A 72,089-nucleotide genomic window follows, 5' to 3' on the forward strand; every position below is an offset into this window, starting at 1 on the left:
CTTTATTGCGAGAACCACGAGAACTAATATGAACACAACCAAAACCACTTAAAAAAGCTTAAAAACACACACAATTTTTTTTTTAATTTTTCGTAAAAAATCGCAACCTTTTATTTATAATAACTTTTTTTAAGTTTTTTTTTTTTGTTAAAGTTATGATTTAACCAAAAAAAAACTTTTTTAGCATTTAGTTATATGGTTTAGTTTTAAGGTTTAGTTTTTAACATTTAATTTGGGTGAGGAATTTAGGTTTTTTAGGTCTTTTTTTTGGGGGGGGGGGGGTGGGTGTTTAGCTTTTTGGGTTGTGGTGGGGTGGGGTAGGTGTGGGTGTTTATGTTTTTGGGTGGGGTGGGTTTATTTTGTTGTGTTCACATTGGTTCTCGCAATAAGGGTAGTTCTCGTATGAACCCTACCCTATATATGTGTATATTGGGTAGGGATCCTAGAAGAAGTCCACTCTATTTAAGAAACTTGAGAAGTATTCTAAAGCACATATTTTCCTAAGCCTTTCGTAATATACACATATGTATAGTTTGAAATTGATTATATACATATATGTATATAGTCAAATCTTGAATTATACACATATGTATATAGTTAATTTTAAACTATACACATGTGTATATTACGAAAAGCTTAGGTAAAATGTGTAGTCCAGAATATTTCTCAAGTTTCTCAATTAGCCTAGTGTTTCTCACACGATCCTAACCCTATATAATATGTAGGGGAGGGTTCATTGGGGAACACTAAATGTTAGAAACCGAGTTTCTTTATTTGCAAACAAGTATTGATTATCACAATAATATTCATAAACTGGAAGTCATCATCAACGGTTGCTTTTCATTAATCATCAAAGATTCAATTGTTTTACAAATTGACTGACTCTACAAACTCTCCCTTAGCTGATCACACAAACAAATTAGTTCATACAAGAGAAAATGTAATTATGTGTGATGAATAGATCACTAACAGGTGTGATCTATTTAAACAAGTACGAAAGCTCTATTTAGATATCAGCTAACATCACCCTGATAATGACATCTAACATTCCTACCAGAAAAGGTTCCTTAGATGTAGATGTTTGCAAATATCTGAGCAAATCCTATAATCTGCTATAGGCTATACAATGCACTGATGAAAAAAGTATTGTTACATTGAGAAAACATTGTCTAAGCTATCCTCTGTTGTAGTTGTCCAAACATCTTTTTGGCCTAAACAGATGTTTGGTCTTCTTCATCAGACCTTTGCTTGATCAGGGCTTTGGTCTTCAACAGATGCTTGTACTCTTGAACAGCAGTTCCAAGTCTTCATTAGATGGTAGCCATGCTCTTGATCATATGTTCTAAATAGGCGTTCAAGATTCACAATCTTTGGGTCAAATTGTTGTAAAAAAAGGGGTCGAACCCTAACTAAGATCTCTTAACCCTAAACCCTAAATCCTAAACTCTAAACCCTAAAGCTAAAAAATAAGTCTAAAACCTAAGCTAAACCGTAAAATCTAAACTATAAACCCTAAAAGCTAAACCCTAAAGGCTAAACCCTAAAGCTAAACCCTAAAACTAAACCCTAAACCCTAAAGCTAAAACCTAATCCCTAAAGCTAAACCCTACAAGCCAAACCCTAAAAGCCAAACCCTAATATACTTAGGCTTTAGGGGTTATGATTTAGGGTTAAGGGTTAAGAGATCCTAGTTAGGGTTCGGTTAACTAATCCTTGACATAATCTCAATCACGCATAATGCCAACACAGTCAATTTGATCTGTTAGAATTATATATTCTCGATTAGACAATTATTATTATTATTATTATTATTATTATTATTATTATTATTATTATATAAACTATATAATAAAATAAACTTATGAGTAGATACATATCATTCATTGACGCCATCTATTTTTTAGTTTTCTCATCTCTATCTTCTACTTAACTATAATTAATATTAATTAAAAGATAATTATAAAATAAAATTTAATATAAATTTAAACAATTCGTATAGGAGATACTATAGTCTTTTGAAATATTTATTAGATTTCAAAACTATTTATCTTGAAATTAACAAAAGACGTACACTAAATATAAATTGAAATAATGTAAAGAGTTAAATGTCATTTTAATCCCTGTGGTTTGGGTCATTTTGTCAGTTTAGTCCAAATGTTTTATAATACACAGGGTTTATAAAGATATAACAAGATATAACTTTTTATTGATTGGTATATAAAATTACATGTGCTCAACCCATACAATACATGAGTTTCTTAAAAATGTAACTTTTTTCATTATTTAATATATAAAATTAAATTTACTCAATCCATAAAATACACGGGGTTCTTAAATATATAACTTTTTTTATTATTTAATATATAAAATTACATTCATTCAACCCGTGTAATAAACGAGGTTTTTAAAGATATATATTTTTAATTATTTGGTATATAAATTAAATTACATTTATTCAACTCGTGTATTACACGGGTTTCTAACCTAGTAATATATATATAGGGTCAGGATTTAGGGAAAACAGTGAAAAACGTGACAACGGTGAGAACGCTTATGGATCGTCAGATCAAAACAATCTATGAACTAAATTGGCGCGGTGACATTTTCATAAATAACATCAATTTTATTACTTGAACGTGCTTCATTAAGGGTTAAAAGGTCTTTTACTACTCAAATTCAAAATGCCAAACTAAATGAGCAACACGCCATTCAGAACGACTAAAACACCATTAATACAAAACGCCAAAAGCTTAATGATAAAACGTGTTGCAGAATTAGTAGGTAGATGGAACAAACAATAACTGAAAGTCAATTATTAACATTTATTAGAAAAAAATCCCTCCTAAACTACGCACCAAAACATCATTAAATAAACTAAATAAACGACGTTACCATCGCTTCCATCATCACTTCCATCGATCATACTAAAAACGCCATCTTTAACCAAAACGGCAAGTTTAACCAAAATGGCAACCATCGTTTAAAGGAGATACACCCTCGGAATAAGAAGATTCATAATACGTTTTGACAACAGAAGAAGAGTGTTTGTTAAAGCAATCAAATTTATTTTGAAAATGGAAGAAGGGGTACAGAGGGGTATCCTATCGCTTGGCATCCCTCTTGATAACGAATGTGATGAAACACATAAGGTTATGAGAAGATTAACCATAAAATTTGGACCAAGCAAATGCAAAAATGGACTCAGTCATCACATCATGGCGTTTTGATGAAGATATAGACATGGTCACCGTGACAACGGAGCGTAGGAAGACTACATGCTTGAAGACATCATGACCAAGAAGGGGGTTGGGTTCCTGGAGGAGTTACAGAATGCCACATGTTTGAATACAGACATGAACATAAAAATTGCGTTGATGCATGACATGTTGAAATGGAGGCTTCAAAATCTTCAAGAACAAGAAGCCAATGAAAGTGAAAGTGATGACTTAGATGAGGGACTGGAAGAAGAATCCGAAGAAGAAGACGAAGGGAGTGATGGATACTTCTCAGACAAAGTCCCTTTTGATGAGGAGTTTTAATTTTTTTTATTTTCTTTTGTGTATTTTTTCAAATAATAAAATACTATATTTCTCTCATAAGTTGCAAAACGCCAAAAATGCCACAAAAGCCATTAAAGTACAAAATGCCAAATAATAAAAACTATTTTTCCTATGTAATTTTTTCTGTGTTAGTGTATTTAATCATCTTGGTCTACAAAACACCATTGAATATAAAAACGCCAAACTTGGAAGATGGGACATTTTACAGCCTTAACAGATAAAGCTAAAGCTGAACAAAATAGTAAATACAAATAGTAACTGAAATGACTGATACTTTATTACTAGCATTTATTATAATAAAATCCCGCCTAAACTACGCGCCAAAAACATCCTATAAAGAGAAACGTCTCAGCACAATCCATTGATCACACCCAAAAAACAACGTTGTGTTTCCTAAAAAGCACTCACTTTAAAAGGCCAACAATAGTTAAAAAAAATCTCACATGGCAAACCTCGATTCTTGGATATTCAGTATTGTTCTGCATGAAGTTTCACTGAATGGATTCTTACCCGAGGTGGGTAAATCTATAAGATTTTGCTGAATGAGATGAACAAATATTCAAGAAAAAGAGTCTGAGAACAGTGATATGTCATTTTATGTGTTTTATTCTTGAAGAAGGTTTGGATGATAAGAAGGGATCGATCCCAGTGTAAATGCTATTTTGGACTCCATGATGATAATTGTCACACCCCCAAAATACCACCTAGGGAGTGTCCCTGATAGGCGTGTGACATACCAGCAATGAGCCACTAATTACATGGAACCCATACATGTTTCTAAAATAAAGTTCTTGATTATAAATAAAACACCGTCCACGTTCAAAAGAAAACCAAAGTATTCAGCGGAAGCAAAATTAAACGAAGTTAAATAGTTTAAAACCAATATAAGGTATCAACAGATCAGAACATAAATCCCTCCAATCGACCCATGAGACTCCAGCTACTCCATACAGCAAGTTCCAATGCAAACAGCTAACGACCTACAAGCATGCAAACAAGTGTGTCAGACTACGCTGGTGAGTTCAAAATTTTGTTACCGAGTTTAGTTACCAGTCACATGTGTAAAACAGTTTAACATATTGATTTGATTTGATGTTGTTATTAACTCGATTACCGAAATGGCTACAAGATGTGTTTGCCCAACCCCAATGTCTCTATCAAAACATTGGTCATGCTTTAAGGAAATTAGTTCACGCCCGACCTCCCTGGGACGGTGTGAGGGTGCCAAACCTAATAGCGCTATCAACTAATAACCTCGTTGCCTCCTCGGCAACTGTCGGTAGATGTAAGGGGTCTTATATGATAGAAACTGAGTAATAACCAACATCCCAATAACCTGCATTCCTCCCTGGAACGTTACCCAATATCCCTTCCCGGGATGCATGCTTGGAAAAAGAGCAGTGAACTCACCTTTGGTTTGCTCGGTAAGAATTAATTACACGTATAACAACAGCGGTCAACCAAGCCCTATGTTATTACACATAACAATCAGTTCCACATTTACTCAGGCCACATACTTCACAAATAGTGCACTTAATATTTGACAAGTAGTACCAATAGCATCAGTTAATTAATGTTGTCCATGTCTCATGAAAGTATTGTCACTCATGTCATTTAAACTATTCACATACTGTTCCCATAACAATTTTCATACAATAATTCACACCCTAGTTCCACATTCCACAAACATTGATTAACTACTGAGCATTTAAATAACAATTTACCCACCCCAGCTGGCCCAACCTGTCAACAAATTGTAACATGCACAATTATTAAGTTGTATTGGCCCACTGACTTAACAGGCCCATTAAGTACCGGCCCAGCCAGTTATGCGGCTGGCCTCCCATGCACGTTCCAAAATAAGTCCCTTTGGACTAAATTATATACATACCCAGGAAGCCCAATAATCATTAGCACAATCCAATTAATCAATATACAGGTCCGATTAGCATGAACATCAATTCAACTATGAATTTCTTATCATGTATAAACATATTTACTCAACAAATGTTTGGATTTATTCCAACCATCATTCGATCAAGTGCATTTATCCTCATGCATATCATCTAGGCATAACAACAATCATTAATCCAGTAGGCACCCTTAATATTCAAGCAAACATGACCATTATTATTCTTCATGTTACCCAAACAGGAATATGCTAACATATACTAGTGGTTACTACCCATTACATAGGAAACAGTCCACACCTAGCCATTACGTTAAGATTAATTACGAGCGATAGAACCATCAGATCTACTCATCCCATTATTGCAAAGAATTGTCCACATCTTACCATCATACCAATCTTACACGTTTACAACTCTAAATCACTTATGCAATCTGCGTTATTATTTAGCCGTTCGATATCGATAGAAACCGTTTATTCGCATCAGTTGTTTATCATCTCTCACACGATTCAAACATGGATTCTATCTACTCTAGATCACATGAAATCACATGATCATAATCACAATTCACACAATACAGTTCACACAGATTCGCACAAAGTTGGCAACGATTAATCAGAATTAAAACAAAAACGCTTATACTAACCGAGCGATCGTGTGAGAGGGAGAGAGTCGAATCGAGAGAAGGAGAGCTTCGAGTTCCTCCAGCGACACCTTCGTGTCTCCAGCGAGTCACGGTGCACTGCCGACATGAAGAGAGATGTTGTCAAACTACCGTCGGGTTCCAAGAGATTCTAGGGTTTCAATGTTTTCAAGTTCTAATTCACGTATTGCATGCCAATAATATACACAACTCTTGAAAGGGCGGCTCAAGGTTAGTTTGGGCCGAATGTGTGTGGGTGGCTGCAATGTGTAAGTGAAGCCCTTAAACAAGTGCGGCCCACTAACTCTTAGACACGCAACATATGGAAACCATTCATCATCATCTCGTGACTTAGGGGGGAAGCCGACATACATAATTTCGTGACTTGGGATTTGGGTTTGAAATTGTCAACAACATCATCATAGGCCACATCATCATTAAATGGGGCGGTAGCGCTATTAGGTTTGGCACCCTCACACCGTCCCTCTTGATAACGAATGTGATGAAACACATAAGGTTATGAGAAGATTAACCATAAAATTTGGACCAAGCAAATGCAAAAATGGACTCAGTCATCACATCATGGCGTTTTGATGAAGATATAGACATGGTCACCGTGACAACGGAGCGTAGGAAGACTACATGCTTGAAGACATCATGACCAAGAAGGGGGTTGGGTTCCTGGAGGAGTTACAGAATGCCACATGTTTGAATACAGACATGAACATAAAAATTGCGTTGATGCATGACATGTTGAAATGGAGGCTTCAAAATCTTCAAGAACAAGAAGCCAATGAAAGTGAAAGTGATGACTTAGATGAGGGACTGGAAGAAGAATCCGAAGAAGAAGACGAAGGGAGTGATGGATACTTCTCAGACAAAGTCCCTTTTGATGAGGAGTTTTAATTTTTTTTATTTTCTTTTGTGTATTTTTTCAAATAATAAAATACTATATTTCTCTCATAAGTTGCAAAACGCCAAAAATGCCACAAAAGCCATTAAAGTACAAAATGCCAAATAATAAAAACTATTTTTCCTATGTAATTTTTTCTGTGTTAGTGTATTTAATCACCTTGGTCTACAAAACACCATTGAATATAAAAACGCCAAACTTGGAAGATGGGACATTTTACAGCCTTAACAGATAAAGCTGAACAAAATAGTAAATACAAATAGTAACTGAAATGACTGATACTTTATTACTAGCATTTATTATAATAAAATCCCGCCTAAACTACGCGCCAAAAACATCCTATAAAGAGAAACGTCTCAGCACAATCCATTGATCACACCCAAAAAACAACGTTGTGTTTCCTAAAAAGCACTCACTTTAAAAGGCCAACAATAGTTAAAAAAAATCTCACATGGCAAACCTCGATTCTTGGATATTCAGTATTGTTCTGCATGAAGTTTCACTGAATGGATTCTTACCCGAGGTGGGTAAATCTATAAGATTTTGCTGAATGAGATGAACAAATATTCAAGAAAAAGAGTCTGAGAACAGTGATATGTCATTTTATGTGTTTTATTCTTGAAGAAGGTTTGGATGATAAGAAGGGATCGATCCCAGTGTAAATGCTATTTTGGACTCCATGATGATAATTGTCACACCCCCAAAATACCACCTAGGGAGTGTCCCTGATAGGCGTGTGACATACCAGCAATGAGCCACTAATTACATGGAACCCATACATGTTTCTAAAATAAAGTTCTTGATTATAAATAAAACACCGTCCACGTTCAAAAGAAAACCAAAGTATTCAGCGGAAGCAAAATTAAACGAAGTTAAATAGTTTAAAACCAATATAAGGTATCAACAGATCAGAACATAAATCCCTCCAATCGACCCATGAGACTCCAGCTACTCCATACAGCAAGTTCCAATGCAAACAGCTAACGACCTACAAGCATGCAAACAAGTGTGTCAGACTACGCTGGTGAGTTCAAAGTTTTGTTACCGAGTTTAGTTACCAGTCACATGTGTAAAACAGTTTAACATATTGATTTGATTTGATGTTGTTATTAACTCGATTACCGAAATGGCTACAAGATGTGTTTGCCCAACCCCAATGTCTCTATCAAAACATTGGTCATGCTTTAAGGAAATTAGTTCACGCCCGACCTCCCTGGGACGGTGTGAGGGTGCCAAACCTAATAGCGCTATCAACTAATAACCTCGTTGCCTCCTCGGCAACTGTCGGTAGATGTAAGGGGTCTTATATGATAGAAACTGAGTAATAACCAACATCCCAATAACCTGCATTCCTCCCTGGAACGTTACCCAATATCCCTTCCCGGGATGCATGCTTGGAAAAAGAGCAGTGAACTCACCTTTGGTTTGCTCGGTAAGAATTAATTACACGTATAACAACAGCGGTCAACCAAGCCCTATGTTATTACACATAACAATCAGTTCCACATTTACTCAGGCCACATACTTCACAAATAGTGCACTTAATATTTGACAAGTAGTACCAATAGCATCAGTTAATTAATGTTGTCCATGTCTCATGAAAGTATTGTCACTCATGTCATTTAAACTATTCACATACTGTTCCCATAACAATTTTCATACAATAATTCACACCCTAGTTCCACATTCCACAAACATTGATTAACTACTGAGCATTTAAATAACAATTTACCCACCCCAGCTGGCCCAACCTGTCAACAAATTGTAACATGCACAATTATTAAGTTGTATTGGCCCACTGACTTAACAGGCCCATTAAGTACCGGCCCAGCCAGTTATGCGGCTGGCCTCCCATGCACGTTCCAAAATAAGTCCCTTTGGACTAAATTATATACATACCCAGGAAGCCCAATAATCATTAGCACAATCCAATTAATCAATATACAGGTCCGATTAGCATGAACATCAATTCAACTATGAATTTCTTATCATGTATAAACATATTTACTCAACAAATGTTTGGATTTATTCCAACCATCATTCGATCAAGTGCATTTATCCTCATGCATATCATCTAGGCATAACAACAATCATTAATCCAGTAGGCACCCTTAATATTCAAGCAAACATGACCATTATTATTCTTCATGTTACCCAAACAGGAATATGCTAACATATACTAGTGGTTACTACCCATTACATAGGAAACAGTCCACACCTAGCCATTACGTTAAGATTAATTACGAGCGATAGAACCATCAGATCTACTCATCCCATTATTGCAAAGAATTGTCCACATCTTACCATCATACCAATCTTACACGTTTACAACTCTAAATCACTTATGCAATCTGCGTTATTATTTAGCCGTTCGATATCGATAGAAACCGTTTATTCGCATCAGTTGTTTATCATCTCTCACACGATTCAAACATGGATTCTATCTACTCTAGATCACATGAAATCACATGATCATAATCACAATTCACACAATACAGTTCACACAGATTCGCACAAAGTTGGCAACGATTAATCAGAATTAAAACAAAAACGCTTATACTAACCGAGCGATCGTGTGAGAGGGAGAGAGTCGAATCGAGAGAAGGAGAGCTTCGAGTTCCTCCAGCGACACCTTCGTGTCTCCAGCGAGTCGCGGTGCACTGCCGACATGAAGAGAGATGTTGTCAAACTACCGTCGGGTTCCAAGAGATTCTAGGGTTTCAATGTTTTCAAGTTCTAATTCACGTATTGCATGCCAATAATATACACAACTCTTGAAAGGGCGGCTCAAGGTTAGTTTGGGCCGAATGTGTGTGGGTGGCTGCAATGTGTAAGTGAAGCCCTTAAACAAGTGCGGCCCACTAACTCTTAGACACGCAACATATGGAAACCATTCATCATCATCTCGTGACTTAGGGGGGAAGCCGACATACATAATTTCGTGACTTGGGATTTGGGTTTGAAATTGTCAACAACATCATCATAGGCCACATCATCATTAAATGGGGCGGTAGCGCTATTAGGTTTGGCACCCTCACACCGTCCCAGGGAGGTCGGGCGTGAACTAATTTCCTTAAAGCATGACCAATGTTTTGATAGAGACATTGGGGTTGGGCAAACACATCTTGTAGCCATTTCGGTAATCGAGTTAATAACAACATCAAATCAAATCAATTTGTTAAACTGTTTTACACATGTGACTGGTAACTAAACTCGGTAACAAAACTTTGAACTCACCAGCGTAGTCTGACACAGTTGTTTGCATGCTTGTAGGTCGTTAGCTGTTTGCATTGGAACTTGCTGTCTGGAGTAGCTGGAGTCTCATGGGTCGATTGGAGGGATTTATGTTCTGATCTGTTGATACCTTATATTGGTTTTAAACTACTTAACTTCGTTTAATTTTGCTTCCGCTGAATACTTTGGTTTTCTTTTGAACGTGGACGGTGTTTTATTAATAATCAAGAACTTTATTTTAGAAACATGTATGGGTTCCATGTAATTAGTGGCTCATTGCTGGTATGTCACACGCCTATCAGGGACACTCCCTAGGTGGTATTTTGGGGGTGTGACAGTTTGGTATCAGAGCCACTGGTTATAGTGAACTTGGTTTTAGAAATGTTTTTTTTTATAAAACCGGACTATAACCGAACAGTTCTGAAAACAAGAATATGACCATGACACTCAGCTCCAGATTGCAAGGTTCGTCTCACGTTTACTCATTGCATAGCATAGCTAGTGAACACTTATATATGATATTGCATGTGACTGCACATTTAGCACAACAATATGGATTTATGTGATACTTGCATGTGTTAAGTGGTCGATAGTGTGGTGTTACCTTAGACATTCGTGACTCATGTTTTGTGATGTTCTTTGTTGCTACTCGAGTTTGAGGAACCCTTTAACATGAGTTAGGAGGAGCTGGGATGGGCATGCAAAACACAATATTATTGTGGGTGCACACATAATAATAATGTGGGGTGCATGCGAGTCCCAGTGAAGCTTAACAGGTGAAAGAGGGGTTCTGTTCCGTTATTTGAACAATGTGAAACACGACAGACTATAGGAGTCATAGCAGTGATTGTCTCCTACTCGAGCATGACCTTTTCACTTCTCTCTCTGAATTCTTACGAATCTCGATGCTATCGAGTATTACCTGGACACCCACCTGAACGCCTAGCGAGCTGTGTAGACTGTTAGGTGCTTGTACGAACGTTCCTGAGTTGGATGTTGCAGCGTCGAATGATTGGTCGATACCTTCTCACTCCTTCTCATTGGTTGGAACTCTGTGTATTGACACCTTAGATTCCGTAAGTGCGATCACTTCCGCAACACTCTATCACCATACCGTGTATTATTCAATCAACTTGCAAGATCGATGGGCAAGAGGATGAGCGTAGTACCTCACCGACCTCAGTATTAGAACGACCCTGGTTACCAGCAACGAACACCGGCAAATTGACTTCAGCCAAATCCTTAACCCTAGTCAGCGACTCATGGGAGTTAACTCTTACGAATCAATCGGGACATAGCGATGACAATTGATTTTAGTATGGAATATGTAACTGCCAGCACAATGAGTAGCGCCCTAGGATGTGGCACGCGATGTGAAAGGATGGACCCTGTTGGTGAAAGATCGTAGGGCTCCGATTTAAACAATAACATTAGCGGCAGCAGTCACGACAACATCAAGGTACTTGTAGCTGTAGCCTACGGTACGCAATGAAAGTGCTTACGACATGGATTGACTGTTGTCAGATCAGGACGACAACAACCAAGGGAACGTCGACGGTACTGGAAATTCGCGTAACAAAGACAGCAAACTCTGGGAACGATGCTCGTGGGAGGGCATTTGGGATTGGCGTGGGCGACGCCAGGATAGTAGCAGCATGGTAGCTTATATGGGTAGCAAATCGCTTTGTCTCGATCCTGTTTAACCCTGATGCTTCTCGAAATCGAACTTGACATGAAATCGGCTGATGGCAAGTCAACTGAAACCTTATATGATTGTTGGGATGCAAACTTGACCTTGTGGGACAAGTGTTCGACGTCAACCTTCCTTCTACTACCCTTGATAGTTTGATGCAGTAGTTACTATGGATTGGTTATCCATACATCGCACAGATATACCCTGTGAGAAGAAAACTTTGCGTACCCCTCTCCCTAGTGGAGAATCGTCATCTATTCCAGAATATCAGAGTTGTGTAAAGGTTAGAATCAATTCGGCAATGAAAGCCCAAAAGTGTCTACGGAAGAACTACCCCGCCATGTTGGCAACCGTTACTAATGTTAAGGATAAGGAAATAGGATCGGGGATCCACCAATTGTTTGTGACTCATCTCAGTGTGCTATTCGAGGAACTTTCAGGTTTACTTCCACAACTGTTAGCCAGAATCTCAATTGATCTCACGCCAGAGGCAGCTCCAAACACTAGTACTCTTACCGTCTTGCACCAGGAGGGTTGCAAGAACTGTATAAGCTACTACGTGAACTGTTGGACATGAGTTTTGGCGGACCTAGTTTTTGCTTTGGGAAGCCCTAGTTATATCCGTGAAGATAAGCCTTTTATGTGTGTACTAATTATCGAGAACTCATCAAGGCGACAGCGGAGGACCGTTTGCCTCGACCATGTATTGACAACCCGTCGACTAGTTGCAAGGGACGAGACTTCATTCGAGAATTGATTCACGAGCGAACTACTATCAGATGGAAGTCCAAGGGGGGGAATGTTCTTAAAGCGGCTTATCAAACGCAATTCGGCTATCCGACTTCGTATTCCATGACTTTTGGGGTAATCATCACACCAGCAACTTATGGATCATGTGAACTGACCATGCTATTGGATGACGTTTTGGATCCTTTCCAGGAGAAAAGAACATCATGGGCAACTTTGTATTTTATTTAAGAGCTCCTGACGGAGGAGCCACACCGCGTGAAGTCTTGATAAATGTAACTTCCGAATGCGAGAGGTACCCTTTTTGGGTCATACAATCAACGAAGTGGGAATATCTCGCTAAGACCCATTATGGTTGGAAACTGATCAACAACAAAGAGTCCTTCGAGGGTACAGCAACTTCTTGGTCTCGCTTGATACTATCGCAGATTAATCATAGGATTTTTGAAGGTCGCGCAGCTTAAATCTCTTTAGCACAGCCGGGTGCTGTGTTCGTGAAAGACAGAACAGGAGGACGTCTTTTTTTTTTTTGCTTTCGAATCCCAACTCTGCAATGTTTACACACCAACGCAACACGAGAAAGTGATGACGTACGTAATGGACTTACAGGAAGAACTGCACGAGGCACGACCTGCGGTGGAAGCCGTAGTCTTTGGATTTATGTTGGAGGCATCACTTGGACGGTACCGAACTTAGACCGATCACAAGGGCCTCCCGTGTATATTCGTTTAGGAGGAGCTAAGCACATAATGATATCACTGGATGGAACTTTTGGACGATTATGACTGTGAAACCTGGATGTGCACGAGCTTTGCAGCTCGCTATCGACTTTAACATACCTGATCAGACTCGCCTTGTTCAAATTGAAGAACTGAAGGAAAAGAGTTCTCAAGATTGACCCATGCGGGGCATGGGGAGGCAACCTTTGGCAGGTCGGACGATATTTGCTACTTCATGGAACGAATATGGACCTCACTATACAGCAACCTTAGGGAACTGGTGCAGGCGAAGCACACGGGACTCGATATCCTATTCATCTGAGTTTTGATAGGATTGATTAAAACCTGAAGACCATGTACGGGTGACCGGGCCTGAAGGCCCACATAGCCATGCATAGAAACGAAGTTTGACATGTGGGAAAGTCAAGGTGGGATATTGGCAACCAAAAACACATGTATGGAAATGAGAACAGACTGCCATGGATTTTGTCACTAGCCTACTTACAACTCGAAACGGAAACATTATCACCCGAGTGATCATTGATGGACTCAAGTTACCAGCACACTTTCTTGCAATCAAGGGAACTGACGAGTCTTCTCAGCTTGTGAATATTCCTCTGGGAGAGATGACTGTTAGGCACGAGGTGCCAACTCCTGTTACCTTTGATCTTGAGCTATACCTGGTTTAAGGCATGCAATACGCAACACCCTTGGCTCACATCTAGACATGAGCATTACTTATCATTGTAGGACAACCGAGCAGAGTAACGAACCATCCGGACACATGAAGACATGCTGCGAGCATGTGCGTGATTGACTTTAGTAAACATTTGGGAAGGACACTTATCTTTGGGAGAGCTCTACTACAGCTGTACCGTATTAGTATGCATCCAACTCTGTTTGAGGCATCGCATGGACAGTAAAGCTAATCTCATTGATTGGATTAAGGTGGGTGACAACCTAATCACAGATCCAGGACTTGTACCCGAAACTCTTAAAGATTGCTTGGATCAGAAATTGTTGACGGCAACGCGTGACTGTCACGAAAGCTGATAAGCTTAGGAAACACTGGGAGTTCACTGTAGGCGAACGTGGCATAATCAAAAGTCCCACCTGGGAGGGTGTGATACGAATCGGTGACATGGCTCACAAACTTGAGATAACTAACGAAATGGAATAACGTTCGCAATGATATATATACCCCGAATTTAAGGCAATGTTTGTCCGATGAAACACTTGTGATACCTTACAAGAGTCTGAGGTTATCGGACCAGTTGTATTTATCAGGGAATCTATCGAAAACATGGACTAAGAAGTCAAGGTCCGTTGGCATATGTCGTATAACAACCATGAGAGTTCGTTAAAACTCAAGACAAGGACCGGAATTCACGTGGGAGCGTGAGGATCAGATGAAGCTCAAGTATCCTCAACTATTTCCTGATGATCAATCTAATTCTGGTACTATTGGTGAATTTCGGGACGAAATTCCTCTTCAAGTTAGGGATGATGTGGCACCTGGGGAAAACCTGCAACAATCTTGATCTATCACTTCATTCCTCTATGCTTACTTGTCAAATTTCGGGACGAAATTTCTTTCAAGTTGGGGATGATGTGACAACCCGAACTTCCAAGATTAGTGACGATTAATCGTGTGACCTTAACCTTTAGTTTTCTCTTTCCAATGAGAAACGTAGTGGGGTGTTATAACTTCGTTAAATTTAAGTATGTTATTTCTTTCACTCGTAACCTTTCGGCCCACTATTAATAATAATACCCAAACCAAAAAGTTGTCTACATGTTGTCTACATGTGCCTCCCAAAACCCAAGATTGTGCCGCCCCATTTAATGATGATGTGGCCTATGATGATGTTGCTGACAATTTCAAACCCAAAGCCCAAGTCACGAAATTATGTATGTCGGCTTCCCCCCTAAGTCACGAGATGATGATGAATGGTTTCCATAAGTTGCGTGTCTAAGAGTTAGTGGGCCGCACTTGTTTAAGGGCTTCACTTACACATCGCAGCCACCCACACACATTCGGCCCAAACTAACCTTGAGCCGCCCTTTCAAGAGTTGTGTATATTATTGGCATGCAATACGTGAATTAGAACTTGAAAACATTGAAACCCTAGAATCTCTTGGAACCCGACGGTAGTTTGACAACATCTCTCTTCATGTCGGCAGTGCACCGCGACTCGCTGGAGACACGAAGGTGTCGCTGGAGGAACTCGAAGCTCTCCTTCTCTCGATTCAACTCTCTCCCTCTCACACGATCGCTCGGTTAGTATAAACGTTTTTGTTTTAATTCTGATTAATCGTTGCCAACTTTGTGCGAATCTGTGTGAACTGTATTGTGTGAATTGTGATTATGATCATGTGATTTCATGTGATCTAGAGTAGATAGAATCCATGTTTGAATCGTATGAGAGATGATAAATAACTGATGCGAATAAACGGTTTCTATCGATATCGAACGGCTAAATAATAACGCAGATTGCATAAGTGATTTAGAGTTGTAAACGTGTAAGATTGGTATGATGGTAAGATGTGGACAATTCTTTGCAATAATGGGATGAGTAGATCTGATGGTTCTATCGCTCGTAATTAATCTTAACGTAATGGTTAGGTGTGGACTGTTTCCTATGTAATGGGTAGTAACCACTAGTATATGTTAGCATATTCCTGTTTGGGTAACATGAAGAATAATAATGGTCATGTTTGCTTGAATATTAAGGGTGCCTACTAGATTAATGATTGTTGTTATGCCTAGATGATATGCATGAGGATAAATGCACTTGATCGAATGATGGTTGGAATAAATCCAAACATTTGTTGAGTAAATATGTTTATACATGATAAGAAATTCATAGTTGAATTGATGTTCATGCTAATCGGACCTGTATATTGATTAATTGGATTGTGCTAATGATTATTGGGCTTCCTGGGTATGTATATAATTTAGTCCAAAGGGACTTATTTTGGAACGTTCATGGGAGGCCAGCCGCATAACTGGCTGGGCCGGTACTTAATGGGCCTGTTAAGTCAGTGGGCCAATACAACTTAATAATTGTGCATGTTACAATTTGTTGACAGGTTGGGCCAGCTGGGGTGGGTAAATTGTTATTTAAATGCTCAGTAGTTAATCAATGTTTGTGGAATGTGGAACTAGGGTGTGAATTATTGTATGAAAATTGTTATGGGAACAGTATGTGAATAGTTTAAATGACATGAGTGACAATACTTTCATGAGACATGGACAACATTAATTAACTGATGCTATTGGTACTACTTGTCAAATATTAAGTGCACTATTTGTGAAGTATGTGGCCTGAGTAAATGTGGAACTGATTGTTATGTGTAATAACATAGGGCTTGGTTGACCGCTGTTGTTATACGTGTAATTAATTCTTACCGAGCAAACCAAAGGTGAGTTCACTGCTCTTTTTCCAAGCATGCATCCCGGGAAGGGATATTGGGTAACGTTCCAGGGAGGAATGCAGGTTATTGGGATGTTGGTTATTACTCAGTTTCTATCATATAAGACCCCTTACATCTACCGACAGTTGCCGAGGAGGCAACGAGGTTATTAGTTGATAGCGCTATTAGGTTTGGCACCCTCACACCGTCCTAGGGAGGTCGGGCGTGAACTAATTTCCTTAAAGCATGACCAATGTTTTGATAGAGACATTGGGGTTGGGCAAACACATCTTGTAGCCATTTCGGTAATCGAGTTAATAACAACATCAAATCAAATCAATTTGTTAAACTGTTTTACCCATGTGACTGGTAACTAAACTCGGTAACAAAACTTTGAACTCACCAGCGTAGTCTGACACACTTGTTTGCATGCTTGTAGGTCGTTAGCTGTTTGCATTGGAACTTGCTGTCTAGAGTAGCTGGAGTCTCATGGGTCGATTGGAGGGATTTATGTTCTAATCTGTTGATACCTTATATTGGTTTTAAACTATTTAACTTCATTTAATTTTGCTTCCGCTGAATACTTTGGTTTTCTTTTGAACGTGGATGGTGTTTTATTAATAATCAAGAACTTTATTTTAGAAACATGTATGGGTTCCATGTAATTAGTGGCTCATTGCTGGTATGTCACACGCCTATCAGGGACACTCCCTAGGTGGTATTTTGGGGGTGTGACAATAATAGCATCCACACAGGCTTTGATCTACAACATGTCAACAAACAACAAAAAATCACACCAAAATACAGGATGCCACTGATAAGCTTCGTCTAAAAAGACGGGCGTTATGTAGGAAAATGGGCATCTATCTAAGGTATTCAAAGGTTTAAGGCACAATAACTTCAAGAAGAAGAGACTGATGAGAGTGAAGATTTGGATGAGAAATTGGATTAGTATTTATAATTTTTTTTCATTTTCTATTTTTTTTATTTTTGGGGGGTCATTTTCTGTTGTTTATTATCTAATTCTACTGATAAAATACATTATTTCTGTAAAAAAAGTTTATAAAATGCCAAGATGCTACAAACACCAAACGCCTAAAAGTATGAAAACTGTGTGAACGGATCCTGGCCAAACACGTTGTTGCTATATAAAACGCCAAAAATGCCAAAACTTATAATAAAATTACTTTTACCAATTATTATTAAAAAGTCCAAAATTAACTAAACATTATTAAAACAATGTATAAAACAATGTGTCATCTTTATCTAAACGCCATTAAATACAAAACGCCAAACCCTGGAAAGATGGGACGTGTTACAGCCTTAACAGATAAAGCTGAACAAACAGTAACTACAAACACTAAATGAAACAACGGAAACTTTATTACTAACAATTATTATATTAAAGACACGTCATCGTAATTGAATTTATTTATCTTTTCAAAACACCATAATTACCTGTCACATTATAGGCCCGCATCCTACATGGCACGACAAATGATACACAAAATACACATCAAAAAATTACTAATGTTTTTAGCGCCAAAAACATATATCTACCTGGCGCCAAAAAAAGGTCATTATATAAGTAGAACAAGTAAACAAAGCTTAACACTCCACACATTTACTAAACACACCACACATTGTCTAAAACACCATACAACTTAAAAAAATGGCTCAGGTTATTGCATGGAGGTTTGAGAGGTCAGAGAGACGTTTTGTCCTAAAGTTCTCTGACAGGAGAAGAGTGAAAGTCAAGACAATCAAGGCCATACTTAGTATGGATGAAGCCGTTCAGAGGGATATTTTGGCCCTTGGGATTCCAGTGGCCTACGATTGTGAAAGGACTCGAATGGTAATAGGAAGATTAAAGAGAAAATTTCCAGAAAATGATGATGATGATGATGATGATGATGTTGACGATACTGATCTACCAAAAGTTACCGGTTGGAGTTTGGATGAACAATCAAGAACGATGAGTGTGAGTTATCAACACGGGTTGGATTATTCGTTGACAATGGACGAAATGCGGAACAAAGATAGACTTCATCTTCTTGAACAGCTCTGTGATTTAGCACCTTCGAACGATGCAAGATCCAGCGTTGTGATGATATTTAAGTATAGGGTGCAACAAAGAAGAGACGAGATTATGGCTTTATACGCTAATGCACAAGATGATGATGATGAGTCTAAAGAAAGTGATGAATAAAGCGATGGTTACATCTCTTATGTAATACCATCCAAAGAAGACTATTAGTTTTTGTTTGATTTCGTCTTAGCTGTACTCTTTTGAATTACTAATGAATTATAATGAATTTAAAAATGCCATAAACGCCAACAAATTTACCTTTATAACATATATGGGGTTTATTGAACTGATGAAATCTACAAAAACGCCTAATGAATTTGGGTACGCCATTGACGCAAAGAAGTTAGAATTAATAATTGATTTTAATGAATTTGAGGATGCCATAAATGCTAAAATATTTACTGTCTAAGACAAAAACGATTAATTTATCGAGGCAGATCTGAAAAACAATAAAACGCCAAGTAGTTACGACTAATTTAACTAAACGCCAAAAAAATCTTACACGTAAAAAAATGAAGCGGTGTTGTGAGATGCATTGAAAAAAAAAGAATATAAAAGGAAAAAAAAGCCCATCCGCCCTTCATTGTATTGCGTGCCACGTGTACACCCATGATCCGTTCTCACCGTTTTCACACTTTTAAGCATTTTCTTCTGATCCCGTTTCTATATATATATATATATATATATATATATATATATATATATATATAGCCAGGATCATTTCAGAACCATAAATATTTACAGAACTCCTAATAAACAATCTTTTTATTTATATATTTTTATGTTTAGGATAATTTTATCATTTATTATGTGTATTTTTACGATTACATACATGTTAAAAGTAATTTTATCATTTTTTATATGTAATTTTATAATTACACATATGTAAACTAGTTTTTTTACATATATGTAATTACTTATGACACATATATATATAATATTGGCAATTGAACATATGTAATCTACTTTTAAAATGTATGTAATCAAAGAAATACAAAAAAAGATCCTAAATACAAAAACTTATATATAAAATGATTGTTTATTAGGAGTTCTGAAAGTTTTGTAGTTATTTAGAGTTCTGAACTGATCTCAACCCTATATATATATATATATATATATATATATATATATATATATATATATATATAGGGGATGGTTCAAATGAAAACCACTTTTATTGTGAAAACTCGAAAACTAACTAAAAAAAGCCTAAAAAACACACAAAAATTTTTTTTTTCAATTTTTGTTTATAAAAATCGCTAGTTTTTATATATAAAAAAAACTTTTTTTCAAAAAAAAAAAAATTGTGTAGTGCACATGTGTAATAATACACATGTGTAGTACACATACATATGTGCAGTATTACACATGTGCACTACACAAAAAAAATTTTTTTTTTTTTTTGAAATTTTTTTTATATTAAAAAACCTGCGAAATTTTGATTGCAAAAAAAAATTAAAAAAAAAATTTGTATGTTTTTTTGGCTTTTTTTTAATTAGTTTTCGAGTTTTCACAATAACTAGTGGTTTTCATTTGAACCTTCCCCTATATATATATAAGGTGAGGTTCTAGAATGAACACTAGTGTATTTGAGAACTAAGTAAACAAATCTTGGCTATTGATTTACATCATCAAATCGTAAAATACACTAGTGTATTTTCATCATCAAATCATGACCATTGATTTACACTTGTATATTTATAATCAATGGCTAAGATTAGTTCACACAATTTACTATCAGTGGGGTTGTTCACAAATGAACCTAACCCTATATATAGGGAGAGGATCATGAGAAAACTACATTTAAATGAGAAAACTAGAAAATTAACTAAAAAAACCAAAAAAAAGCCAAAAAACATACCAAATTTTTTTTTTTACAATTTTTTTTTAAAAAATCGCTACTTTTTATATATAAAAAAATTTTCAAAAAAAAAATTTCTTTTGTTGTACTGCACGTGTGCATTATATGTGATTATATGTGTATTACACATGTGCACTATATACGTAATAGTGCACATGTGTAATACAACAAAAAAAAAAATTCTATTCTAATTTTTTTTTTTTTGAAAAATTTTTAAATGTAATCCGGGTCAAGTAGGATCTATTAGTACCTTATGTAATTTAAATTGTAATCCGGGTCAAGATTTTAGGTTCCTTTGTCCAACTATTTATACTTGTATTAAACATAACTACAAAAACAACATTAAAATGTTAAGTGTTGAAAAGGTAACGCTGTCTGATTACTTACTGCACGTTGGCAGATATTTACCAATACATATGCTCTAAAGGTCAAGTCAAGATTTGAAACCTGCCAACCGATGGGTCAATATTGTGTTTTATAACAGATGAAGTGATGGCATATCTAGTAAAGTTAACCACATAACCCAACCAACCATTTTCTTGCTACAACTAACTGATTCCGAAGATCCATTTTTAGAGTTCGAAAGCCTATTTTGACCCGTTAGTTGACCCAAACAATGAACTTGAGTGGCAATGCACACAAAGAATAACTTTACCTTTTGCTGTGCATGACACTTCGTACAAGTGTATACAAGATAATCAATAATGAATACATAATCAATAATATATAATCAGAACATGCATACATACATACATCTGTTTTTTTTTTTTTAAAAGTAGTTCACTACAGCATGATTGCTTTTTATTATAAACTTGAATGGCTATCATTTCAAATCCAGAAAACTGATTTGGGCTCGATTCAAGCCGACCGGTGTCACTGCAGTAGTCATAGAATAGAGTAAGTACGGAAGTTCTTTGTTGCGTCAAACCACAGGTTCAACCTCTGTTCCCTATTACCCTGCATATACCAAACAAACTTGCGATTAGTTTATGCACAGCTATTCATAATCATTTTATCATGAAATAAGGATACCTGAACAAATGTCTCGCTCGACCAATAGTTTCCCTTGACGCATTATGCAAGGTTCGCTCGGTCCAACAACTCAAGCAAATGTTTTCTATGTTTTTTAGGGGGAAGATGGGTGCATCTCTCCACAGGGCATACAAGACACAGGTCATTGGCGGAAGCCCGCCAAATTTAACATATAAAGTTTTTTTATATGTTAAATATGGCGAGCTGCCGCCAATAACCTGTGTCTTGTATGCCCTGTGGAGAGATGCACCCATGTTCCCCCTAAAATGCAAAGAAAACATTTGCTTGAGTTGTTGGATAGATTACACAGGCTCAGTTTTTGCATCACAGCCTCAAACACTTTCAGTTCAGATAGATTACACAGGCTCAGTTTTTGCATCACAGCCTCAAAACACTTTTAGTTCAGACAGATTAAGAACACAAGGTCAGCTTATGCATCATAGACTCAACACTTTTAGTTCAGACAGATTAAGAACACAAGCTCAGCTTTCGCATCACAGCCTCAAACACTTTCAGTTCAGACAGATTAAGAACATTTGGACGGAAGATGTATAACCTTGTAAAGGGTAAAAGGGTTTGTGTTTTCTTGTTCCTTAACAGTTGTACATTGTGCATTAAGTGTTTTTTCAACACCTTGTTCAATTACCATCTTGTCCTTCACATATGTTTATTAAGAACACAAGCTCAGCTTTCGCATCACAGCCTCAAACACTTTCAGTTCAGACAGATTAAGAACACAAAATCCGGAGTACACAACAAGAGTAATTTGCCACGAAACTTAAACAACCTTTAAAGCATGAAGTACACGTGTTTTAAGCACAAGAAACAAATATGTAACCTGACAGAGTCAGCTTATGCATCATAGCCTCAAACACTTTCAGTTCAGACATATTAAGAACACAAGCTCCGTTAGTTCTCGCAAAGTCAACCATGATAAAAAGAAATCAAGTATTAGTAAAGATTTGATATTAGTTATAACCAGTACACTATTAACTTAAAATAAATTTAATATAAATGACATTTTGTCAAGTTGCAAATATAAAAACCTTTATTCTAAAAAAAAAAGAAAAGAAAATTGATGAATGATGATAAACTTTACTTTACCTCTGCTTGAGTGAGCATGAGACCACTAAGTGACGGAACATTCTGCATATGAAGCCCCCATCGATACGAATGAAGCAGCGTTCAGCGTCACTAAAGCCGATTCCGAGACTCTCCAAGCAGATACACTTTCTCCGGCAGCCAGAAGATCGGAGTGAGCTTGTTCTGTAAAAATAGTGATCGTGACAGTCGTTAACCAAAGGTATAACTAATTAAATTCAGATCCTAAAAAAAGGTTTCCTTGCGAGTTGCGAGTGACATACCTGAACTGTTCTTGAATCTGACATGGGATGGTGAGACCGCATCTATGGTCAAGCCTGAACTGTTCTTCGACCTTTTAAAAGGAAGACCTTTAACACTGGGTTGCTAAGATAGCTCGTTGGAACGATGACCTGTCATAGCTTGGGTGTTACGTAAACCGTCCATTTGACTTCACACGGATCACCATATGCTTTCTCTCTCAATGCTCACACATCTCACAAAACAACATCACATCTCACAAAAAGGGATGCCAAAAGCAGGGAAGTACAATCAACAGGAAAAAGCAACACTTTACTTTTGTGTGAAAGACAGCTTGCTTGCTGCAGTCTGTATAATATATCAACACTCTTCCATACACTGTTTGAAAGACATCATGCTTGAAAGATAGCATGCTTGCTTCAGTCTCTATAAATAATTCAGAGATATCTACACTCTACTCACACTTTACAAACTCTCAACTACACTCAACTGGAAGACTCAGACATGTAATTGAGAGATGAACACAACTACGGGTAAAGCCATGGCTGCAACACACGGTTGCAAAGTGAGAACTATGCAACCTGGATATTGCCCCGCCAAGATGCTACTCGGATCTTCTATGTACCCTCAAAATACAATCATCATCACAGTCTATTGTGTTATGTAACCCCGCTTTAAAGCATGATGTACAAGAGTAATTTTCCACTAAACTTAAACAACCTTTAAAGCATGATGTACAGCTGTTTTAAGCACAAGAAACACATATGTAACCTCACAGGCTCAGCTTATGCATCATAGCCTTAACAGTTTCAGTTCAGACATATTAAGAACAAAGCTCAGCTTATGCATCATAGAGTCGACAGGCTCAGCTTATGCATCATAGAGTCGACAGGCTCAGCTTATGCATCATACCCTCACAGGCTCAGCTTATGCATCATAGCCTCACAGGCTCAGCTACAACACTTATCATCCCCAAAAATGACCTAAATATCATAATTATCACAAAACCATGACACTTATCAGTCCCAAAAATGAAGGAAAAGATCAAAATATAACAGAACACAGTAAAATCAAAACTACAAAAACAATTTATCCTTTCACTATGTCATATCTGAAATTAACCTAACTATCATCACCAAAAATACAAATTCAAATATCACAAAACTTTCAACCTAATTTGAAATAACCGCATCTACTAACAAATCCACATCAAGATTAAAGATAAATCAACATTTAGAACCTAACCTGAGTCGATTCATCACAAAACACATGCGAAAATCCTTCGTAAACCTCAGATTTCGTCCTTCGAACATCCGTCAAGCTCTTCCTATCACTTTAATAAACATATATCAAAGACAAGATGGTAATTGAACAAGGTGTTGAAAAAACACTTATAATGCACAATGTACAACTGTTAAGGCACAAGAAAACACAAAACCATTTACCCTTTACACGGATCTACATCTGCCGTCCATTTTTTTAACTTTATCACACGGATCTAGATCTGGACCGTCCATTTCACTTCACAGTCTATTATGCATCATAGCCTCACAGGCTCAGCTTATGCATCATAGCCTCACAGGCTCAGCTTATGCATCATAGAACACTTGGGAAACATCCAAGTGATATATCGTATAGTACTTTATAGAGACTGCAGCAAGCAAGCTGTCTTTCAGACATGTACTTTTAGATCTGTGAATCTGTGATAATACTTTTACAACTGGAAGACTCGGACATGTAATTGAGAGATGAACACAACTACGGGTAAAGCCATGGCTGCAACACACGGTTGCAAAGTGAGAACTATGCAACCTGGATATTGCCCCGCCAAGATGCTACTCGGATCTTCTATGTACCCTCAAAATACAATCATCATCACAGTCTATTGTGTTATGTAACCCCGCTTTAAAGCATGATGTACAAGAGTAATTTTCCACTAAACTTAAACAACCTTTAAAGCATGATGTACAGCTGTTTTAAGCACAAGAAACACATATGTAACCTCACAGGCTCAGCTTATGCATCATAGCCTTAACAGTTTCAGTTCAGACATATTAAGAACAAAGCTCAGCTTATGCATCATAGAGTCGACAGGCTCAGCTTATGCATCATAGCCTCACAGGCTCAGCTTATGCATCATACCCTCACAGGCTCAGCTTATGCATCATAGCCTCACAGGCTCAGCTTATGCATCATAGCCTCACAGGCTCAGCTACAACACTTATCATCCCCAAAAATGACCTAAATATCATAATTATCACAAAACCATGACACTTATCAGTCCCAAAAATGAAGGAAAAGATCAAAATCTAACAGAACACAGTAAAATCAAAACTACAAAAACAATTTATCCTTTCACTATGTCATATCTGAAATTAACCAAACTATCATCACCAAAAATACAAATTCAAATATCACAAAACTTTTAACCTAATTTGAAATAACCGCATCTACTAACAAATCCACATCAAGATTAAAGATAAATCAACATTTAGAACCTAACCTGAGTCGATTCATCACAAAACACATGCGAAAATCCTTCGTAAACCTCAGATTTCGTCCTTCGAACATCCGTCAAGCTCTTCCTATCACTTTAATAAACATATATCAAAGACAAGATGGTAATTGAACAAGGTGTTGAAAAAACACTTATAATGCACAATGTACAACTGTTAAGGCACAAGAAAACACAAAACCATTTACCCTTTACACGGATCTACATCTGCCGTCCATTTTTTTAACTTTATCACACGGATCTAGATCTGGACCGTCCATTTCACTTCACAGTCTATTATGCATCATAGCCTCACAGGCTCAGCTTATGCATCATAGCCTCACAGGCTCAGCTTATGCATCATAGAACACTTGGGAAACATCCAAGTGATATATCGTATAGTACTTTATAGAGACTGCAGCAAGCAAGCTGTCTTTCAGACATGTACTTTTAGATCTGTGAATCTGTGATAATACTTTTACAACTGGAAGACTCAGACATGTAATTGAGAGATGAACACAACTACGGGTAAAGCCATGGCTGCAACACACGGTTGCAAAGTGAGAACTATGCAACCTGGATATTGCCCCGCCAAGATGCTACTCGGATCTTCTATGTACCCTCAAAATACAATCATCATCACAGTCTATTGTGTTATGTAACCCCGCTTTAAAGCATGATGTACAAGAGTAATTTTCCACTAAACTTAAACAACCTTTAAAGCATGATGTACAGCTGTTTTAAGCACAAGAAACACATATGTAACCTCACAGGCTCAGCTTATGCATCATAGCCTTAACAGTTTCAGTTCAGACATATTAAGAACAAAGCTCAGCTTATGCATCATAGAGTCGACAGGCTCAGCTTATGCATCATAGCCTCACAGGCTCAGCTTATGCATCATACCCTCACAGGCTCAGCTTATGCATCATAGCCTCACAGGCTCAGCTTATGCATCATAGCCTCACAGGCTCAGCTACAACACTTATCATCCCCAAAAATGACCTAAATATCATAATTATCACAAAACCATGACACTTATCAGTCCCAAAAATGAAGGAAAAGATCAAAATCTAACAGAACACAGTAAAATCAAAACTACAAAAACAATTTATCCTTTCACTATGTCATATCTGAAATTAACCTAACTATCATCACCAAAAATACAAATTCAAATATCACAAAACTTTCAACCTAATTTGAAATAACCGCATCTACTAACAAATCCACATCAAGATTAAAGATAAATCAACATTTAGAACCTAACCTGAGTCGATTCATCACAAAACACATGCGAAAATCCTTCGTAAACCTCAGATTTCGTCCTTCGAACATCCGTCAAGCTCTTCCTATCACTTTAATAAACATATATCAAAGACAAGATGGTAATTGAACAAGGTGTTGAAAAAACACTTATAATGTACAATGTACAACTGTTAAGGCACAAGAAAACACAAAACCATTTACCCTTTACACGGATCTACATATGCCGTCCATTTTTTTAACTTTATCACACGGATCTAGATCTGGACCGTCCATTTCACTTCACAGTCTATTATGCATCATAGCCTCGCAGGCTCAGCTTATGCATCATAGCCTCACAGGCTCAGCTTATGCATCATAGAACACTTGGGAAACATCCAAGTGATATATCGTATAGTACTTTATAGAGACTGCAGCAAGCAAGCTGTCTTTCAGACATGTACTTTTAGATCTGTGAATCTGTGATAATACTTTTACAACTGGAAGACTCAGACATGTAATTGAGAGATGAACACAACTACGGGTAAAGCCATGGCTGCAACACACGGTTGCAAAGTGAGAACTATGCAACCTGGATATTGCCCCGCCAAGATGCTACTCGGATCTTCTATGTACCCTCAAAATACAATCATCATCACAGTCTATTGTGTTATGTAACCCCGCTTTAAAGCATGATGTACAAGAGTAATTTTCCACTAAACTTAAACAACCTTTAAAGCATGATGTACAGCTGTTTTAAGCACAAGAAACACATATGTAACCTCACAGGCTCAGCTTATGCATCATAGCCTTAACAGTTTCAGTTCAGACATATTAAGAACAAAGCTCAGCTTATGCATCATAGAGTCGACAGGCTCAGCTTATGCATCATAGCCTCACAGGCTCAGCTTATGCATCATACCCTCACAGGCTCAGCTTATGCATCATAGCCTCACAGGCTCAGCTTATGCATCATAGCCTCACAGGCTCAGCTACAACACTTATCATCCCCAAAAATGACCTAAATATCATAATTATCACAAAACCATGACACTTATCAGTCCCAAAAATGAAGGAAAAGATCAAAATCTAACAGAACACAGTAAAAACAAAACTACAAAAACAATTTATCCTTTCACTATGTCATATCTGAAATTAACCTAACTATCATCACCAAAAATACAAATTCAAATATCACAAAACTTTCAACCTAATTTGAAATAACCGCATCTACTAACAAATCCACATCAAGATTAAAGATAAATCAACATTTAGAACCTAACCTGAGTCGATTCATCACAAAACACATGCGAAAATCCTTCGTAAACCTCAGATTTCGTCCTTCGAACATCCGTCAAGCTCTTCCTATCACTTTAATAAACATATATCAAAGACAAGATGGTAATTGAACAAGGTGTTGAAAAAACACTTATAATGCACAATGTACAACTGTTAAGGCACAAGAAAACACAAAACCATTTACCCTTTACACGGATCTACATCTGCCGTCCATTTTTTTAACTTTATCACACGGATCTAGATCTGGACCGTCCATTTCACTTCACAGTCTATTATGCATCATAGCCTCACAGGCTCAGCTTATGCATCATAGAACACTTGGGAAACATCCAAGTGATATATCGTATAGTACTTTATAGAGACTGCAGCAAGCAAGCTGTCTTTCAGACATGTACTTTTAGATCTGTGAATCTGTGATAATACTTTTACAACTGGAAGACTCAGACATGTAATTGAGAGATGAACACAACTACGGGTAAAGCCATGGCTGCAACACACGGTTGCAAAGTGAGAACTATGCAACCTGGATATTGCCCCGCCAAGATGCTACTCGGATCTTCTATGTACCCTCAAAATACAATCATCATCACAGTCTATTGTGTTATGTAACCCCGCTTTAAAGCATGATGTACAAGAGTAATTTTCCACTAAACTTAAACAACCTTTAAAGCATGATGTACAGCTGTTTTAAGCACAAGAAACACATATGTAACCTCACAGGCTCAGCTTATGCATCATAGCCTTAACAGTTTCAGTTCAGACATATTAAGAACAAAGCTCAGCTTATTCATCATAGAGTCGACAGGCTCAGCTTATGCATCATAGCCTCACAGGCTCAGCTTATGCATCATACCCTCACAGGCTCAGCTTATGCATCATAGCCTCACAGGCTCAGCTTATGCATCATAGCCTCACAGGCTCAGCTACAACACTTATCATCCCCAAAAATGACCTAAATATCATAATTATCACAAAACCATGACACTTATCAGTCCCAAAAATGAAGGAAAAGATCAAAATCTAACAGAACACAGTAAAATCAAAACTACAAAAACAATTTATCCTTTCACTATGTCATATCTGAAATTAACCTAACTATCATCACCAAAAATACAAATTCAAATATCACAAAACTTTCAACCTAATTTGAAATAACCGCATCTACTAACAAATCCACATCAAGATTAAAGATAAATCAACATTTAGAACCTAACCTGAGTCGATTCATCACAAAACACATGCGAAAATCCTTCGTAAACCTCAGATTTCGTCCTTCGAACATCCGTCAAGCTCTTCCTATCACTTTAATAAACATATATCAAAGACAAGATGGTAATTGAACAAGGTGTTGAAAAAACACTTATAATGCACAATGTACAACTGTTAAGGCACAAGAAAACACAAAACCATTTACCCTTTACACGGATCTACATCTGCCGTCCATTTTTTTAACTTTATCACACGGATCTAGATCTGGACCGTCCATTTCACTTCACAGTCTATTATGCATCATAGCCTCGCAGGCTCAGCTTATGCATCATAGCCTCACAGGCTCAGCTTATGCATCATAGAACACTTGGGAAACATCCAAGTGATATATCGTATAGTACTTTATAGAGACTGCAGCAAGCAAGCTGTCTTTCAGACATGTACTTTTAGATCTGTGAATCTGTGATAATACTTTTACAACTGGAAGACTCAGACATGTAATTGAGAGATGAACACAACTACGGGTAAAGCCATGGCTGCAACACACGGTTGCAAAGTGAGAACTATGCAACCTGGATATTGCCCCGCCAAGATGCTACTCGGATCTTCTATGTACCCTCAAAATACAATCATCATCACAGTCTATTGTGTTATGTAACCCCGCTTTAAAGCATGATGTACAAGAGTAATTTTCCACTAAACTTAAACAACCTTTAAAGCATGATGTACAGCTGTTTTAAGCACAAGAAACACATATGTAACCTCACAGGCTCAGCTTATGCATCATAGCCTTAACAGTTTCAGTTCAGACATATTAAGAACAAAGCTCAGCTTATGCATCATAGAGTCGACAGGCTCAGCTTATGCATCATAGCCTCACAGGCTCAGCTTATGCATCATACCCTCACAGGCTCAGCTTATGCATCATAGCCTCACAGGCTCAGCTTATGCATCATAGCCTCACAGGCTCAGCTACAACACTTATCATCCCCAAAAATGACCTAAATATCATAATTATCACAAAACCATGACACTTATCAGTCCCAAAAATGAAGGAAAAGATCAAAATCTAACAGAACACGGTAAAAACAAAACTACAAAAACAATTTATCCTTTCACTATGTCATATCTGAAATTAACCTAACTATCATCACCAAAAATACAAATTCAAATATCACAAAACTTTCAACCTAATTTGAAATAACCGCATCTACTAACAAATCCACATCAAGATTAAAGATAAATCAACATTTAGAACCTAACCTGAGTCGATTCATCACAAAACACATGCGAAAATCCTTCGTAAACCTCAGATTTCGTCCTTCGAACATCCGTCAAGCTCTTCCTATCACTTTAATAAACATATATCAAAGACAAGATGGTAATTGAACAAGGTGTTGAAAAAACACTTATAATGCACAATGTACAACTGTTAAGGCACAAGAAAACACAAAACCATTTACCCTTTACACGGATCTACATCTGCCGTCCATTTTTTTAACTTTATCACACGGATCTAGATCTGGACCGTCCATTTCACTTCACAGTCTATTATGCATCATAGCCTCACAGGCTCAGCTTATGCATCATAGCCTCACAGGCTCAGCTTATGCATCATAGAACACTTGGGAAACATCCAAGTGATATATCGTATAGTACTTTATAGAGACTGCAGCAAGCAAGCTGTCTTTCAGACATGTACTTTTAGATCTGTGAATCTGTGATAATACTTTTACAACTGGAAGACTCAGACATGTAATTGAGAGATGAACACAACTACGGGTAAAGCCATGGCTGCAACACACGGTTGCAAAGTGAGAACTATGCAACCTGGATATTGCCCCGCCAAGATGCTACTCGGATCTTCTATGTACCCTCAAAATACAATCATCATCACAGTCTATTGTGTTATGTAACCCCGCTTTAAAGCATGATGTACAAGAGTAATTTTCCACTAAACTTAAACAACCTTTAAAGCATGATGTACAGCTGTTTTAAGCACAAGAAACACATATGTAACCTCACAGGCTCAGCTTATGCATCATAGCCTTAACAGTTTCAGTTCAGACATATTAAGAACAAAGCTCAGCTTATGCATCATAGAGTCGACAGGCTCAGCTTATGCATCATAGCCTCACAGGCTCAGCTTATGCATCATACCCTCACAGGCTCAGCTTATGCATCATAGCCTCACAGGCTCAGCTTATGCATCATAGCCTCACAGGCTCAGCTACAACACTTATCATCCCCAAAAATGACCTAAATATCATAATTATCACAAAACCATGACACTTATCAGTCCCAAAAATGAAGGAAAAGATCAAAATATAACAGAACACAGTAAAACAAAACTACAAAAACAATTTATCCTTTCACTATGTCATATCTGAAATTAACCTAACTATCATCACCAAAAATACAAATTCAAATATCACAAAACTTTCAACCTAATTTGAAATAACCGCATCTACTAACAAATCCACATCAAGATTAAAGATAAATCAACATTTAGAACCTAACCTGAGTCGATTCATCACAAAACACATGCGAAAATCCTTCGTAAACCTCAGATTTCGTCCTTCGAACATCCGTCAAGCTCTTCCTATCACTTTAATAAACATATATCAAAGACAAGATGGTAATTGAACAAGGTGTTGAAAAAACACTTATAATGCACAATGTACAACTGTTAAGGCACAAGAAAACACAAAACCATTTACCCTTTACACGGATCTACATCTGCCGTCCATTTTTTTAACTTTATCACACAGATCTAGACCTGGACCGTCCATTTCACTTCACAGTCTATTATGCATCATAGCCTCACAGGCTCAGCTTATGCATCATAGCCTCACAGGCTCAGCTTATGCATCATAGAACACTTGGGAAACATCCAAGTGATATATCGTATAGTACTTTATAGAGACTGCAGCAAGCAAGCTGTCTTTCAGACATGTACTTTTAGATCTGTGAATCTGTGATAATACTTTTACAACTGGAAGACTCAGACATGTAATTGAGAGATGAACACAACTACGGGTAAAGCCATGGCTGCAACACACGGTTGCAAAGTGAGAACTATGCAACCTGGATATTGCCCCGCCAAGATGCTACTCGGATCTTCTATGTACCCTCAAAATACAATCATCATCACAGTCTATTGTGTTATGTAACCCCGCTTTAAAGCATGATGTACAAGAGTAATTTCCACTAAACTTAAACAACCTTTAAAGCATGATGTACAGCTGTTTTAAGCACAAGAAACACATATGTAACCTCACAGGCTCAGCTTATGCATCATAGCCTTAACAGTTTCAGTTCAGACATATTAAGAACAAAGCTCAGCTTATGCATCATAGAGTCGACAGGCTCAGCTTATGCATCATAGCCTGACAAGCTCAGCTTATACATCATACCCTCACAGGCTCAGCTTATGCATCATAGAACACTTGGGAAACATCCAAGCCATCTAGGTCGTATAACTTAGGACCTTAGTCCGACAACCATCAAACTCTGCCATCTGTCCGGCCCTTAGAAACACCTTTGTCTTACTAATCTGCATGTGACATATAAACAAACAAGTAAACATAAAAAAAATTAAAAAGGTAAATCCTAACTAAAACATCGGATGTAGGAAATAACCGCATCTACTAACAAATCCACATCAAACGGATCCCTTGTTCAAATCTGTGGATCCCTTGCCAGATAAAGCTTGTGATACATCTCATGAAACCCTAGATCTGCTCATCGAGCATCCCACAGAACAAACTAAAATCAAAAATACATAACAATCTATCTTTTCACTATTCCATATCTAAATGACCTAAATATCATAATTATCACACAACCATGACACTTATCAGTCCCAAAAATGAAGGAAAAGATCAAAATATAACAGAATAAAGTAAAATCAAAACTACAAAAACAATTTATCCTTTCACTATGTCATATCTGAAATTAACCTAACTATCATCACCAAAAATACAAATTCAAATATCACAAAACTTTCAACCTAATTTGAAATAACCGCATCTACTAATAAATCCACATCAAAATTAAAGATAAATCAACATTTAGAACCTAACCTGAGTCGATTCATCACAAAACACATGCGAAAATCCTTCGTAAACCTCAAATTTTCACAAAACCATGACACTTATCAGTCCCAAAAATGAAGGAAAAGATCAAAATATAACAGAATAAAGTAAAATCAAAACTACAAAAACAATTTATCCTTTCACTGTGTCATATCTGAAATTAACCTAACTATCATCACCAAAAATACAAATTCAAATATCACAAAACTTTCAACATAATTTGAAATAACCGCATCTATCTACTAACAAATCCACATCAAGATTAAAGATAAATCAACATTTAGAACCTAACCTGAGTCGATTCATCACAAAACACATGCGAAAATCCTTCGTAAACCTCAGATTTTCACAAAACCATGACACTTATCAGTCCCAAAAATAAAGGAAAAGATCAAAATATAACAGAATAAAGTAAAATCAAAACTACAAAAACAATTTATCCTTTCACTATGTCATATCTGAAATTAACCTAACTATCATCACCAAAAATACAAATTCAAATATCACAAAACTTTCAACCTAATTTGAAATAACCGCATCTATCTACTAACAAATCCACATCAAGATTAAAGATAAATCAACATTTAGAACCTAACCTGAGTCGATTCATCACAAAACACATGCGAAAATCCTTCGTAAACCCCAGATTTCGTCGTTCGAGCATCCGTCAACCGCTTCACCAGAAAAGTAAGAATCACAAAAGAACATGGTAAGATATATAACACTCATTGCAACTTATCAGAACATCAAACGGATCCCTTGTTCAAATCTGTGGATCCCTAGATCTGCTCATCAAACGGATCTGGTGATAGATTCAAACGGATCTGGTGATAGATCTCATGAAACCCTAGATCGCCGAGAAGAGAGAGAGAAGAGAGAGAGAAGATCTGATGTTGTTTTGTGAGATGTGTGAGCATTGAGAGAGAAAGCATATGGTGATCCGTGTGAAGTCAAATGGACGGTCCCAATGTTGATCCGTGTGAGAAAGTAAAACATTTGGACGGCAGATAGATCTGCTCATCAAACTGATCTGGTGATAGATTCAAACGGATCTGGTGATAGATCTCATGAAACCCTAGATCGCCGAGAAGAGAGAGAGAAGAGAGAGAGAAGATCTGATGTTGTTTTGTGAGATGTGTGAGCATTGAGAGAGAAAGCATATGGTGATCCGTGTGAAGTCAAATGGACGGTCCCGATGTTGATCCGTGTGAGAAAGTAAAACATTTGGACGGCAGATGTATACCCTTGTAAAGGGTAAAAGGGTTTGTGTTTTCTTGTGCCTTAACAGTTGTACATTGTGCATTAAGTGTTTTTTCAACACCTTGTTCAATTACCATCTTGTCCTTCACATATCCTTATTAAAGTAGTACTAGTCACTTACCCGCGCGATGCGGCGGGAGTGGCAATTTACAATAGGATACTCGTTTACCGTTAGTTTATCCGTCGTTTGCCCGCGCGATGCGGCGGGAAACATATCACTTAGATTGGTGAGTTTAGGGCTATGTACGAGGCGGTTCGGTTTGAAAAATATCACTTAGGTTGGTGAGTAGGGACCCACGCGTTGCTCGTTTTTCTATTAAAATATATGGATGAGGTGAAATTCACAAAGGCTGAAAGGAACATGAATGATTTGGTGTTTGATATCAACACTATCAAGATGGTGTAAAATCGTCCATATTTCGCTTTCTCCATTAACAATCTTTTTAAAGTCCATAAGCGTGTGTCATATCAGTAGTTCAAGAGGAAGCTAGTGCAAGCTATATTGGCAGTTTCATGCTGGAGTAACAACATTTAGGAGCGAGGAACCATTGGATCTTCTTCAAAGTCCAATCAGGATTGACAAAATTTATGACAGAATGTCACAAATAAAGTTGAAGTAGCTGACTACGATGAAGTGGATACAAATTAAAAGTCAACACTTTAATGTCAAAGTCACGGTGATTAGAGACATTCTTTTGAAGGGATTGGTATTTGATACGTGCTAATTTAAGCATTATTCTTTTTTTTTAACATATTTCTTAAAAAGCTCCAACTCACAAAACGGGGCAGACACACACCAAACCGGATTACATATATACACAATTACACCAATCGGACCACAAAACGGTCATTCCTTTTAATTTAATGCTAATTCAAAATAACCCAACGATTTAATTTCTCTAATAATTTCTTCCACCTGCACTTCTTTGTTCTCGAATCTGAGACTGTTTCTAGCCCGCCACAAACACCAACATCCGACGATCAAAATTCCATGAAAGACGTTCTTAACCAATCCTGTCAAGCGCATAAGATTCTGCAACTCTAGGATATCTCTAACCGAGCTTACGACAAAGAGAGCTATTTTACACCATCTACTAATGTGCAGCCAAATCGTCGAAGCAATCATACATGAGCAAAACAAGTGACTCACTGTTTCATCGCTGTAATCACAAAATGGGCAGTTTGAGACTTCCACATTAATATTTAAGTCTATACAAGCCGCTCCCGTCGCATTTTTTTCCATTTCGGCTCTCCACACGAAAACAATACACTTCAACGGTAACCACTTGCACCATTCTAACACGTAGTTACCGCAATAATCGTTCCTTTTGGAAAGCATTCTCTTGACAGTACAAATTAAAAATTCATATAAGTTAGTCTCGATCCAAACCCACTTATCGTTAACTTCAGCCAAAGCCATAACGTCCAAATCTCTTCTCAGCCAATTATACTCCGTAATTTCAAGAAAAGAAGCAGGACCACGTTTCCAGTTCCATTGCTTTTGTCTGTTCCCATCGACGCCACCTAAGTGCCTATCCACAGTGCATCTTTTTTCAGTCTCTGGTAGAGGTGCACAAAATAACCAGTTAATTAATCGTAATTGTAACCTTTAATAACCAATTTAGGAATAACCAGTTAGTGGTTATTTTTAACCGTAGGTTAGTAACCAGTTATAAGTACTTAGTACAAGAATCGGTTATTAACCAGTTTTTTAACCAATGGACCAATTAACAAAAAAAAAACGAAAAATTCAAAATAAAAAGGCAAAATAACCGGCTAATAACCCAAAATATCCGATTAATTAACCTAATCGGTTAAAATGATTAACCGGACCAACTAAAAAAATAATTAATAAACGGGTCAGAATTAGCAACTATCATAAACAGGTCACACTTATTATAATAAATGGGTCAAGGTTACCATTTGAAACAAACAGGTCATAATGAGCTACTTTAGTAAACGGGTTAAACTCATCACTTTTAGTAAATGGGTCAGACTCGTCAATTTTAGAAACATTACTACTATTCAATGAAAATCTACGGCTTGGTTCTTAGCCATATACCACTTTCAGAGGAAATTGCAACCTGAAAAAGCAAAGCAATAAGAGCATCCTTCGCAGAAGTAGCAGTTTCCGAATCAGTAAACTGTACCAGCGCCTGAAATGCATATATATAGTAATAATTAAATATACTTTCTAATGCGGTCACGCTTGAAAGTAAAATCTTGAACACACCTGAAATCCAGCTGTCTTCTCAAAAGTTGTACAAACGCGATTTCAAACAGGCTTCTATGCAAGCACTACTTAATAGACAACAATGAAGAGACAAAATTCAGAAATATAATGCTGATAGAGCGGGTATCATTACCATCAATGGTTACCAAAAGTACATTTCCAGCAACAGCTGCAGATGTTTTGTTGTTCACAATTTCTTGCCGGTTGGAGTACTGTAGGTAGACAGTTTTCCCTCGTACCTGAGCTGTTCTGACGACGAAGCATAGTACGATATCTTAGCAATTTCTTGATTTTGTTCAGCCTACAACACCACATGAATTAACAACAGACAGGTAGAAGTCACAATGGTAGAAGTCACTTAAAAAACATTTAAAGATCATACAAGTACAAACAAGTCGGCTCACCCGTTATATATGCATATATCTGGAAAAAAAATTTAGTAAACTATTGCACCAAACCATAGACCTATTTATCTGCAGCTGCACCTTCAAAAGTCATCAATGGCTAATCTACACTATTCTACTGCTGTTGCTCCGCTCCATTTTCTAACTCATATGTAGGCTCATCTTCTTGTCTTTTTGCAAATGAAAGTACACTTTTAAGAAAATTAGTTTCATCTTCTATATATTTTGAATGGTTTCTAAAGGGTGTACCTATTGGCACACCCATTTGCCTATCTACACACATTAAAAGGTGTTTTTTGTCCTTATTTGCACACCCTGCAGTGTCGAATTGTGGCCAAAATGCTGCGTTTTGGTCCGGGTAACCGAAAAAGACTGACGGGTTTCTGACGGGTCTGTTGACCGGACCAAAACGTCGAGCTTTGGCCGCGTTTTGGTCCTCTCAACCAGACAAAAGACTGACACCCGGTCTGGTTGCATGACCAAAACACGGCCAAAGCTCGGCATTTTGGTCCGGTCGACAGACCCGTCAGACACCCGTCAGTCTTTATCTGGTTAACCGGACCAGAACGCCACGTTTTGGACACAGTTCGACACTGCAGGGTGTGCATATAAGGACAAAAACCACCTTTTTGGGGTGACTATCTACACACCAAGTGTGTAGATAGTTTGGGCCTTTCTAAATTAGTTATTTCGAAATGACCTAGCTCCTTTTTAGTTATATAAAAATTACCCAAAATGCCCCTACAGCTAATTAGGCAGTTTGACCCGTAATAGAAATTTCCCCATAAACAAAACAATTGTATTTATGAGGGCTGTTATTAAATGGACCAAGCCCAAAAATAATACATAATAATTCAGGTTTACAGACCTACATGACCATTCTAAATCATGAAATAATAAATTTGTGTAACATGAAACCTAATCAAAATTAACAAAATGCATACACAATAGTTAATAACAAAAAAAAAAACAACTAAGTGTAAAATAGACTACTAATAACATTCAGTTACAGTTAATGCATATCAGTCGATATAAATGTAATCCATAGCAAATGCAAATCAAAATTAGGGCTTAAAATAAGAAAACTTATACCTATTACCTAGTGATGCAGTTAAAAGGATTGTTATCGCTAACGATGGCATAATCATTGGAAGTCCCAGCGAACGAACTACGGTCACCAAGATGATGCTCAAGGTAACAAACAACAGCTCCTTCTGCACCCGTCTATTTCTCTCGTCTTCAATTAACGATTCATTACCAAGTGATAAATATGATTCCCTGAAATGAAACATTTGGTTTAACTATAAAAAAGTTCAAATGCATAGATATACAAAGCTTATAAGTCATTTCCTTCTCATTTAACTTGTCACTCAGCCATGACCCATGACTCCATAAGGTGCAACCCTCAAGTTCCAGGAGATTCTTCGTTCCTAAAACATGAGATAGTTTTCATAAGCATATTTAACAGAAGTAGTCATTCGTATTTATTAAAAAAAAAAAGTTTCAGAAGTGTCCTGACCCAAGCCGACCAATAACAAAATATTTCTATATTTTTCAACTTAAACTTGTTTAGGTAGGTCTGTTGCCCAATCGTGCCTGCCCGCCTAATTTGCATAACCGGGGTTAACATTGTCGTTACATAGAAGTATATGGTTTTGAGGTTCAACATTACAAAAACAAACTGAAACATGATCTACCTCCTCCCCAAATTATATAAATTCAAAAAGACATAAAAAATAACTATTAATTTACCTCATTTGAAGTTGGTATCAAAGTACCAATCCTTGTACAAGTAACCATATCGACCACTTAGATGTTTTAATATAAATTAAATTTATAATCGACCTGGTAGTAGAGACTAAGCTTTTGAATCATCCATAGAGGCGTGGATACAAATACGGGTCTGAAGACCATATGCAAGTTGTTTCATTTAGATAGAATTGGCCTAAAATATCCGTTTACAAAGTAGATGTACCTGCAAACATAATTACACCATTAACCTCCACGACTCACTATGTTTTGTAGTTATGAGCATACATATATATGTATATAGATGTCTATAATAAGCTCATGTATGTAGTGCATTGCAAATATAGCGGGAGGAACGCGATTATGACGTTACATAACCACCTTATGTGTTACGGTTTCAGCAATATGTATGTGTTTATGTCGTTCTCATTTATCTACTTGTAATCGGTTTTCTATTGAAGTGTACCTTCTAAGCATGGAAAGAGGCCACTTCTTACTAATATCTTCATGAACTTTGTCATTTTCTGGTTCTACCTACGCATATCACTGTCAAGATATAGCCACGTGGAAATGATGAATAAAGCACAAAGAGCATACAGTACGCTAGTTGGTACCTGATCAAATATATGATCTAAGATAACTTTATCCCAGTCTGGATTTTTTTTGTGTCCAAAAGACCCAGGACTGTGTCAAATTTACAAATTAAGGGCCAGATAATGTGGTATTGACAGAAAGAGCTGAAGCAGATAATGTCAAATCTACTTCTCCATACATGTTCTTAGATGGTGGGTTTGCAGCCTGATAACCTATTTCAAATATTTCGAACAATCAGCTTGCAAATGAATATAAAATAAACAAAAAAACAAAACAGAATCTTAAGCTTCCCAAATTAGTGTCATAGTTGAGAAGGTGGTGCCACCGCTGGATGTTTCTTGACCCGGTTGTATCAACTCTGGTTGATGTACATGCTCTGCCCGCAATCGCTTCGACCCGCGCTCTGTCAGTAAATTTCCATTAATTGGGTTTTCAAGAAACAAAAACCGTAGTTCTAAACATTAAAGAACCACTACAACATATCATGAAATGACATCAAAATTCAAGAACATAATACAGAATACACAAAACACCAGAACATACAAATAAATATATACAAAATTATACAGCGATTCAAGTTGTATAACAAAACTATAACCTAACTATGATGAAACCCTAAAATTACATTGTTATTTATTAACAACATAATCAAATAATAGAACTAAACGCTTACAGGGCCTTACAAATCGATCAAGTGATCCCGACATTGAATTGCAATAATCAACAAAACCGCTAAAAACTCATAATCGCGTTATCAAGCCACGAAATCTGCATCACAAGTTCACAACTGCAACTATGAGTTGAATTAATGAAAAAACAGTTCGTAATTGATCAGTTTATCTTAAAAATATACCTTTAAGTTCGCGATAAAGATAGAAAAACAGCCGGCAATGACCTGAAAGAAAGAGAGAGAAAGAGAGGAGAAAGTCTGATGAAGTTTGTGAGATGTGACTTGTGAGAGAGGAGGGAATGGAAATGGCGATCCGTGTGAAGTGAATATCAGTCGTCCAGATCATGATCCGTGTGAAAAAGTGAAAAAGATGAACGGTTGATGATGAATAAGTTGAAGGGGTAAAAAGTTTGTGTTTTCTTATGCTTTAAATCTTGTACATTGTGCATTAAGTGTTTTTTCAACACCTTGTTCAATTACCATCTTGTCCTTCACATATCCTTATTAAAGTAGTATAGATATATATATATATATATATATATATATATATATATACATAGGGTGGGGTTGTAGAGTGAACACTAGTGTATTTGTGAACTAAGTGAACAAATCCAGACCATTGATTACATTATCAAATCGTAAAATACACTAGTGTATTTTCATTATCAACTCCTGGCCATGAATTTTCACTTATGTATACACTTATGTATATATATATATATATATATGGGAAGGTTCATTGGGAAACACTAAAAAAGTGGGGAAAAGTGGGGAACCGACTCAAACGAACTACGATTGGACTCATTCCAGCGGCGTTGGAACCGGCTCGTCGAACCCTGACTAAGATCTCTTAACCCTAAACCCTAAATCCTAACTCCTAAACTCTAAACCCTAAAGCTAAAAAATAAGGCTAAAACCTAAGCTAAACCATAAAATCTAAACTGCTAAACCCTAAAGGCAAAACCTAAAGCTAAACCCTAAAGCTAAACCCTAAAACTAAACCCTAAACCCTAAAGCTAAACCCTAAAGCTAAAACCTAAACCCTAAAGCTAAACCCTAAAAGCCAAACCCTAATATATTTAGGGTTTAGGGGTTATGATTTAGGGTTAAGGGTTAAGAGATCCTAGTTAGGGTTCGACGAGCCGGTTCCAACACCGCTGGAATGAGTCCAAGCGGAGTTCGTTTGAGTCTGTTCCCCGCTGTTCTCAACTTTTTAGTGTTCCCCAATGAACCTCACGCTATATGTGTGTGTGTGTAAAGTTCCCGTACAAATAACTTTAACGTGCTAAACATACGAATAGCATGAAAAAGACAAAAAAAAAAAAAAAAGCGGTGGGATTTTCGTAATTATTTGCTCGTAGGGTAAATCAAGATTACTCTACAAATGATCCTATAGAGTAATTTTGTAAAATATTCTTGTAAAGTAATTTTGTAAAATGTTCTTTTAAAGTAATTTTGATAAAAAAAAAAAACTATACGTCACCAAAAAAAACCCAAAAAACCTAACCCCCCCCCCCCCCCACACCCAAACTAAATGCTAAAAACTAAACCATAAAGCTAAACCCCATAACTAAATGCTAAAAAAATTTTACAAAATTACTCTAGAAGATCAAAATTACTCTACCAGAACATTTTACAAAATTACTCTACAAGATCAAAAGTACTCTACATGATCATTTACAAAATTACTTTATAAGATCAAAATTACTCCACATGATCATTTGTAAAGTAATTTTGATGCAGAGTAATTTTGATACACTTGTAAAGTAATTTTGATAATTACCCTACAAGATTAAAATTACTCTACAAGAACATTTTACAAAATTACTCTACAGGATCATTTGTAGAGTAATTACTAATAATTACGAAAATGCCACCGTGTTTTTTCAGGAAAACCTTTAGTTCGTAAGTTTTGTACGTTAAAGTTATTTGTATTTGATCTTTTGTGTATATATAGCAAGGATCTGTTAGGAACCACCCTTTATTGCGAGAACCACGAGAACTAATATGAACACAACCAAAACCACTTAAAAAAGCTTAAAAACACACACAATTTTTTTTAATTTTTCGTAAAAAAATCGCAGCCTTTTATTTATAATAACTTTTTTTAAGTTTTTTTTTGTTAAAGTCATGAATTAACCAAAAAAAACTTTTTTAGCATTTAGTTATATGGTTTAGTTTTAAGGTTTAGTTTTTAACATTTAATTTGGGTGAGGAATTTAGGTTTTTTTAGGTCTTTTTTTTTGGAGGGGGGGGGGGTGTTTAGCGTTTTGGGTTGTGGTGGGGTGGGGTAGGTGTGGGTGTTTATGTTTTTGGGTGGGGTGGGTTTATTTTGTTGTGTTCACATTGGTTCTCGCAATAAGGGTAGTTCTCGTATCAACCCTACCCTATATATATGTATATTGGGTAGGGATCCTAGAAGAAGTCCACTCTATTTAAGAAACTTGAGAAGTATTCTGAAGCACATATTTTCCTAAGCCTTTCGTAATGTACACATATGTATAGTTTGAAATTGATTATATACATATATGTATATAGTCAAATCTTGAATTATACACATATGTATATAGTTAATTTTAAACTATACACATGTGTATATTACCAAAAGCTTAGGTGTATATTACGAAAAGCTTAGGTAAAATGTGTAGTCCAGAATATTTCTCAAGTTTCTCAATTAGCCTAGTGTTTCTCACACGATCCTAACCCTATATAATATGTAGGGGAGGGTTCATTGGGGAACACTAAATGTTAGAAACCAAGTTTCTTTATTTGCAAACAAGTATTGATTATCACAATAATATTCATAAACTGGAAGTCATTATCAACGGTTGCTTTTCATTAATCATCAAAGGTTCAATTGTTTTACAAATTGACTGACTCTACAAACTCTCCCTTAGCTGATCACACAAACAAATTAGTTCATATAAGAGAAAATGTAATTATGTGTGATGAATAGATCACTAACAGGTGTGATCTATTTAAACAAGTACGAAAGCTCTATTTAGATATCAGCTGACATCACCCTGATAATGACATCTAACATTCCTACCAGAAAAGGTTCCTTAGATGTAGATGTTTGCAAATATCTGAGCAAATCCTATAATCTGATATAGGCTATACAATGCACTGATGAAAAAAGTACTGTTACATTGAGAAAACATTGTCTAAGCTATCCTCTGTTGTAGTTGTTAAAACATCTTTTTGGCCTAAACAGATGTTTGGTCTTCATCAGACCTTTGCTTGATCAGGGCTTTGGTCTTCAACAGATGCTTGTACTCTTGAACAGCAGTTCCAAGTCTTCATTAGATGCTAGCCATGCTCTTGATCATATGTTCTAAATAGGTGTTCAAGATTCATAATCTTTGGGTCAAATTGTTGTATAAAAAGGGGTCGAACCCTAACTAAGATCTCTTAACCCTAAACCCTAAATCCTAACTCCTAAACTCTAAACCCTAAAGCTAAAAAATAAGGCTAAAACCTAAGCTAAACCATAAAATCTAAACTATAAACCCTAAAAGCTAAACCCTAAAGGCTAAACCTAAAGCTAAACCCTAAAGCTAAACCCTAAAACTAAACCCTAAACCCTAAAGCTAAAACTTAAACCCTAAAGCTAAACCCTAATAGCCAAACCCTAATATACTTAGGGTTTAGGGGTTATGATTTAGGGTTAAGGGATAAGAGATCCTAGTTAGGGTTCGACGAGCCGCTTCTAACACCGCTGGAATGAGTCCAATCGAAGTTCGTTTGAGTCTGTTCCCCACTTTTTTGTGTTCCCCAATGAACCTCACACTATAAGTGTGTGTGTGTGTGAGTGTATAGCGAGTAAAGTTCCCGTACAAATAACTTTAACGTACTAAACATACGAATAGCATGAAAAAGACAAAAAAAAAAAAAACGCGGTGGGATTTTCGTAATTATTTGCTCGTAGGGTAAATCAAGATTACTCTACAAATGATCCTATAGAGTAATTTTGTAAAATATTCTTGTAGACTAATTTTGTAAAATGTTCTTTTAAACTAATTTTGATAAAAAACTATACGTCACCAAAAAAAACCCAAAAAACCTAACACCCTCCCCCCACCCAAACTAAATGCTAAAAACTAGACCATAATGCTAAACCCCATAACTAAATGCTAAAAAATTTTTACAAAATTACTCTACAAGATCAAAATTACTCTACCAGAACATTTTTACAAAATTACTCTACAAGATCAAAAGTACTTGTTGGTGAACTACATCTGTCGACTTCGTCTTAGATCGAGTCATACATTATATTGTATAGATTAGGGCACGTTTTACGAGAAAACTGGAAAGTATATGTGTTTAGGAAGTTAGTTTCGCTCATATGGTCATAGGCTATAGGTTTCGCTTATTCGTACACATGTAGTTTCGCTTATATGGACATGTCCATATAAGCGAAACCTCTAGGCCTATATATAGCAGTCCATTCGAGCGAAACGATATTGAATGTCTTGTATTCCATGCCGAAGTGCTGCCGGTGTGAAGAACTGCATGTAATTGAGTGTTAATCAATACAATCAGCAGTTTTAGTGAAGATTCAGCTGTTTCTTGTTATTCCGCACCTAAAACGTAGTTGAACGCCTCTGAACGACTCAATCGGGTCAGAACACGAGCCTACAAGTGGTATCAGAGTACAGGAGGAGGAGTTCTGCAGAGATTAGCTGGATTTTATCATCATTTCTTGCTTCTACACCTTCTTTATTCAATTCAGAAAATTTTACCAGTTAATATTGGATCAAAATTTCAAAGACTGTGCGTAATTGGACATTAACAAACCCAGGAAAGTTTCGGACCAAAATACGAACTAGAAATGGATTAAAATGACCTCCGATTAGGTTTCGCTCTTTCGGACATTGTGTAGTTCCGCTCATTTAAACACATAGTTTCGCTCCTGTGTCTCAAAGTTGAGAGGTTTCGCTCCAATAATCAAGTAGTTTCGCTTTTGTGTCACCAAGGTTTCGCTCATAAGGACTTGATCAAGGTTTCGCTCATTTGCACAATCAGGGTTTCGCTCATCTGTACAATAGCAGTTTCGCTTTTGTAAACATCAGCAGTTTCGCTTTTGTAAACATCAGTAGTTTTGCTCTTTGATACATCAGTAGTTCCGCTCTTCTGTACATCAAAGTTTCGCTTATACAGACAAACCCTAGTTTCGCTTTTGTGGACTCCTGGGTTTTCGCTCTTGTATACAATCACCTGGTTTCGCTTATTTGTCACAAATTTTGAAATACGTGTTGAAAAGTCATGGATACCGAGTTTTATAACGCGTTTGCAACACCGTCTGGTCCAGCTGCTATTGCTCAAGCTATGAACTTAGAAAATGAAACGGGAACCAGCCAAAAGCCCCCGAAATTGATGAGTATCGAAGAATATTACGGGTGGAAAGACAGATTCGAGAACTGGGTTCAGGCAAACCATCTTAGGTCGTGGGAATGTATCTTGAAGAAATACGTGTTGCCTCGAACAGAATTGCAGACTACTAAAAATCTATCAGAATTCACGGAGCAGGAACGGGTTATGTACAAAGCTGAGAAAATGATGATAAGTCTGCTTCAGCAAGCGATTAAAGAAGACATCTTCATTTTGCTACAGCACGACAAAACTGCAAAGTCAATCTGGGATGCACTTAAAGTCAAATTTGAGGGAAGCGAGAACATGATAAAGAGCAAGAAAGCGCTGCTTAAGAAAGAGTTTGATCTGTTCAGCAGTCTACCGGGTGAAGATACAAAGAAGCTGATTGAGAGATACTGCCACCTTGTGCGATCAATGTCGATGTTAAGTATTGAAAAAGATCGTGAAGAGTGGGTAGACAAGCTAGCTGATGCATTACCACAGAAAGAGTGGGGAATGTATTTGATGATACTGAAGAATACGGGTGTTTATGATGGGTTAACGATTTCTCAGTTCATCGAAAAGATCGAGAGTCAGGATCTGGAACAGCAGAAGATCGCCAGGATGAACAGTCCAAGTGGTCAACAGGATGTGAAGATGTACTACAAGGGTAGCATTCCAGTTCCAGAATCTGAGAGAAGTCCGAAAATCCAAACTGCATTCAGTGCTGGAGATTCATCAGAAAAAGCTGATCAGGTTTCAAGCAAAATCAGCAGTGGATTCTCATCATTTCCGAGTGTCAATCCTAAAGAGTCAAACACAAGCTTTCAGTCTCAAGGCACAAAGACAGGAAATGGTTATGTGATTCAGTGTAACATAGCTCTAAATCTTCCAGAAGGTTAAAGTTTTTCTGAGGAAACTGCGAAAGACCACATGGCTCTACTTGGTTCTGTATTGTTATCTTATGAGGGTCTTGTAGCTGGTCGGATCGGAAATCCTATGCTAACAAAGGTGGATTATGATCAAATAGACGCTGAAGAGATGGAACTCATGGATATTAAATGGTGTCTTGCTAGTGTTCTTAGACGTGCTGAAAAGTTCAAGACAATTACTGGGAGAAATGACTTTCTTGATGCACATGTTTCTACTTTAGGTTTTGATAAATCTAAAGTTACTTGTTTTCGATGCAGGGAGAAAGGCCATTTCAAACGAGAGTGTAAGAACAGAGAAGCTAGTGGTGCTCAGAATCCGTTCGGAAAAGATGATTACTACCGGAAAGCCATTTATCAGCAGGTTGGTCAATCACAAGACTCACAGACGGGTCATGGTAGGAAGATTGAGGATTCTAAGAGAGCGTGTTTGGTGGACTTCAACTGGAGCAACTACATATCTCCTGATAGCAAAGCATGTTTAGTTGATCAAGATGATGAAAGACTACCTGAAGGCTTCAGCTGGGATATGTTCATTGATGAAAAAGGAGAATACAAAGCTTTCATTGCCAAGATTGTTAGAGAACCAGACATGTTTACCACCTGGATGAGATCTATTGGTGTGACTGTAGAAAGTGTGGAGGAACAGTCTGTTGCATCTGATGAAAGCTCAGAAAGTGCTGATGAAGGTTCACAAAGTTCAGATGAGAGTGTCCAGAATGATGTTACTTCAGAAAAAGAAGTTGTTGTTGATCAAACACCGTCTGATTCTGGTGTATCAGATGCTGATTCTGAAAAATCTGTACAGTTTGATCAATCACCAGTTGATAGCAGTAGTGATGATGAGGAAGAGAAACATATCAATATTTCTAAATCTCATCTTTCTCCTGAAAGTTTTCATTTCTATTTTGCAGATCGCATGGAGAAGCTAAAGGAGAAACGAGCTGCTAAAGAACTACAACAACAGAAATCTGAAGATGGTGTTCAGAATGAGAGTGTTGAAAGTGTTGCTGAGAAGAATGTAGAGAGTGAGCAAGTGAAAGAAGATGTAAAAGTGATTGAAGTGGTAAAGACAATCGAGGTTGAGAAGATTGTTGAAGTTGTCAAGCCTTGCAAGAAGTGTTTAGAAGCTTGCAAGGGACGTGCAGCAAAAGTTGAAATAATTGCTGAGTATGAGAAGAAGAAGGAGCAGTTATTGTACAATCTTAACTATGTGAAAGAATCTTATGATGTCTTGAACAAAACAGTAACTGGTCTCCAAAAGACAAATTCAGAAAGAGAACAAGCACTGACGATGATGAATGCAGTCATGATGACAAAGCAGAAAGCTATTAACTTCTACATCGAAAAAAGTGCTAAATGGAAGCAAGAGTTGGAAACGGAAAAGATCGAGAATGAGAGAATTAGACGTTTGTTACAAAGTTATTCTAGTTCTGATTATCTCATTGACCGTATTTACCCAACTGTTGCAGGTATGGAAGCTTTTAAAGATGAGAAGCCAAAGAAGAAGAAAGATTGTGGTAAGAAACCGATTGTTAGCTATAACAAGTGTCCGCCTCCAGTTTGGGAAGGGTACTCTCCTAGAAAATTAAACGAGGAGCAACTTGAAAAAGCAGTCAACATAAAGCTAAAAACCGACACAACTGATGTTTTACCAGATAACATTGATGTCACGTTTACCTCGTCCGATACTGATCATGAGTCTGAGTTAATCAAAAAGGTGGTCGATCAGGTGTTGGATACTGATGAGGATGAGTCAAAATCAGAGTCTGGAGGGTCAAATTCGTCAGTCAACGGTCAAAAATCGTCGGTTAAACGGTCTTACAGTAAAGAGTTTTTATTATCAAAGGAAAATTTGGATGATGAAACATTTGAAGTAGCATACACTTTAAATGATTCGGACAAATTATATTCTGACAAAGAATTTCCAATAAGAAGTGTTAGTTTTGACAAGATCAAAAAGGTTTTCAAAATGACAGAAATTAATATTTCTGAAATAAAAGATTTAAATCTTACTGGAAAACCTAAAAAGTATACTTCAAGAGTTCAACAACGTCTAAACAAGAAAAATGGTTACAATTCTGGTTCGGGTTCTCAAAAGAAACCAAATCAAAATCGTAGCTACAAAAAGAAAGGACTTGGTTTTAATCCACCAGAAAATTATAAAAATATAAAAAATTCTAAAACAAAAACAGAATTTGTGTCAGGTGGAAGCTCAGAAGAGGAACAGAAGAAACCATTCTGGAGACAGTCAAACCAGGAGTTTCTTGCTGCGAAAAGGAAGAATGGATCTGAAGTATTACAACCAAAAGAAACTCGTACCTGTTACAGATGCAATGAAGTTGGTCACATTGCATGGAACTGTCAGAAAAACACAAAAACAAAACAGGGAGTATCTCAGAAATTGAAAGAAAAGGTTGTTGATGTTGAACCACCAACCGACGGACTTAAAATTTTTGAAAAATCAACTTTTGAGGTTGGTGAGTGCTCGAAAAAGAATTTTTACAAAAAGAAAGAAAAAGACAACCAAATGTGGATTGTTAAAAAGGTAAGTGAGAAAGTCGGCGATGAATCTGGTTCCACAAAGCCAGAGGAGCCACAAGGTGAGGAGAAAATTTCAGTGAATGATGAAGAATTTCCATCACTGAAGTTTGAAAAAGTTAAAAAGAAAGTTGGTAAAATTGAAATACCGAATCAGTTTTACAAAGAGAAAAATGAATTTGATGTCGAGAAAACTTTTAATGGAAGTGTAAAGAAATTTTTTGGGAAAATATTGAATAGGAAAGCAAAGGGGGTTAAAGATTTTTATGCAACTAAAAAGGCAACATACAACCCCACTGCGCAAGAACTAAAAGCCATCAAGTCTGAGAAGACTTGGATGGAAGTTTGTTTCCCATAATAGTCAAAGGACTACGCCGGAGATCCCAAGTTTATATCGTGGATCAGGAATCGGCATCATTCATCTTTATGAGTGTATATACAAGTGGTTAAGATTGTTTGAATGTTTACAGGTGATAGGACTACGCCGGAGCTTCCAGGTTGGTAATTGAGAAGCAGGAATCGGCATCTTTGTAACCAATCTTACAAGTGGTAAAGAGGTTAATGTAGATGACTCATTCCTACAAGTGGTATTGGTTAGTCATACCTACAAGTGGTATTGATTGTGATCTTACAAGTGGTACAGAGGTTGCTTGAATGCAAAATGGTAAATCAGGGACATTAACTTGTACTTGATTTACTAACATAAAAACTGACAAGATGATGAACCATATCCCCGTTTTTAACACGTGTGTAACCTACAAGTGGTAAAAACAAACTCATTTTCCGGAAAAATCATTTTGATTAAAACAAACTTAAGTGTTTTGAGATCTAAATGAGAAAATGGTTTGTGAAAGGGGGAGTTCTGATTGTTTATGCGTTAGTGGATGGCGAATTGATGCAATTCGATATCAGTTGTCAAGTTTTTGTACAGTTTGTTATGAATTTTGTGTTCAAGTGGGTCTAGAGCTTAGTGTGTTTTCAATTTTTCTTTAATGTGTTTGCATTTTAGGGGGAGTAGAAAATTTCAGAAAATCCAAAAACATTAGAAAATTTGAAAAAGCCAAAAACATGATAAAATCAAAAATGAGTTTTGTTGTGAAAAGAGGAAATGATAGTACATCAGTAGACTGTCACAACATGCTAAAGAAATGTAAAGATAAAATGTGATAAACAATCTCACTGAAGATGTGCCAGTAGGTTTTTGCACATTTAGTAAATTGTGACGAGATATAAACATAAAAATTTCAAACTTGCTTGTTCTGTGGGTTAACAATTTCTTGGATATATAGGTAACCCCTGAAATCTTGTTTGAAAGGTCCCTTATTCTGAGATACTAGGTCTTTATGCTCAGTGATATCTAGGGTATTATCTCGGGACTTCTGCTGTATGGAAGTACTGACCTAGTCCCCCGATAATGCTTTCCGCAAATGCTTGAAACATAGCATCGCCCTCAGCAAGCTGATGAAACAATAAAATTGATAGTCGCTGCTGTTGTAATCAAAAGACCCTCTAAAGGGGACACACCAAAAGTCGAAGCCGTCATCTCTTTGCGTATACGGAAGTATCGACCTGAGCTCTCACGACCCTCCCATCTAAACCCTAAACAGATATCATCTGTGGTATGCTCACCTGTAAGACTGAATATTGGGATCTGGATACGGGAGTATATTCAAGAAGTGGGACACTCGAATAAGTTTAAGTCGCTTAAAACATTAACATTGTATCTCAAAACAATTGAACTTTGTGTAAAAATTTAAGTGGACCAATATACTGACAATCTGAGTGAATTGCTTAAAACATAAAATGTAATCAGCTTAACGGTGTTAGTAACATGTCTCATAAACTGATATAATCCTATTACACAAACTCACAAAAATATTGTCTGTAAATATTTCATTTCTGTATCTTGTTGTTTCTGCAATTGGTGTCAGTCTTAGTTTTTGCAAGCGGTGTCTGTTAAAAGAGTTTGTGTGTGTTTTAGCATAAACTTTCAAAAAAGTCAAAAAGATTTTCGACAACTGATGTTGGAAAGTTGATTTTCAAAATTCCAAGTGCTAAACATGATGACATTGTTGTGAGGGAGAGTGTGTTTTGAGTGTCAAAATATGTTTTCTAAATCAACAAGTGGTTCATCATGTATTTGTGAATTGAGAGAGAGAGAGTGATAGTTAGTGCATATGTTTGAGAGGGAGTTAGTGTTGATGCATTAAAGTGTTAAATTTAGAAAACTTACTGTGAGGAAGAGTCTATGCAGGTCAAGTTATGCCAGGTCGATCCTGAGACACAAGCTAGATGATTGCCAAGTTTCGATTTTGGATCTAAAGACAAAGAGCCAGGTTACAATATCTGAGGACTCTGATTGAAGGAAGTCAAGTTTCTGATTCCTGTTGAGCCAGGTATCAATCCTGGAACATGAAGAAGCAGACAACGATCCTGTATCAAATGTTGCTGAAGAACAAAGGAATGCCAGCAAATCGAGAGGGGGAGTCTGAAGACAGAGAGAGAGAAAAGCCCAGAGACTGATCAAGATTGAAGATGTGATGACACAGCATTGTCGTGACTCGATGGACGACTCCGTCAACATCTGAGGGGGAGTTTGTTGGTGCACTACATCTGTCGACTTCGTCTTGGATCGAGTCATACATTGTATTGTATAGATTAGGGCACGTTTTACGAGAAAACTGGAAAGTATATGTGTTTAGGAAGTTAGTTTCGCTCATATGGTCATAGGCTATAGGTTTCGCTTATTCGTACACATGTAGTTTCGCTTATATGGACATGTCCATATAAGCGAAACCTCCAGGCCTATATATAGCAGTCCATTCGAGCGAAACGATATTGAATGTCTTGTATTCCATGCCGAAGTGCTTCCGGTGTGAAGAACTACATGTAATTGAGTGTTAATCAATACAATCAGCAGTTTTAGTGAAGATTCAGCTGTTTCTACCTTTGTTTCTTGTTATTCCGCACCTGAAACGTAGTTGAACGCCTCTGAACGACTCAATCGGGTTAGAACACGATCCTACAGTACTCTACATGATCATTTACAAAATTACTTTATAAGATCAAAATTACTCCACAGGATCATTTGTAAAGTAATTTTGATGCAGAGTAATTTTGATACACTTGTAAAGTAATTTTGATAATTACCCTACAAGATCAAAATTACTCTATAAGAACATTTTACAAAATTACTCTACAGGATCATTTGTAGAGTAATTACTAATAATTACGAAAATGCCACCGTGTTTTTTCAGCAAAACCTTTAGTTCGTACGTTTTGTACGTTAAAGTTATTTGTATTTGATCTTTTGTGTATATATAGCAAGGATCTGTTAGGAACCACCCTTTGTTGCGAGAACCACGAGAACTAATACGAACACAACCAAAACCACTTAAAAGCTTAAAAACACACACAATTTTTTTTTATTTTTTGTTAAAAATCGCAGCCTTTTATTTATAATAACTTTTTTTTAAAGTTTTTTTTGTTAAAGTCATGATTTAACCAAAAAAAACTTTTTTAGCATTTAGTTATGTGGTTTAGTTTTAAGGATTTAGTTTTTAACATTTAATTTAGGTGAGGAATTTAGATTTTTTTAGGTCTTTTTTTTTTGGGGGGGGGGGTGGGTGTTTAGCTTTTTGGGTTGTGGTGGGGTGGGTGTGGGTGTTTAGGTTTTTGGGTGGGGTGGGTTTATTTTGTTGTGTTCAAATTGGTTCTCGCAATAAGGGTAGTTCTCGTATGAACCCTACCCTATATATGTGTATATTGGGTAGGGATCCTAGAAGAAGTCCACTCTATTTAAGAAACTTGAGAAGTATTCTGAAGCACATATTTTCCTAAGCCTTTCGTAATATACACATATGTATAGTTTGAAATTGATTATATACATATATGTATATAGTCGAATCTTGAATTATACACATATGTATATAGTTAATTTTAAACTATACACATGTGTATATTACGAAAAGCTTAGGTAAAATGTGTAGTTCAGAATATTTTTCAAGTTTCTCAATTAGCCTAGTGTTTCTCACACGATCCTAACCCTATATAATATGTAGGGGATGGTTCATTTGGGAACACTAAATGTTAGAAACCGAGTTTCTTTATTTGCAAACAAGTATTGATTATCACAATAATATTCATAAACTGTAAGTCACCATCAACGGTTGCTTTTCATTAATCATCAAAGATTCAATTGTTTTACAAATCGACTGACTCTGCAAACTCTCCCTTAGCTGAACACACAAACAAATTAGTTCGTACAAGAGAAAATGTAATTATGTGTGATGAATAGATCACTAACAGGTGTGATCTATTTAAACAAGTACGAAAGCTATATTTAGATATCAGCTGACATCACCCTGATAATGATATCTAACATTCCTACCAGAAAAGGTTCCTTAGATGTAGATGTTTGCAAATATCTGAGCAAATCCTATAATCTGATATAGGCTATACAGTGCACTGATGAAATAAGTACTGTTACATTGAGAAAACATTGTCTAAGCTATCCTCTGTTGCAGTTGTCCAAACATCTGTCTTCATCAGACCTTTGCTTGATCAGGGCTTTGGTCTTCAACAGATACTTGTACTCTTGAACAGCAGTTCCAAGTCTTCATTAGATGTTAGCCATGCTCTTGATTATATGTTCTAAATAGGTTTTCAAGATTCATTATCTTTGGGTCAAATTGTTGTAAAAAAAAGGGGTTGAATTGTTGTTAAATGTAGTTAAAAATGGGTCAAATTGCTGTTAAAAATTGCTTGCAAAATTAAGTAAAAAATAGAGTCAAAGTGCTGTTATATATGTTGTTAAAATAGGTTTAATTGTTGTTATATATGCTCTTGATGTCAAAGTACTGTAAAAACGGGGTTGAATTGCTGCTAAATTAATGCTATTAAAAATGGGTCAAATTGTTGTAAAAAATGCTTGCAAAATTAAGTAAAAAATAGAGTCAAAGTGTTGTTATATATGCTGTTAAAAATAGTTTTAATTGTTGTAAAAATGATTTTAAAAATGAGGTTTATTTGATATCAAATTGTTGTTAAGAAGGAAGTTGAATTGATGTTTAAATGTGACTAAAAACGGGAAAGTATGCGTCAAAAATGGTGTAAAAGTTGCTTTCAATAATGAATTTAATATGCAGCCAACTATTCAGAATTAACATACAACATTAAATTGCATATCAAAAGGAGGTTAATTTGAGAATAGACTACATATGAAATAGATTATTTATTTAGTTTTTAAATGTAAAATTTAGATGAAAAGGCTATGCTGCCCTCATGTGAGAGGCACATGGTAAGACTTAATCAAAAAATTAAACTAGGTTAGCACTAAAGGACATAGGGTGTAAAAAACTGATAACATAAAGGACGACGCATGTAATATCTTTAGTTAAAGGACACTGGTCGTAATATGGAATATGGTACAAACGTAAAGGACACCAACTGTAATTTACTCTTTGTGCAAATTGCAACTAATCAACTCCCATTTTCTAGTTATTATTAGAATAACGTGTTTCTCGAAAGCATGCCCATATTTTTTTATTAACGACCAAGAGGACACGAGAGGTGTCTATCCAAAATAAGGCATAAGTCGTCACCATTCCACAAATCCGGGTTCGATCCCATGTGCTGTCATATAAAGTTCTCAATAATTCTTGCTTCTTCCGAGACTCGAATCCGGTATCTCACCCTAACCTCCAGACTAGTTTCATTGTTGTGACCAGCTCCACTAGGTCATCATTGGCAAAGCACGCCCATATTAACTTTTGGGTATATTCGTTTTCAAGTATCTTATGGTCAATTATATAAAATTATCACAAACAAATCATTATACATAAGTTACACTAGTGGAATGCCCTCACGCGTTGCGACGGGAATACGGTCGGTCTCAGTATGGTTAATTATGGTATCGGTACAGTACCAGCATTCGGTATATCAATCGAAAGAGTAAACTAAAAATTAAATTCATGAATCAGTTCTTTTCGTCAGCACTTTCAATAGCTTACGATAATAATAACACTTTATTTTGAATAAAACTCTATTTTCAACATTGTTTAGGCGGACCTTAATGAAATTTATGCTAGAAACCATAAAAATAAATACCACTACTGAAGTTGTTTGGACAGTGAGTGAATGTGGTGTGTGTCAGTGTGATGACAGTAACTTTATTACGTCCTTGTAAAAAATAAGTAAAACCAGAAAACTTAGCCATATAACTATGATAAAAATAATAACTGTGGCAATCAAAATAATATGTGTGGGGTTTGTCACGTTTTATTAAGTTTATAGTGGCGGTACAAGTAAGGAAATTTTGGAAGTTCAATTCCCACACTATTTGTGGTTGGGATTAAATATAATACATCACCATTAAAATCATCACTCGTATAGTGTGGGATTTGAAAATCTTGGTGTCGGGATTGCAATGAGAGCTACCTTCTTTTTCATCACAATGCCAAACTTTTCAGACAGATCATGTTTTTCTCCTTCGCCCAATTTCCAATCAAATGAATGAATAATGGATCCAACTAAAAACATAAACATCCGCTCTGCCATAGCAATCCCTACACAAATCCTTCGCCCAGACCCAAACGGGATATAACTTAAGTCGTTACCAGTATGATCCCACTTCCAATCCAAGAACCTTTCAGGTTGAAATTCCAATGGGTTATCCCAAATGGTAGGGTCTCTATGTATTGCCCACACATTCACAAACACCCGAGCGCCTTTGGGGACCGTGTAGCCGCCAATCACACATGACTCACTCGGACAATGAGGGACCAAGAGGGGAAGTATAGCATGAAATCGAAGAGTTTCTTTCATGATAGCATATAGGTAGGGTAGATTGCTAATGTGGGATTCTTCAACTATGTTGTCTTTTCCGACGACAGTCTCTAATTCTTTTTGGGCTTTCCTGAGGATTTCGGGGTGGCTCATCATCTCGGCCAAGGCAAACTCAATTGTATTTGAGGTTGTATCACTCCCTCCAACCACCATATCCTGAAAAGATAAAAAAAATAAGGAATATTGGATTATAATAATCTCAACTATTCGCCGTTGACAGCCAATAGTCCCAACTTCAAAAATAACTATTGGCAGTCCCAATTGTTAACATATTGGCCTCCAGTGGCCTCTGACTAACAGAACCCTAACGCCATTAGTCTCTATCGCTGGAAAAACATTTTTTTCGCCGGAAAACTCAACATTTTTGTCCCAAACCTCTTTCTAATCTTATTACGGAACTTTAGTAACCTATTTCTAGTAAAAGCCCCAATTATTGAAGTCGCCGAAAAACTTTTTTTTTTGCGGAAAACTTCTTTTTGGCCAGAAAGCTCAATTTTTTGGCTGGAAAACTCAACATTTTTGTCTCAAACCTCATTCTAACCTTGGATCGAACCTTTAGAAACCTTTTTCTGGCCAAAAACGATTTTCTAAAAACCGGAGACTAACGGCGTTAGCATTCTGTTCTTTTATTATTATCTAACATAGTGGGTCAAGTTATTCTACAAAGGCTTCTAATTGTAAGAAGTGTAAGAAGGATTTATAGAGTGACAAGTGTCCAATAAGCTAAAACTAAACCCATTACATCACCACCAAAAACCTAAACACCCACCCCCACCCCACCACCACCCAAAAACCTAAACCCCCCCCCCCCCTCCCCCGGGCAAAAAAAAAAACAAAAGAAAAACTATACCTCACCAAAAAACCCCCCTAAAAACCTAAAAAAACCTAACCCCCCCCCCCCCCCCAAAAAAAAAAAAAAATAATCTAAAAAAAACTAAACACTCACCCCCACCACCACCCAAAAACCTAAACCCCCACCCCCTCGGCAAAAAAAAAAAAAAAAAAAAATTGGGGTGGGTGATGTGGTGGTGGATGTTTAAGGTTTTTTTTTTTTTTTTTTTTTTTATAGTGGAGTTTTTTTGTCTAGTGGGTTTTTTAGGTTATTGGACACTTGTCACTCTATAAATTCTTATTACATTTCTTATAATTAGAATCCTTTCTATTTCATCCTAATCCCTGACATAGTATTTGGTATTTACCATAAGCACGGCTTTGAGATGAGAGATGGTGAATGGTGGGTTGGAATCTCCACGGTCTTTAAGTTGTAACAAAAACCGCAAAAAATCCTTGTTTTCATCCCCACCCATTTTCCTCCTTTGATCAATCATTTTCTCAAAAATCCCATCAAATCTCTTCGCCAATACTTTCATATTCTTTTTAACTCCTTGCAGATCAAACCGTGCCAAAACAGGATAAAAATCCGACAAGTTAGGCATCCCCAAGTATCCGGTCAACTCACTTATCAGTTGTCGAAAATCTGCGCCTACTCTCTCCCTATCTTCAGGCTTTACGGTGCCACCCCACATCATTCCGGTAATCACATTCAACACCGTCAAAAACATCTGTTCCCCAATGTTCACCGGCGACCCGACATTATTGTACAAGTATTTCACGGTGTTCCTGACCTCTTTCCGGCGTAGTGAGTAAAGCGAATCCAAAACTTGGGTACCAAGCATTTCACGAACGCAGATCTTTCTCAACATCCGCCACTGATCGCCATAAGGGGTCCAAAGGATATCGTTTCCACCGTATGTTGCCTCTAACCCCGCAACCGGAACATCTCGGTTGGCAAAGATTGTATCGTTTTGTTTCAGCACCTCACGGGCCAACTCCGGAGAGGTGATGAGAATACCCAGCTTTTTACCCAGCCAGAGCCTCGAAATCGGGCCGTATGTTTTAGCTACTGCGGCAAAGTAGGTGTGGAGTTCGGGTTCGAGAGATAATAGGTTTCCGACGAGTGGTAGAGGTCGTGGGCCGGGTGGCAGTGGTGGGTCGGAAGGTTTTGATGTTAACATCCATACAAGAAACAATACAGAAAGGAGAGTGGTGATTATGAGAATGGTGGTTGTAACCTCTCCGTCTATATTGCCGTTTCCCCACCACCCTGATAAGGTGGCCAAGACTAGTTTTAACATATTTGCGGTAAGGACAGAGAAGTCAGACTGAATTTGATGATGAAGAAAAATGAATGTGAGTCGTAAAAGTTGTGTAGAAGAACGATATATATATATATATATTGCTTGTTTAGCGATCACATGTGTTTTGCAAGTTGCAACCTAATCTATGTCTAGTATTATATATTATACCATTAATTACACGTATTAATAGGTTGAACAAAAAAAATTCAATTTTAATTTTAACTTTTTTATAACCAATAGAGTTAAGAGTAAATTGCACAAAAAATCCTTTATCTTTCATCAAACTTGCAGATTTCATTCTTAATGTTTAAAACTTGCTAAAAGCATCTTTTAAGTTTATTTTTGTTGCTGGTTCAATCCTTAACAACTAACCACGTTAATTGAATTAGTTAAATTCCCTCACATGCATAACATGTGAGGGTAAACTCGTCATTTTAGTTAATCTTCTCATAAAACCCAAAAAAAAAAAAAAAAAAAAAAAAAACCACTCAAAACCATTTTCCTTTTCATAACTTGAATTAAAACCCCTAACACACATTTAAATTGTTGATACAATTATCAAATTGATAGAAAACCTAAATATTCAATCTAATTGTAACAGTGAGGTAGTAGATCAAGCTTGAAGATGTGTTTTAATATTTTTCTTTGTGGTTAACGAGACTAGAGTTGAGGATGATTTTGAGAGTAGTTATGGAGAAAATGATTGTGGAGGTAGTGGTTATGTAGGATCGTTTGCTGACCCGAACGAGTCGTTCAGAGGTTATCTCTTGCGTTTCAGATGCGGAATAATAAGAAATACAAGTAGAAGTAGCTTGTTCTCCTTTCTAACTGCTTGTTTTATTGATATCAAACGTTTTACAGCTCAATCGTCACACCGGCAGAGCTTCGGCGCGGAATTTCACATACATGTTATGTGGATCGCCCTAAAGACCCCTATATATAGTGTTTGGGTCCGCTCATATGTCACATGTTCATATGAGCGGTCCAGACACATTCACATAAGCAGCCCACATTGCCAAATAAGCGATCCAACATCCCTATGTCTCTATAAGCGACCCTAGCGTATAACACCTATACAGACTCATGTTTTCTCGTATTTCGTGCCCTATACTATACAATATGATGTAAGACTTGATCCTAGACACCTAGACGGAATCAACAGATGTAGTGCACTAACAGGTTATTGTTATGAAAGAGTTTGAGCTTTGGAGTGATGTTTATGTTGATTTGGTTTATGCGGATGCGATTAAGGAGATGAAAAGGATTGCTGATAGGATGATTAGGTCTGGTTATGAGAAAGAGTGTTGTCAAGTGTATTGTAATGTTCAGCGAGATGTGTTGGACGAGTGTTTGTCGATTCTTGGGGTTGAGAAGGTTAGTGTTGAGAAAATGCAGAGGATTGAGTGCAAGGTTTTGGCTGAGAAGATAAGAAATGGATTCAGGTGGTTAAAGTTCTTCTGTTTGGGGAAAAGAAGTTGTGTGGGCAAGTGCTCAGTGAATCGGAATTGAAAACAAACTCGTGTGGGCAAGTGCTAAATGAATAGGAATTGATAAAAGAAGTCAGTTTTGTGGAGACGATGGATCCGCAAACATAGTGTTCAGATTCGTCAATGGTACACGAGTTATCTTAGATCAGTATGGGGGGTGGGGTTGGGGGAAGCCTTGTTATGTTTGAAGGGTGAAGGGATTTTTTTTTTTTTTGGGGGGGGGGGGGGATTGGGGTTTCAAGTGTGTTAGGGTTTTTTATTCTGAGTGTTTTTTGTGGTTAGCTGATTCAAGTAACGTGGTTAGTTGTAGAGGATTGAACCAGCAACAAAAATAAACTTAAAGAATGTTTTTAGCAAATTTTAAACATTAAGGATTGAACTTGCAAGTTTGAGAAAACATAAAGGATGTTTTGTGCAATTTACTTTAGAGTAAACTACTAAATTGGTTCATAATGTTTGGTCACTTTTGACACTTTAATCTGAAACTCAAATATTTTGAATCAGGGTCCCTGTGGTTTCAATTTTGTTGCTATTTTCATCTAAAATCAAAATCTGATCAGATTTTTCAGTTAAAATTCAGTTTTTTTTTTTTTTTTTTTTTTGTCTTTTTCAACATTTTTAATTAAGTGCAAAATGGTCAAATTAATTTAACTTGTTATAATAAAACGTTAAAAGACCATTCTGCCCTTCATTAAATGGGAGGAAAAACACAAAACAAACTAGATATTAACTGAAAAACCTGATCAGATTTTGATTTTCGATGAAATTGCCAACAAAATTGAAACCACAGGAGCACAGATTCAAAAGGTTTGAGTTTTATACTAAAGTGACAAAAGTGATTAAACCTCAGGGAACATTATGACAGTTTACTCTAACCAATAATGCCATTCGTCTCTAAACTATTAATATATATATATAGGGAGAAGATCATGCGAGAACCACCTCTTATTGTGAGAACCGCGAGAACCAATGTGAACACAACCAAAAATGCCTAAAAATAGCTACAAATCACACAGAAATTTTTTTTTTTAGTATTTTTCATATAAAAATTTTTTTTTGGCCACTAAAAGTAGCGATTTGAGCATAAAAAATATTAAAAAAAATATTTTTAATTTTTTTTATTCTTTTAGATTTTTTTAGGTTTTTGGGGGTTTAGTTTTTAGCATTTTAGCTTAGGGAAGGGGGGGGGGTTAGCTTTTTTTTTTTTTTGGGGGGGGGGGGGAGGGGGGTTTAGGTTTTGGGAGGGGGGGGTGTTTAGGTTTTATTTTTGTGTGTGGGGGGGAGGGTTAGGTGTTTTTAGCTATTTTAAGTTGTGTTCACATTGGTTCTCGCGGTTCTCACAATAAATGGAGTTCTCGCATGAGCTCCTCCCTATATATATATATATATATATATATATATATATATATATATAGGGGAGAGTTATTTTGAGAACGCTAAATATTGCGAGAAACGTGAGAACGAATGAAAAAACCAATCAAAACGAATTTTTTTAATCCAAATCTCATTGTAACTAAGATACAACATCAAAAAATGAATTTACAACATCAAATAATTTATTTTTCCTTTCAAAATCACTCTTTTTAGATTTTCTACACATGTGTAAATATAACATATTTATACATGTGTAAATGGCAAATTTACACATGTGTAAATTTTCTTTATTTACGAATTCACGTAAATTTAAACGTGTAAATTAAATTTCAAACATTGTATTCGAATAATAATGATAAGTATAGAAAAAATTTTTGAATTTGAATTGTTTTTGACAAAGTTCTCGCGGTTTTTTGATTCGTTCTCACGGTTCTCGCGATATTTAGCGTTCTCATTTATATATATATATATATATATATATATATATATATATATATATATATATATATATATATAGGGTAAGGTTAATTTGAGAACCACTTTTATTGTGAGAACCATGAGAACCAATGTGAACACACCAAAAAAACCTAAAAAAAACTAACCCCCCCCCCCCCCAAGCTAAATGCTAAAAACTAACCCCTCCCCCTCTCCTAAAAAACCTAATAAACCCCCCCCCCCCCCACACCACACCCAAAACCTAAACCCCCCAAACCCCAAAAAGCCTAAACACCCCATCCCACCCCCACCCAAGCTAAAATGCTAAAAACTAAACCCATAAAAAACCTAAAAAATCTAGAAAACACAAAAAAAAAATTAATATTTTTTATGTAAAAATCGCAACTTTTAGTAGCAAAAATTTTTTTTTTAATTTTTTTAATAACGAAATATAGCGATTTTAATTTAAAAAATACTAAAAAAAAATTTGTGCGGTTTTTCAGCTATTTTTAGGTATTTCTGGTTGTGTTCAAATTGGTTCTCGCGGTTCTCGCAATAAAGGGTGGTTCCTAACGGATCTTTCCCCTATATATATATATATATATGGAGAAGATCATGCGAGAACCACCTCTTATTGCGAGAATCGCGAGAACCAATCTGAACACAACCAAAAATGCCTAAAAATAGGTAAAAATCACACAAAAAAATTTTTTTTTTAATATTTTTATATAAAAATCGCTAGTTTTCGAAGCCAAAAAATTTATAAAAAAAAAAATTTTTAGCCACTAAAAGTAGCGATTTGAGCATAAAAAATATTAAAAAAAAATATAGATTTTTTTAGGTTTTTGGGGGTTTAGTTTTTATCATTTTAGCTTGGGGGGGGGTAAGGTTTTTGGGGGGTGGGGGCGGTTTAGGTTTTGGGGGGGGGGGTTAGGTTTTTTTGTGGGGGGGGGTGAGGGTTAGGTTTTTTTAGCTACTTTAGTTTGTATTCACATTGGTTCTCGCGGTTCTCGCAATAAATGGAGTTCTCGCATGAGCCCCTCCATATATATATATATATAGGATGTATAGAAAATTTATTTGTACTAAGAAAACCTAGGAAACTCACTTTATAACCATTGATCAACATCATCTAAGGGTTAGGGAAAATTGATGGTTTATTGATTTAAATTTAATACATAACTTATGTTGATGAGTGGGCCAGGAGGGTATTTGTGTCAAAAATATCATATCTCATTCTCTCTCTTCTGTATAATTGTCACCATCACCATCAAAACCATCATCATCCATATCTCATTCTCTCTCTTCTTCTTTGAGAATTCAAAATATCTAGAACACCAAGAACATCATTCATCGACATCCAGATCTCTAATTCTCTCTCTTCAACATCCAAATCTCTAATTCTATCTCTCTCTTCACATTCACCGGAAAGAGTAAACCATCATCACCCCCATTCGATCTCTCCAACACAGTATGGCGGTACAAATCTTCATCATGTTCATCTAGAACACACGCACAAGTGTGTGAGAGAGAATCATTTTTAAAGATCTTCATCGTGTTCATCGGACGGTTCTAGATCCGATAAGTGTTCTACTAACAGCAAGAACATACTTGATTTTTTTGTTAAAATGGTTGTCAATAACTTTGTGTGCTCAAAGTGTTCTAGTAATGGGTTAATGTTCATGTATTTTGCAGGTTTTTGTTTTTATGTTAAAATCATTTTTAGTTTTTTGATATTTTCAGTTTGTTGGCCAATATTTATGGGTTGGGTTTGTTTTAGGTTTTATGAATTGGATTTGCTTTATTTTGTTTTCTGTTTTTTGTTTAAATTGGGCATCCCAATTATTGGTAGATAATTAGTTTGAAAATCCATAATTGTTACAGAAAAGGTTTCAAAATTTTGTTGGTTAAGTTGTTCTTTTTTATAATTAGTGTTAAATGTTTCAAATTTTTGCAGGCATAACTAGTTACGTATGTTACATTTCTGCCAGCTACATTTCTGCTAGTTAGATTCTAAATTGTTTGTCCTGTATATATTGTAACATATGTTACACTTTCGGACAATATATGGTGCATACATGGTGTTACACATTTTGTTTTGATATGAGTGGATATTGAAATGGTGAATGGTTATTGCTGTATCCTCATCTTAGCAAGTACTCTTTTGCTGACTACTAATATTTGTGTTTTTCATTTCTTGGGCAGGATTGGGACTGGGAAGAAACCTAACAAAACATTATGTGTGAAATGATGCATATAAAAACTCAAAATTTAGGGAGTCTTCAAGTTCAGGGCATAATTGAGTAGAAGGTAACTAGTGTTAGTTATGTTACTACTATTTTTTTAATTAGTAGATTAAAAATACTGGACTGTAACTTGTGTTATTATGACTTGACCATAGCATGTGCAACCAAACGAGAAGGGATCTTGGCAGGAAGAAAGAGAACTACAATATCGGATACGACAAAAGGTGGCCATAAAGCGAAAGAAGGTAGATGGAGAAACCGATGAAGAATGGGAACAAGAAGTCGATGAAGGGCAGGTGGTGGGTACCTTTGACGTTGCACAAAAGTTACCCTCTAGTGTAACACATGTTACAAACATGTGTTACGCATGTTCAACCCCTTTGTTTCCAAAAATTGGGGCTGCACATATGTAAGACATGTTTGTAACGTATGTTACACTAGAGGGTAACACATGTATGATCATTTTTGGATCATTTGTATATATTTAAGTCTGTATAAACCTACAACATCGAAACCCTCAAAAAGGTTACACATGTTACGACAAAATGGGAAATGTGTAGCAGCGTTCAATACTGTTGTTTCACTCTATAGTGTGTAACATGTGTGACATGGTGTTTGTCAGCAAAACATATAACTTGTAAGGTGATACGTTTGTATCTTTAAAACATGTTTACCTATAAATACTTACATGTTACAGGTTGTATCTTTAAAACATGTTTAAACTGGAAACACTTACAAAATATAAAGCAGAGTTACACAAGATGTAACATGTGTAAACTGGAAACCCTTGTGTAACATTTCGGTGTAACACATGTTACAGGTTGTATCTTTAAAACATGTTTACCTATAATTACTTAAAAAGTATAAAGCATAGTAGGAACACAACTTTTAAGGATGTTACACACGTTGTAGAGAAGATGTTACATGTGCACGCACAATTAACATGTGTAACATGGCGACAAGTGTCATGTGTGATCTTTTTTTGTTACCCTAGGGTGCTAAACGTATTACAACGTTCATAACGCACGTAAACATATACTAACATCCATCCCTATGTCCACAAATGATCTAGAACATACTCCACGTTACCATCTTTACGAGTCTTCTAATGGCACTAAATTGTGGACACCGAATGTCAACGAGCAATATCATCCTATTATTGTTAACTCATACATTAACTCATACGTCACACTGGAAGAACTTCTTACCATGTATAAGACTTATGACAAATAAGCTGGGTTCAATGTAAAAAATATACGTTAATGCAGTTTTTTTTATCTTCTAATAACATTGTTAATAACAACTCTAGGTACATATGTAACTGATCGGAGTGTCGCGCTCCGGTCAAAGATAATATTTATAAGCCCAAATTACCCTTAACAATGTGTTAGTGGTAGTAAGGGGTCGATCCACGAAGAGTATGTGGTTTGTGTATGGATTCGAATGAATTAAAACGATTGTCACAATTTATAAAGCTTGCTAAAGTGTTTTTGCATTTTTGTTTAATAAAAAGATGTGAATTTGAACTACTGGAAATGAATTACTTAATTAACAACTACTAGTTAATGATTGCAAGAATTTCTGGATATGAGAACAATAATATTAAAAGGGAATCACACCCGGTTTCGGTAATTATTAACCTAGGATTTCTACAAGTTCTAGTTTCAACTCAAATGCATTTGATTAACGGATTTAGTGTACCGTGACTTAGGTGCTACTAACTATCAACGCCCCGAAGAACGGACAAAAAGACACTTTGTAATCAACACAAGTAAATCCTAACAATGACAATGTACAATTACATATCACCGTTTCGCAAAGTCATAACTTTTAACATCGCTCGACAATTCACGAATTCGTAACAAATGTAATACTATTGTCAAGAGTTTCAAAAACCAAATACAAATTGTCACTAAGTTAAAACAAGAACAATTCAAAACCCTAGAATTAACAACTACCTACACCGGGGTGAAACCGAGATGATTAGCCGCTCATGGTTGATGCAACTTGATCACCGGATGTTTGGAATGCGGATGGAGTCATCTTGAAGCTTGATCGGATGATTGGTGAATGATGAAGGTTGGTGATGGATGGTGATGGTGGAATGGTGAATGATTGGATGAACTAGGGTTAGGAATCAAGATTGTGTTGAATGATGATGATGATTCTTGATTCGGGTAGGATGTAGTGATAGATGGAATTGGAGATGGAATGAATATGATATTGGGCTCCAAGATGATGTTCAAAACTCAAAAGAAGGTGTAACTCCCGAATTGAATGAAGAATCCCCCAATCACAATCGAACTAGACTTCAAATTAACAAAAATCCCGTTTTGCGAATCCACTACCCGTCGCCGACGGGCCTGACCCCGTCGCCGACGGGTTCCCAAAAATACTTCTTTGGCCGACGGCCTAAATGACTGGTTACGGGGATTTTTGGCCTACGGGACTTTCTGGGGCCCGTCTGGGACGGGTATACCTCCGTCGCCGACGGCCTCTAGAAACCCAGTTCTCCATTTTTCGCTCCTTGCACTCTCGATTGATCCGTAACGCATCCCGGTGCTCCGGTTTTCGACCCGGTGACCCGTAAAGCTCCCGAAAAGCTCCTTAAACTCCATCAAACCTGCAAAACACATTCTTGATTAAAAGTAGGCTATTCGAAACTAAAACTTACGTAAAAACGTTAAGTTAAACAATAACAAGCACCGGTTTACAACCACGTATCACATCCCCACACTTGTCTTTTGCTTGCCCTCAAGCAAATCTGTTTTTCACTTTCACGTGGGTCGAACAACAAATGCACATCCCATTCCCGAGACAGAGGTTAAGGTCTATTGTCATACAAAAGTTCAAACTCTTTACAAATTTCACATATTTACCGGTTAAGTGAATAATCACATATACTAATGGTTATCCAAGATTAACTCGCCCGTAAAACTAATAACTCATGCATATCCCTCACAATGTGCTCTCCACTCGGCTTAAAACTGGCTAACGTGTATAATGTATTAGCACTTCAACAATTAATCGCTCATAACCAATTAGAACACGTACCCGCATAGGCTTGCAACTCAATCATTCTCCACTATCGAACACAAATACTAAGCACAAGTCAAAAGGTCTTTGAAGGGTTGTAACGGGGCTAGGCGAAGGGTAGGAAATACGATATTTTTTAAAGTGGCTAAAGTGATGAAAATTCGACTTTTTATTACAAAAGACTATCCAAAACAAAAGTAAACTATAAACATCAACTATGGGCAATAATCTTTCACCCTTTTATTCGACAACTACTAATGCTTCTTTTTGTGTTTTTCTTCAACAATTTTCAATTCTTTTTCACACATTTTTCTTCTTTTTTTTTTTAACAAAGCAAACAATCAAGAATAACTATACAAATGCGACTCCTATAATCGGATTTTCATCACACGGGTTTAAAAAGAAAAGGTTTAAGGTTTATGGGTTATAGGGTGGTCAAACGAAAGGTTTAGGCTCAAAATGGGCGACTAAGGAATTTGTTCGGGTAAGGATAGAAAAATGGTTTTAAGAGGAAAAGGTTTACCTAATGCCTTAATCATTCTCGTGCTTGTATTTGGTCTATAGTCTCAAACGTATCAAAAGTTGCAAGTTCTACAATACGCGACTAATGGTCCACTCAAACAAAGAAACATGTAAATGTAAATCTATGATATATAAGTGGCTCAAACCTCACGTATAAGGGTATGATATGTGATATGCATAAATTGCTAGTTCCTTAGGCGAATTATTCCCAAATAACCACCCAATAAATATCCGCTATGCTTATTAATTTGAACTTGACCATGACAAAAGACCAAATGGGTTGTGACATCCCTCGTTGACTTGGTTACTTGTGCTTTTAAGATCGCTTTGAAAACAAGACATTTTTGAAATTTTCCCCCATCCCCACACTTGAGGTAAACATTGTCCTCAATGTGTAGTGTTTAAATGAACGGGTCAAAATCGAAAAATTTCTACTACTCCCCCATCCCCACACTTGAGGTAAACATTGTCCTCAATGTGTAAGAACTAGAGTTTTAGAATTGCACAAGGGATGTGACACGACTAACCTTCCCAAATTTTCACCCCGGAAATTAAAATACACATTACAATCCACTTATTCTAAACTACCAATCAAAGTAAAAAGAAACGCATGCACCTGATTTTTATCGCTTGATGCTCATATCCTTCGTCTCTTCATAAAAAAATGGTTGTCCCTCAAACATGTTGTACCTACAAATTCTAATCCTTGTGTAGAAGCATGCTTCTCACAACCATCAAAATTTGTTAGTTACTTAGTTCTACCTTTTTTTATGAACATATTACCAAGTTATGCATTATTTTACTTTGATTTTTTGTGGAAAAACATTTTACAACAACAACAAACCTAACTCACTTTCGTAGGAATCACGGTTGCATTTAGCTTATGCAATAAGCCCTTTTAAACCCCCCAATAGCTTGGGAGGACGAGAGGTCTCGTGAGGGTTATATAGGGAACACACCCACAAAGTTCATTTAACTAGACATAAATTAAATAAAAACAAAAAGAAATAACGGAACAAAAAATACAACAACAACAACATAAAACATACCATACCTCTACCGCTGATATCGCTCGTTTGGATCCATTGGCGGGTTGGGTTGGTATGGATAACCAGTGAGGGCTTCGAACATCTCCCTATAGTTATCTAGGGGGCTTTGCTCCCCTTGAGGTGGCGGTTGGTACGGGATCGGAATGAAGCTAGACCCTACCGCTTCGGGCCAATGTGGAGTCGGGTCGGATGGGCCTTGCGGGTAGGGAAGATCGGGGTAATTTGTCCACCCCGAGTGCTCGGCGTATGGGAGGCCGGCTTGGTAGTCTCTTTGGTGCCGCTCCTGATCATGCAGCACTTTAGCGTTATTAATCGCCATTTGTTGAGAGACGTACAGGGCACTCCACCGGCGTCGGTTCAATTGTTCTTCTTCCTGTCGACGCGCTGCCTCTGCTTCTTCCCATGCCCGTCTTCGGGCTGCCTCATCCTCCTGCACCTTTGCCAACTGTTCCATGTGTGATCTTTGCATGGCTTGGAACAGTTCTTGCTCTTCCATAAACTTGTTCATTCTTTCACGTTGGGCTTCTTGAGCCGCCCAATATTCTTGCATTGCGGATCCATGCGACCCTTCCCAAGCTTCTCTTCTTTGACTGTATTCCCGTCCTTCACCTATGCACGCGGAGACATTGTCATATATCTCCTGCTGCCCCCGATCAAAATTTTTATAGGAGGGCACCCGTCTTCTGGTCACAAAACCTGCCACCTCTGCGTTAATTTCCCTATGTGGCCGCATATATCGTTGCTGTGGTCTTTGTGTACCAGAGGGTTCAACTTCCTCCTCTGCTTCCCCCATTTCCTCATCTTCTTCCGCTACGGGTGGTGCTCCAGCAGTACGGATCTCATATTTGTTCCCCAAATCATCGGTCACAACGTACTTGTTGCCCGAGAACTTGACTTCGATCTTCCAATTCTTCCGCATGTACCCCAAATTAAACTCCTCCACCGGCTTAGAAACCCATAGTGATTCCAGGGGTAAACAATTTTGTTGCACAATCATGGCGCTAATGAGGCGTGCATACGGAATAAAACGCCTCTGGGACGACTCCCTGGTAGCCCATGTGTTCATCATCACTATATGTCTCCACGACAGTGTTGGGGTCCCATACAGTAAGGCGTGCACCACCCTACAGTCACTCACTCTCACTCCTCCACGATCACCAAACCTTGCCAAGATGTTCTCAACCGAGATCCCTTGGAGAATCTTTCCTTCAAGCGACATTTGTTTTCGTTTCATTTCTCCTCCTTGGTGGGTCGGTAAGATAATATCTAACAGTTGCTCGAAATCGTTGTTGTTCAAATGATTATCCAAAAACTGCTCGATGGATGGGTAATCATAAGCTTGTACTCCCAAAGAGTCGAAACGAGCAATACGATTCATGGTCTCGAAAGACATCGTCATGTTCCCTCGAGTAGTCTTCCCCACCAACTTCCACTGTGAAGGAGATTCATTCTTGTTCAAAAGCTTCAAGGTAGACAACCATTCACATACTTCCAACAAGTAAATCCTGGAAGTATTATCTTCGCACCAATCAAGAACGCTTTCCCATCCTAAACGCTCAAACATTTGCACAATCCCGATGTTACGAAATTCTTCCACGTTCACCACCCTTTCACATATTACCCTTGTTGGCACTAAGGTATTCATACCGTTCACCATCTTCCACTTCCACAACTTAGCCTCTAACTTCCTGTCTTGATAATGGGACAACGGTTTGTTCTTCTCGTCATCCCAAATTTTAGCACTTTGGCTATCCCTAAACTTCGCCCACTCCCAATCCTGCCTGTACAACCTCGGATCATTCTCTTCCACGGAGCTTAGTTGCTCCCACTTCTTCGGTATTAAACCGGAAGAAGAACCAACCCCGGATGATGAAGCTTGGCCTATAGTCTTTTGTCTCTTGCCTCCCGCCATAACTACAATCACAAACAAGCAAACATCAACATAAATTCAACCTTCATTAAACTCCCAACTTTTGAACATGAGGTATGATATTGACATTTAAATTAACAAGTGAATGTAAAATCGCCTCTTTAAACTTCCAAAGTCGCTCACTTTATCATAGACTTATTAATTTTCTTGTTAATCTTACAATCTCTTATAATTTCAACAAAAGTCAACATCACCTTCATGTTCAATCATGTTCATAACAGTGTAATCACTTCACTATGGTTATGACATCCTCAAATTCCATTCAAAACAACTAATCTTACTCAAAATCATGCTAGCATAACATACATTGTCTAAACAACCTACTCTTAAACCAAAAAGTTTAAAATTTCGGAAGAAAAACACTAGCATATGATAATCAAGCATAAATTTAAGAAGAATCCATACCTTTGTTGTTGTTAAACAAGAAGAACTAAGAAAAGATGGCAAATAAGCAACTTGATGAACACCCTTTCAAAAACCCTAAATAACACGCCCAGAAATCTCGCACAATAGCAAGAATTGATGAAAACCGTGTTGGGGGTTTTGTTCCTCTTGAAAAATTACCCAAGATGGACCCAAAAATCAGTGGATTTGGTGGAGAATTGAGGAAGTTATGAAAGCTTGAAGGTTTCTAGGGTTCTTGAATGGTAATGGAAAAGATGAATAGAGAGAATGAGTTAGGTGAGAGAGTAAGCAGGGATTTTTGTGGTAGAGAATGAGGTGGGGTGATGTGAGACCGAATTTGTGGTCAATAGTGAGTTTGGGTGATGTTTGGTTAGGTGAAAAAGGTTTTAAATTCGATTTCTTTTGTAAAAAACGAGCAGGTGCCGGACTCAAAACAACAACCCGTCGCCGACGGGTCCCAGGCCGTCGCCGACGGGCAATGAATTTGGCTTCTGGGTCCGACGGGTTAAGTACCTGGATACGGAAGAAATTACCCGACGGGCTTATCCCGTGCCCGTCCCAGACGGGACCACACCCGTCGCCGACGGGCTTCACAATTTTTTTTTTTTTTTTTTTGAAAAATATGAGGAAAATTATGAGGTTTTAATAAAAGGACTATGTACACTAAAAATTCCTAAAAAATTATTAAAAATCTTTTTGTGATCTTTTTTATAAGTTGAAACAAAACTTAAACATACGTCGTTAACGGCCTTACCTTACGTCGTTAACGGCCTTACCACCCCCCAAAAATTCGTGTATTGTCCTCAAAGCACCAAAACACGTCTAAAACACACCTTGTATCTTCATGACCCATTTGGAGTGCTCGAACTTCACACAATCAAGAAAGGTTAGTATGAAACGGAAACGATTCACATCCAAACACACAAGTAATTAAATAATTATACATAACTTTACACAAAATGTTACCGGTCCTTTTCATTCGACCTCATAAACCGGGAAACTTGCCACGAAGCTTACCGATTCCTTGTTTGCATCCACTTTCTCGTTACCCTCGAGAAACGGTTTTAGTCGATGACCATTTACCGTTTGCCGTACCCCGTCCTTCGGGTCCTCGATAGTAACATCACCCAATTGTCCGACCCGGGTGACAACGTAGGGTCCCATCCATTTGCTTCGGAGTTTTCCGGGAAAGAATTTTAGCTTTGAATTGTAGAGCCACACCTTTTGACCCACTTCAAATTCTTTCTTCCTCAACTTGGCATCATGCGCTCTCTTCATTCCGTCCTTGTATTGAGATGCGTATTCATATGCCGTCTCCCTTAGCTCCTCCAATTCACACAACTTGAGCTTCCGTTCCTTACCTGCATCATCATATTGCACATTAACCTC

General features: G+C 37.0%; 2 protein-coding genes and 1 long non-coding RNA gene across 3 annotated transcripts; all 3 read right to left on the reverse strand.

Moving 5' to 3' along the window:
• Window positions 1–21,565: 21,565 nt before the first annotated feature.
• LOC118489295 lies at window positions 21,566–21,879 on the reverse strand. Its single transcript, XR_004887071.1, has 2 exons — window positions 21,819–21,879; window positions 21,566–21,743 (listed from the first exon to the last, which is right to left on the reverse strand). It is a non-coding gene; the product is annotated as an uncharacterized LOC118489295 (long non-coding RNA).
• Window positions 21,880–35,479: 13,600 nt separating this feature from the next.
• On the reverse strand, window positions 35,480–37,014 carry LOC110922700. The gene is made up of 3 exons (XM_035987097.1): window positions 36,994–37,014; window positions 36,823–36,916; window positions 35,480–36,320 (listed from the first exon to the last, which is right to left on the reverse strand). Exon 3 carries the CDS (start codon window positions 36,178–36,180, stop codon window positions 35,617–35,619), a length of 564 nt encoding a protein of 187 aa, XP_035842990.1. The 5' UTR covers window positions 36,181–36,320; window positions 36,823–36,916; window positions 36,994–37,014; the 3' UTR covers window positions 35,480–35,616.
• An 18,418-nt stretch (window positions 37,015–55,432) lies between these two features.
• Window positions 55,433–58,287, reverse strand: LOC110922802 (labd-13Z-ene-9,15,16-triol synthase, chloroplastic). Its single transcript, XM_022166997.2, has 2 exons — window positions 57,278–58,287; window positions 55,433–56,234 (listed from the first exon to the last, which is right to left on the reverse strand). Exons 1-2 carry the CDS (start codon window positions 58,211–58,213, stop codon window positions 55,614–55,616), a joined length of 1,557 nt encoding a protein of 518 aa, XP_022022689.1. The 5' UTR covers window positions 58,214–58,287; the 3' UTR covers window positions 55,433–55,613.
• Between the last annotated feature and the right edge of the window lie 13,802 nt (window positions 58,288–72,089).

Source organism: Helianthus annuus, chromosome 17, assembly GCF_002127325.2.
Source record: "Helianthus annuus cultivar XRQ/B chromosome 17, HanXRQr2.0-SUNRISE, whole genome shotgun sequence".
In the NCBI taxonomy this organism is placed as follows: Eukaryota; Viridiplantae; Streptophyta; class Magnoliopsida; order Asterales; family Asteraceae; genus Helianthus; species Helianthus annuus.

Coding starts and splice junctions, on each gene's coding strand:
- LOC110922700 (XM_035987097.1), bottom strand. CDS start 36,180: ATGGCTTTGGCTGAAGTTAACGATAAGTGGGTTTGGATCGAGACTAAC.
- LOC110922802 (XM_022166997.2), bottom strand. CDS start 58,213: ATGTTAAAACTAGTCTTGGCCACCTTATCAGGGTGGTGGGGAAACGGC. Junction 56,235..57,277: donor ATCTCAAAGCCGTGCTTATG/GTAAATACCAAA, acceptor TTATCTTTTCAG/GATATGGTGGTTGGAGGGAG.